This window comes from Lepisma saccharinum, chromosome 17, assembly GCF_977018435.1.
Source record: "Lepisma saccharinum chromosome 17, izLepSacc3.1, whole genome shotgun sequence".
Classification (NCBI taxonomy): Eukaryota; Metazoa; Arthropoda; class Insecta; order Zygentoma; family Lepismatidae; genus Lepisma; species Lepisma saccharinum.
Window position 1 is genome coordinate 12,763,415 of NC_139245.1, and position 72,089 is coordinate 12,835,503.

Below are 72,089 nucleotides of genomic sequence, written 5' to 3' on the forward strand. Positions count from 1 at the left end.
AACTCTGCATAAAAAACATCTTTAGTATTATCATCTTTATCTTCCGTTGGTGCATGTATGTTTATTAAAATAATTCTACACCACCTACCCTGTAAAACTGCATATGATATCCTATCATTAATAAATTCTACTGTTTTAAGAGCCGAGATAATTCTATTATTTATGAAGAAGCCTGTTCCAAAATAATGATTTTCAGTACCACCATAGAAAAAAGTATAATTTTTAGTTTTACAATTCCCTTCTCCTGGCCACCTAACTTCCTGGACAGCTACTACATCTAATTTATACTTAACTATCTCATTAAATTTACACTGAAATGCCCCAGGCTGGTAAAGGCTCAGAACATTCCAGGTGCCTAATATAATATCCTTATTCCTAATGTAAATCGTATCCTTAGTCCAGGGACCTCCCAAAGTAGTCCCCACCCGGAGATCCGGAAGGGGGACTATTTTACCTTGGGAAGATCCATGGCCTCATATTGCTGTTTCTTGACATGTCTTTTTACAGTGCAGAGTTGTCAGCTCTACGCCTAACCTGTCGTTGGTCAGCAGATCCCTCGGATCTTGAAGATTGATTGATTGAATTCAAAATTGTAGGGCGTCAGCACTTAGGCTATTTTGCACCTGTCACATTATTCAGGGTCCAGCCCTTTACCATAACTAAAATATAACATAACTATAATGTCGGAAGACTAAAATATTCTTAACCTGGGTTGAAAGCTGAGGCTGTGAAGGGGCACTCAGCATGCATAAGGACAATATACAGGACAAGACGGCCCTACATAGGTTTACCAGACACATAATTTTAAAAAAAGAGGACAGAGCATGGCGAAAAAGGAGGACAAAGTCATAAAAAAGAAGACACCGCAAAAAATGGCTATACATTTGCCTTTACTCATAATTTAATCAATATACAAAAATCTTACCAACATTTTGATCACAGATGCTTTTCAGAAGATCTGTTTCAAGAACTTCATCTTACCTTTAAGCAAAGAAAGCAATCTCCTAATCTGTTTTTTTAACGAATTACAAGGAATATCTGTAATTTGAAGCACAGAATGTTACTCCTTTTCTAATTTTGGGATATTAGACTGAAATATCTCCACAAGTGAATGCAAATGTAACAAGTAAGATTCGCTTAACTTATTTCGAAAAGCCAAATTAAAATTTTAGGTAGTTTGGATTGGGTAGAGAAATGTGATTTCAATGCCACGAACATTTCTAGCACTCTTTCAACAGCAGGGGAAAGTGGCAGCCACCTTACACTTTACCCCATATTTGTTTCTTCCATCCTTAAAAACTGGATATTTTCTTTCACTTCGTTATTTCATGAAAGTAAATATTCCTTAATAATCAAAATTCTCACTATGCATTTCTGTATCGCGTATGTATAACTCGAAAAGGAACTGGCCGACCTCTGTGTTGGAGTGGTTAGCACACTGCGCCACAATGCCAGAGGCCTCGGTTTCGAACTCCCGGCGTGGGCATGTGTGTCCTTCATCAAAATCATCATATCATCGCTCATCTCATCTTCGCGATTAGCAAAAAATTTGCAGAAAAGCGAAGTAATAAACCAAATCAATCAACTGAAAAGGAACTGCACAGACTACATGCGTTCCCGCAGTCTCAGCGCTTAATGCTAATGACTGGGGTGCGGAAATTTGCCTATTTGACTTTTTTATTCCTTTGTAGTAAACCATAGGCTTTCATGTTTAAACTTTAAAGTTGGTTTCATGAAGTTTCTATTCCGAAAACACATTTTTACAGTGCGTATAAATTCCTATTTTCATGGTTAGTGCCTATTTTGCTTAATCGTGCCAAAAAATGGATATTCTGCAATTTTTGCATACTTCCGCTTTTTCTTGCGTGCATTTGGCTTTCCCTGTATTGCAAGATGTAAGGCTTGGTTGATGTTGTACTGACTGAAATCTGGAATTTGCCAGATTTGAAGGTCTGAATTGGAACATTAGTTTAAATATCTTTTGTTACAATGGTGCAAATTGTTTATTCATCATATGTTCAAATTCGCAGTCTTTAGCACCAGCTCTTTTTGTGTGAATTACTTTAACAGACGATTCGCCGCAAATGTGAATTTTGATGAAAAGAGTATTATAGTATGTTAATCGCTAGCGCACATTTATGTATAAACTGAAGTGCTAATACAGTATAACTGTGCATTGTAAGAAGAAAATTTAAATAAGTTCACATCCATTGCCTATTTTAATGTCTTTTTAATTTTAGGGTGCCATTTAAGTGCCTATTTTCATGCCATTTCTTAGTTTATGGTGCTTTTTAAGTGCCTATTTTCATCATTTTGGTGCCTATTTGATGGCCTATTTCAGAGGTTTTTAGTGCCTTAAATATGCACCCTACTAATGACTCAGTCGGGAAAGTGTTCGTATTGAGCTCCCAGATGCAAGGAGAACATTGCTCAAATATTAAACGTGCCCCAAATGATGAATTCTGAATGCAGCACATTTTCTATGGTCAATGCTATACTCTTTCGAAAAAAGAAGGACATTTACAGATTTCTAAAAAATCCGCCCGGATGCCGGACAGACACCTAAAAAGGAGGACATGTCCGGATAAAAGAGGACGTCTGGACACGCTAACCCTACAGAGGTTTATAGTGGCTGTAGGTCCAGACTAGGGATGGCCAAAAAAAACCTTCGAACCTTCTTCCCCACGCCACCCAAGCATGAGAGCAAGAAACGTTTGGTCGAAAGCAGAAAGAAATATATATGACATTTTGTGTTGTATACCATTTCATTGTTTGAGCTCCGAAGCATGTTATCTCAGGAAGCAGATGCAAATGATTATATTCTTTCGGCGTCAGAAAGAGCTTGTGCATTAAACTGAAACCCGAACTTGTCCAATCTATCAAAATATCGCATTTGTGTAACTGCTACAACAGATGAGCCATCGAGCAATGTGGGCATGTTTGACGGAAACAAAGAAGTGTTGTACAATACTACTGCAACAACACTGATCACATTGCTTTTCAGTTAGCCAAGTATTCCTCTTTCTCAGTTTGGGATTAGCTGCAAACATATTCAGTAGAATTATTTACGTGCTATTTAAAATAAGTGTGAGCCAGGATGGATCGAATTCAAAATCCGGTTTCTCTGTTTTTACTGTCCGGATTCTGGATTTGGCCATCCCTAGTCCACACACCAGAGACTCGTTAGTCTGCAAAATGCAGTCCAGGGTGTACTACGTGGAAGGGTCACCTGTTGCACCGCTAGAGTTGAAGAAATTAAATTTTTGCATCCTTGTTCATTCCAGCTAAGTAAATTAATGTTAATAGTAAATATATCATGGCAGGGTTTTGTTGTTCTGCCTCATATTTATTTATTTTATGCACAATATTTCAACTGGATGATGACTACTATTAAGCTGAACACATATATTATAAAAGTATTTAATTACATTCAGCTTAATTAAAACGACATTGATTGATTTGGTTATTTTTACATTGCTTTTCTGACACTTTTGGCTAATTGTGGTGATGAGGATGATTAATGGTGATAAGATGAAACTAATGAATGGACAATCACAAACACACATGGACAGGACACAATACACGTCCCTCGGAGGATTATACTGGTTGTGGACCCAGACGCCAGAGCCTCATTACTAGGGTGCGGATATTTGTATGTTTTTTTTGCTTGAGGAAAATTCATATGCTCTCAACGGATTTATCCATTTCAATTGATGTGGATTACTCTGGTAAAGTTTTATAGTGCATATAATTTGCATATATTGATAATTTGGCAGCAATTTTCATGTAATTGTTACAAGTTTGTCTGCTTCATTTTCCCCGTTCTTTGTGTCAGCATTAAAAATTAGACTACTTTGTCTGGTCATGAGCGTTAATTGTTTCAAGAACATTCCAAAACTCATAGCATTGCAGGTGGTCTGTTTGCCAATATAGATAAAACCCACCCTTTCATCAACTAACGACCTTTCAGAGATGCGTCACATTTCTAAATTCCAGTGACAACATTGGCGTTGCGTTATTTGAGGTTTATCTGTTAATGTGACATCTTGATAAATCTGTGTGTGTGTTGCAGAAGTGACAATAAATGCCGAAGGAGAGAAGAAGTAACAGCATATTGCTCCAACAGTGGGTGGAAGGTAACGATGCATTTACCACTGCCGGCAAGTATGCTCTAAACTTGTGATACATTGCAGGTATTTAGAATAGTTTTTGGCAGCTTAAATGGAAATTTGCCGAAATGCAAACTTAACATGCTCAAACAGAGCTTTCATTTTTCGTAACATAAAACATTTGTTGTCTGTGTAGGCCTGGACAAGGTAATTTTTATAAACTTACATTAATTGTTGCGGACAATGCTTCTGTATAAACTAGAGAAGGATCATTGTGTTATTTCAGTTGAAAATAAGAAGACTGTAGAAACTAAGGGAATGATGGTCGGATGATGAAGATATGCACTGTAAGCATATTTTATTCTTAAATTAGACATAATAAAAATACTATAACTTTTTGCGATTATGTCTGTCGATGGAAATCAGCTAAATATTCAAACAACATACTGGTGAGGATTATACATGATTTTTGGACCATTTTCTCCATGAAAGTAGTAGTGATTGGAAGTGCTAATTTTACTATTAAAGTGATTGGAAGGAGAAAGGTGGCAGTCCTATAGAAACTGAGATATCGTCCGTGGAATTTATGCACTTATTGATATATTTAATGCTGTTTTTATGGGCATGTAACATGGTTTTGATAAAGGAAATTGTCAGAATTATCTCTCATATGTAACCTACCGCACAATTTATGTTAAAAAAAATTGGTCAGTGGCAGCGATTGGGTTCCAAAAGAAAGGTTGCAAAGACAATATATTTCCCTTTTTAGATAAGGTTTAGCATAGTGCAGGGGCAAAAGTGGCGAAAAGTGGGGGGGGGGGGGGGGTGGCAATGAAAGAGCACAGTGTTTCCAACAAGATTGTATATTATTATAAGTGCAATATTGCAGTTTTTAGAGCAGACAAAGAAATACATGTAATATAATCATTTTGTTACATGAAACTAAAAACATTTGTCAATTAGTATTTTGGGTGATTCTAAATAGCACAATTTATCACAAATTGTGTTCAGTAAGTTACTGATACATTTACTTCCCATATAAGGCATAAAGAACCTTAAAATAGGTAGTTTTGAAAATTTTAAGTGCATTTTTGCATGCATATTTTGGCTTTTTTTAGTGCATATAAATCCTACTCATTACTTTGCAAAATGCAGTCTAGGGTATACTACAGTGGATTCTTTTTAATTCAAACAGAAGTTTATTCCTATTGAAACCAATGATAAAAATTGATGTGTAATTTGAATTTTTTAACTTAGATTGGATAATTTGAAGGCAGCTGTCCAGGGACTGCCATAGGGAAAAGAAAATTTATGTTTGCTGGTATGCAGTCTCCATTCTTGTAAACCCCTTTTGTGGGCAGGCAATTATTTGTGAAAGTCTAAGTCGTATTATCTGCCCATAGTTGTCAGTTGTGATTGGTCAGGGTACGTTGTTTGCAATGTCGAAGCATGGCATGCTGAATCTCAAGCAAATGTTTGTGATGTCTCCTTTCATGCAATAAATGAAATTAAAAATTTTGTTAACTGTGGAGAAATAAACAAACAAAAAATCACAAACTTCTTTTGTAAGTGATGACAGGGGGCTAATGTTGATACACATGTATGTGATTTAGTGCGTTAATACAGTGTACACAAAATGGTTATTTTGCCTGTAGTATTATACGGATGTGAAACTTGGTCCCTTACATTGAAAGAGGAACATAAATTAAGAGTATTTGAAAACAAAATCCTTAGAAAAATATATGGACCTAAAAGGGGATGAGGTGACAGGTAAGTGGAGAAGGTTACATAATTTGTATTCATATCCAGATATTATTATAATAATGAAATCAAGAAGACTTAGGTGTGCAGGCCAGGTGGCACGAATGGGAGAGGAAAGAAGAGTTTGGAGAATTCTTGTTGAGAGACCTGTAGAAAGGTCAAGATGAAGATGGATCTAAAGGAAATCGGTAGGTATGGAAAAGATTGGATTGAAATTTCCCACAGTAGGGACAGATGGAAGGCCTGTGTTGCTGCAGCCAAAAACCTTCGGGTTTTAGAAGGCAAGAGAGTTAGTTGAGTAGTTAATATTGAGATATTTCTACAATATTTACCGATTGTATATTGGTACTAGAGGTGCTTAAAGTTCGTGGTCTGATCCAGGAGGAATGCAGTGGGAATGAAGAAATTTCACATTGACTCAACGTACTCCTCTTGAAGCTCAATACACTTTCTGACATGGTGCTCCAACTTCTGAAGACCACTTACAAACAATCTGAAGTTTGCTCCTCGCAAATGTCGGCAGTGTTCAGTGATCGCGCTTTCGGTTTGTGGACAGGTTTTTAGGCACCCATTTCCCTGAGAGTTTATGCATGCCCTGATCATAGTGAATGAAATGCCCATAGTCTCCACCACACATTTCGCTGATATGTGGCAGTCTGCTTGAATTGAGTCATCCATTTGATCGGAATCCACCACATTTAAACTGTGCACCCACTTGTTCACAGCCGTGTATAAAGGAGCAGAGTCCTGCAGGGTGTTGCCCATTGTCCCATGGATCTCCTTCGGACACTTGCCCTGGAGGAACAAAAACTTCATCACAACCCTCGTTTGCTGGGCAGACATGGTCACTTCATAGGACTTCAAAAACAGGAATGGCTTCGATGAATGCTCCGACTTTTGGTAGGCTACATGAACTTCCAAGGCATAATATAACCTTCCTTCAAATCATTTTTGAACATGGTCGGGCCATGAACTTTTCAACACCCCTGTAGTTCATCAGTGTTGGCAAGAATTTCATATCCATCCTTCCCTAAGAACAAATACTATGTGCTAGAAACACCAGTAAAATACATTAAGTGTTATATTTATTATTTGAAATAAATGTTTTTGGAGAAGGTGCACTCTACATTCAGTTAGCTTAAAGATTTTCTGAATTTTTTAAAAGCATGTTTTAGATAACTGTTACCTGAAGCCAAAACAGAGGCATGCATCCATCTGGAGCTTCCTACAACTTATCTTGTCTGTTTCTTTTATTCTTTTAACAACTGTACTGTTCCCTTTACAATGTAAAGATCATTGTCCTATTTTCAAAATTCGAACTCTGCAACTGCCAATGTAACTTCTGAAGACCTTGTAACTTTTTTTTCTTCCTCGGAATATCCATTGGGTTTATAGCAGTTTCTGATTGCATGAGTAAAGTTTCATGTTTCCACATTTTGAATTGGATTGGTTTTTCTGATTAATTTCAAACCACTGCCTTCACTAACTGAAGATACAGCATCTGGGATGGAGATGCTTTGTATGTGATATTTAAAATTACACTGTGAGAAGGGTAATTTTTAAAATTCTTTGATATAACTATATAAAGATACTTAAATTCTGAAGGTGTGAGAATTGCATGTGTTAATATTTTTTCTTGTATCATTTCATAAACTTCTTACATTTCGCATAGTCTATTGCTGTTAGTTTATATTCTAAAAAATAAATAAATAAGTAAAGTGCTCCCCTGTGCTTAGCACCATGCCATAAAGGCGTACATGGGGTGTGGGGGTAATGCCCCACACTTTCTTGATCTGGTTGTGAGTGGGGGTGATGTGATCAGCATCATGCCCCTGACTGCCTTTACACCCCAGGTACCCATGTCATTCGATGTGCCGGGGCCGCTTCCAACGTTAGGAGAGTTCCCGGATTTGACCGGGGATCGAACCCGGGACCTTTAGCATGGTAGTCGGACGCTTTACCAACTGAGCCACCGTATTCTAAGGAGCAAGAAAAGAGCTTTATCAGAGTAAGGATTCTGTGTGAAGAGACCCTGAACATACTTTCAGAGCACCTTGAATTGTGTGCCTTTTTGTAGATATTCCTCGGATATGGAAATTGTTTAGAGTTTAAAATACTTCTTGGAAGCTTTAATGGAGGTGAATTATGATGAAATTCTCTGAGGCTATCGACCAAGTCAGTTCTAGCTGGCTTCTGAGCTTTCTAGAACTAAAATCACTCCTAGTCCCTTTATTTCAATCCCTGAAGATGAGAGTGACGTTAGCTCTCGCAACCTATCAGAGTAGCCTGCCTGATATCTTGAGAGAGAATCTCTTCTTCACTTCAATCGCTGAAGATGAGTAAATTTCTCTCTAAAACTCGGAAATTCAGAACTGGCCTAGCTGAGATCCCAAGAGAATCTCATCATCACTTCAGTCCCTCTGCCTCCTTAACCTACGGTGTGACCGATGTTAGTAATAAGCTGTGTTGTATACAGCGTATATTGATACACTTGTAGGTGGATTGTATTTTCTGCAAACATGCTGCATAAAAATGCATGTGAAGTGAGGTGAGCGTACAACTCAATAGATGGGAAACAACTTGGATTGTAGTGAGTAAATAAGGCTTAGCATATAAAGGGTCAAAATAAAAGCAATGCTCTATTTCTACAGAACAAGGAAATTGGGGTTTCACTGGCCCATAGTCAATGGCATGCAATTATTATTATTATTAACATAAAAAGCGCTAGTTCCCCACTTCCACCTGTTTAACATGCAACTTGTCATATGGCAAATAATTTATTATTCTTAGTAAGGTGATGGAAAATATATGAAATTCTCTTCTCGTAATTTGAGCCTTGGGGGGTTCAGAGGGAATTCTTTATTTGATTCTGTATCCTCTGCTGGCCAAGTTTTGGCTCTGTGGAAGGTAAGTTACTATGTTTAATTTATATACTGTTCTGGTGCTTCAAGGATATTTCATAGAATTTTCCACACCGGATTTCTTTCAAATACAACACTGGATACTCTGCACTCTTAAACAGTTATTAAAAAGGTAAATACAGCTCTCTATTTTAATTTTTTTAAAAAAATCTGTCAAACCCTTATAGTTAGAGAAAATTTTGTTATGGCGAAGTTTCGCCTAAAATAAAGCTTTAAAAAAGATAAATTCAAATCGGATCATTTATTTTCAAATATGGTGGCTTAAAGTACATTCCGTCGATGCCTACGACGCTTAAGATTACTAATTAGCTACAGTATAAATAACGAACTTTCCAAGTTTCATACTTGTACAGTGGGGTCCATGAGTATTACTGTACAAGTTGTCCATGACTATTTTCATTAATTTTTCTTCCGCATCCTGTGTGTTTTTTAGCGATGGATTTTTATATATGCTGGTCGAGAAGTTGTCAACAGCTTGTTTTGAGTTTTCTTTTAATTCTTGAAGCTCTTATAGGGTAAAATAAAGTGTACGAAAGTAGTGATGGACAATTTGCACGGTAATACTCATGGATCCCACTGTACAGTCAAAGGCAAAGATAATGACAGGCAAATTGTCCACCGCTATTTTCATTACTTTTTTATTCTACATCCTGTGTTGTTTTAAGGAATGAAACTATGTTGGTTCGAAGCAGGCAATTGTTCTCTGCCTATTGAAGTCATTATTTCAATTCATTGTCATCATATTGTGTAATTCAGACCAAAAGAAAATGGTGGTGTACAATTCGCCTACTGTTTCTTTCGCCGTTGGGTGTACACATAAAATGCAAAATTTTGACTTTAGCTTCCAGACCTCTGTAGAACTGCCGCACCCTGTGGCTGAGTGGTTAGCACAGCGCGCTGCAACGCCAAGGGTCCCGGGTTTGAATCCCGCTCGGGCATGGTTGTTTGTGAATGCCCATTCATCCATTTCACCACCCATCCCCATCTTCACAAATTAGCACAAAACGCGAAGTAAAATAAAATAAATCAATAAATCAAAAAACCTCTGTAGAACTGAGAAGAAACCGAGACTTGGTGTCCCGAGAATCTCGGTCTCAATCGAGACTTTGACATGGTACTGAAAATTTTACCTAAACGAAATGTATTGTATAAACTTCTTCAGTTGCTTGCTCTGTTGTGTTTGTGATTTCTGATGGCTGTTACAATTCGTAACAAATCGATACGAAGTGGAACAAAGGTGATTTGATTGTGCACAATATTATTGATTTTTGTGATCGAGAAACAGAAAAACGGTGACGTTTTGATCCCTATTTCTCATTCTACAAAATGAACAAGTTGGATTGTTGACGTGTCGTGTGCAATAAAGAAGAATTGTCGCGTGAACCCTTCCATAATTCGTAAACATCTCTTTACGTATTAGTTATTACATTTGAAACTTCATTGTTCTTTCGGCAGCAGACGATTTTCACGGAACCCGCTTTCTGCCGCAGATACACGTTCCGGCGTCACCTATGTTTTGCCATCGAAGATATCCAGTTAGCGCATGCGCCCTTCCGTCCATGGTCTCCAGTAAGGCAGCCGTACTGTACGATTTATAAACTTGTGCTACATTGTCGCATACATATCAAGGGCGCCGACTTTCCAAAATTTCTGTGGGTGCATATCAATGGCGGTTAGATCTGTAATTATCAAGTATTGTATACTTTAAACAACTTACATGCACAATGATTGCAAGAGGCAATGATATTATCAACACGTTACTAAAAGAAAATACCACATTCATACAAATTAAAATGAAAAAATCTTCATAAATGCAAATAATTTTAATTGTATTGCAGAAAGAACTTTGCAAGGATTTTGTTGTGAACAGAAACTACAAAATGACTAACTTTATATACCAAATAATAATAATAATAATAATCATGACATGTTAACTTTCAATATAAAACACATTCCTTCTTACGTCATTTGCACTTATGAATTTGTTTGCAATTTTGGTAATGTCAATATGTTTAGTCATTTCTTTATGAACATGCAAAATTGCCAAATCATTCAATCTTTTTTGGGTCATTGTTGACGCAAAAAAGTTTTCAATCGTCTAAGTGCTGAAAATGACCGCTCAGAGGTACAGAAAGTAACAGGTATAGTTAAAATCACCCGTACAAACTTCACAAATTCTGTGAGCATTTCACGCATGGGACCACTGTTTTCTATACTTCAAATATTTGTAATGTCTGACAAGTTGGCCACTTTTTCTTTGTTCGTTCTGCACACATCTAGAAACATGTCCCTGTGCAATGTTAGCTTGTCTTTATCAAAGTCTGGCCCATAGAACTGCAGAATTCGATCAGCACCAATTTGACCGATAGCAAAAGCTTCAAGTTGTGAAATAAGTTCCAAAACCTTTGCTTGAAATCTACGATTTATCGAATCCACAGCCACATCAATTATTTCAAAAAATATTTGTCTGTATATTTCCTCCGGCGTTTGATACGTATGAGGATCACTACCTTCGTCGTAGCGTTTTGACATCTTCCTTTTTCTAGGCAAAACTGGTTCATCAATGTTAAATTCCTCTGCTTTCCTCAACAACTCAAAAAAATATATGCCTTTGTGAAGTTAAACTTGCAGACAAAGTTTCCACGAAAGTTTTGATTTCTCGGTATGACAATGATTTCTTCTGAAAAGAAGAATGAAGTTGTTCAATCCTGCCGAAAACTGAAACAAACACATTTGAAACAATTATGTTTTAGAGGTTAGAAATTTGAACTTCCATCTCAATGTTTTAATTGCTTATTATTTTTTTGATAATGGCAAGTGAGAAATATTTATTTTATTTTGTATTTATCAAACTAAAAATCTTGTGGGTGCGGCGCACCCACATAAATAATCTTGTGGGTGCGCCGCACCCACAAGATTTTTAGTTTGATAAATACAAAATAAAATAAATATTTCTCACTTGCCATTATCAAAAAAATAATTTATTTATTATTTATGTGGGTGCTCGAGCGCCGGAGCACCCACGTAGTCGGCGCGCATGATACATATTCAGACTAACATTCAGTTTCTCGAGGCTTCGTAGCGTCCAAGATGTCAAACAGAAAAAGTTAATAATTGTCGTTTGCCTTGATGACCTCTATACGCAGTGACACGTTATAGATGTGCTTTTACAGCCGGCCTCCGTGCCGGAGTGGTTAGCACAGCGCGCTACGACACCAGTGGCCCGGGTTCGAATCCCGGCCTGGGAGTGGGTGTTTGTGAGTGTCCCTTCATCAATTTCATTCAGTGGCGGCGATAAGGGAAGGCGAGGGGTTTTCGCCACTTTTGCCCCGCACTATGCTAAATCTTATATACAAAGGGAAATATACTGTCTTTGCACCCCCACCCCAAGTTTTGCCACCTTGCCCCTCCGGTTTTGGAACCCAATCGCCGCCACTGATTTCATTGTATCATCACTCATCCTCATCTTCTCGATTAGCCAAAAGTGGCACAAAGCGAAGTAAAATAAACCAAATCACTCACCCAGATGTGATTTTACTATACACAATATACACAATATGTATTTGGAGCCGAGAACGAAACACTGCCAAGACTCCTCTACTTTCGATACCACCTCTACCACTAACTGATAACAACATATAATGGAAATGACAGCAGTGGCGCAACCACAGGAGGGGCAGGGGCCATTGCACCCCTCCCCCCAACCTTCGACGGAAGTCAATTCAAGGGGGCAAACATCGACGTCCAAGGGCACCTGCAGGGGGGCACAGAGGAGAATTTCCCCCTTCGATTTCAAATTTTATGCAAATAACAGTACATTTCGTAAAATTTTGTTGCTCGCTTCGTTCGCAAAGCCTGTTTTTCGCAGTTTCGTCAAGTTCAGAGCCCTAGTAGCTAGGTGGCGCCGCGAGTCGGCCATGGGTGCCGAATGATCAAAATGAAAAAAATGTTGTTAAAGTGAGAATGCCTTGGCGCCCCGTGATATTATTTGCGCCCTGTTAGGGGCAAGGGGGGACAAACATTGACGGCCAAGGGCACCTGCAGGGGGTGCACAGAGGAGCAATTGCCCCCTTCGATTTCAAATCTTATGCATATTAAAATACATTTCGCAAAATTTTCTTGCTCGCTTCGCTTGCAAACCCTGCTTATCTCTATCGTCAGGTTCAGAGCCGTAGCTAGGGGGCGGCGGGAGTCGGCCATGGATGCCGAGCGATCTAAATGAAAAAAGTTGAAAAAGAGAGAATAGAATGCCGTGGCGTCCAGTGAAATTATTTGTGCCCTATTAAATCAATATTGTTTTAAATTGCAAAAATTGGATCTAAAAATTTTCTGTAATATCATGTATTTTAATTATGTGTGTTGTATATATGTATTGAATAAACTTTGTATACGTACACAATTAATGTTAGCATGTTGCATATGTATTTTCTTATTTTATGTTGCTCCATGTTGCATATGTGTAAAACATTATGTTGTAAATGAAAGTTATACATGTTATATGCACAAAAATAATTATCTTCAGAATGCATTTATCATTCATTTTCTGCCATTCAAAAATACAGTTTGTGTGGTTGTTTTCCATTATTAGCTAATGTGAAATTGACGGTGTTGAAAAAATATTTCAAATAGTTTGTTCCAAACAAATGCTTTAGTACCGACTTGTACCCCCTATTTGCGTAATTTATGAGGATAATAACGTTTTTGATACTACTACCACTATTAATAATAATAATAATGCCGTTATTATTATTGTTGTTACGTTTATCCTGGTACTTGCCCCCCCCCCCCCCCCGACAAAAATTCGTGGTTGTGCCTCTGAATGACAGTCAACCTTTCACCAGCATTATACCATTTTATTAATCAAATTTCCACCACAAGGAATTCTTCCTCCCTAAAATATATAAATAAATATGTCTAGAACCCCCCACCTTAGCGGCACCCTTGAGCAGATTAATACGATAAGTACCATATTGTTCTCAAAGGGAAGTAGGAACGAAGAACCGACTTACAGAAAGAAGAAAAAATGCTGAAATCATAGCAATCATATCTCGCCAGAAGCCGTCGTGTTTCCTGTCCGGTTTTGGAGAAAGTGGAGAAAGTTCTTCCCACGGCAGCTTCCTGGAGTGTTGTGGACAACAGTAAAACACGCGTTTAGGTATAGAAGTGCTTCTGAGAGTTGGAAACAAATAGTATCTGTTTGGGCAGGCGTCGCAGCTTTCACGTGTTTCCTCGGCTACTTTCCCACCCCTTTACCCTCCGGTAGTTGGTACTCAACCCTTTGTACTGCACAAAGCACTTTAGGGGTGGTATTTCCGGCTATGAAGACTATAGGGGTAAGTACCGTTGTGGTTACGTCTAGGGATGGTATCGAGGCATGAGTGCCACCAGAAATTTTTGTAGGGGGGTGGTGTCAACCCGTTTACATAAAATTGGCTAGTATAAGTAATACAGTAAACACTCGTTAACACGTATCCCAAGGGACCGAAAATTCAAGAGTTCGTGTTAAAGAAATTCGTGCTAACCGGGGACTCAAATTTTATTGTTGCAATACAGTTCTTTCTACACATTAACCATTTACAATACGTGTTACGTATTTAAGTATTGTAGATTTGGCAATTCCATACTGTTCAGTAATTGTCGTTTTGTTCAATGCACCACGGTCTACTTCCTCTAGGATTTTCAGTTTTGTTTGCAGATCTATGCCTGTCTGCTTCCTCTTGGCCATGACTCCCGCCTTACTGCTTGCAACTTGATGTTGCTCGTACTGGCTACGTTTTAAAGAATAGAAAAACACATTTGAACACGTTGTGATCTGAATCTGTTGGTTACAATACTGTACAAGTTGATTGTTGACAAGATGATAGAGATTGTTGAGCGATTTCTTACATACCTAGCAGAGGAACGACAGAGGAACAACAGAAAAAATTATGAAAAACTTTGAAAATTCGTGTTAAATGAGATCTAATGACGCAACGGACTAAAAAACAGTTCGTAAATCGTGGTAACCGAAATTCGCGTTAACCGATAATACTTTCTATAAGATATAATACATCCCTGCCGGGACCAACATTTTGTTCATGTTAATCGAGTGTTCGTCTTAAGCGAGTTTATGTTAACGAGGGTTTACTGTAATTATATCCTTGGAAGACTCTTCTAATCGATCCACGAGATAAGTGATTATGCAGCCGAACTGCTTTTCTTGATCTTTCAAAGTTAGGGAGGAATTTTAGACGTCACAGTTTACATTGTGTGACCTCTCGCATAAAAATCTCATTTTTGGAATTTCGGAAACTCTTGGAACTATTTATTCCGTTGGATTAACTGACAAAATATAAACTTCCTGAATTTTGCACTTAATTTTTTGATCTAAGTTACTTTTTACTTCGATTCTTCTGTTGAAATACTAACTAGTTGAACTTTATTTCTGGTATCGACTAACAAAATAATAAGCTTTGCTGTTATCTAATTTCAAATAAACGATGCCAATTTCCACCGCTTCAAACCTCCACCCAGTGGCGTGCCCAAGGGGGGTTTGTGGGGATATAACCCCCCCCCCTTTTTTGGACCAGTTTACCTAAAAAAAACATCAAAGATAGGAAAAGATGGCAAAATAAGGTTGACTACCAGAAGATGTGTAAGTAACCCCTCCCTTTCGAAAATCCTGAGCACGCCACTGCCTCCACCCACTCCCTCCCTCCCTCCAGACGCTCGTATACCGAGACGTCAAGTCACGTTCCCGGTTTCGAATATCTAAATAATAGATAATGAACATGGAAAAATAGCTATTCAAACAAATTTTAAAAATTACTTTTTTGGATGTCTGAGAGACCCGCATATACTAACCGATTTTGATATAAGCGAAGTATTCATGTGTATCATGCATTCTTGTTAATAAATTCCTCTAAGGTGTCAACGATAATGTAGTGGCTGTGTTGCCTTGTAATCACGAGGAAGGTTTTGGCATCCAATGTAGTAGTGGTTATGTCGTCGTCTTGTAATGAGAGGATCCTGGGTTCGACACCTGGTGGAATTATTTCTCTCCTTAAATTTTCCTCACATTATTCAAGAAGACAAGAACCTAATTTTATGTAGTTTAAACTGAAAAATTAGGGTTTTGTTAAGGTTAGATGCGAAGGCAGGCGACAACACCCTAAAGGATAATATCCAAACCTGCATCTTACTTCAGTCTCCAATACGAAATGATAAAAACTTCTGGTGAGTGGATTTTAAATGATGTGTCCGAGATAGAGTGGCGTGCCTAGTATTTTCTGAAGGAAGAGGGGTTATGCATAGTATTTTTGGTGGTCAGTCCTCATTTTGCCATCTTTTCCTGTCTTTGACGTTCTTCTTTTTAAGGAATACTTTGTTGGGTGACCATAATATTTGAATAAAAAGCGGGACATCCAAAGGATCTCCTGAAAAAATCGGTTAGGCCTAATCATAAAATTATTGTTTATTATTATTATTTATTAAAGCATGGTTTACAAAAATGATACATCATAAACAATAAATGAAATATGATCTCCCTCGCGTTGTCAAAAGCTATTAATTATAATAATCGGGGTATGACACATAGGGTTTCTGGTCCTTTCTGATCAACCGTTGATGTTTCTACGCTGAAGATGAGGAATGCGAGAAGTACGATTATCAGAAGAAGCAATCTTCTTGAGGACAAGTTTATTCTTCACCAACTGTTCATAAAACTCCCCCCTCCCCTTCATATTTGTGACATAATACTCGAGATTTGCTTTTTGAGTGTGTATTAGGGTGACCAGACTTTCTGAAAGAAAAAGCAGGGCATCCATGGATGCGTACGGGGGGGGGGGGGATTGCAGCTATAACTAAAAGAGCACACGGTCAAGTGCACCCCTCTTCCCTTTGGCAAAGGAAAAGTCATGCTGCTTACATGTCTCCTGAAATATTACACAATTCTCTTTAATCTGTTTTCTTTTTCTTCATTTGATTTGATTTTTGTTACTTAACGTTGCTTTTCTGTGACTTTTGGCTAATTGCAACAATGAGTATGATAAAGATAAATAATGAGTAAGTTACACTTGCTTACATGAATGGACACTCAGAAAGAAGATCCATGCTCAGGCCGGGATTCGACCCCAGGATCTCTGGCGTCCTAGCGTTCAACCACTCCACCATCGAGGTCTTTCCTTCTTATATATTTCCCTTCTAATTTCTCCCTTTTCTTTCCTCCTTTTGCTTATCTTTTTAATTTTACAGATTAACCTTCCTGTCTCTCTCGTTCTTACGGTTATTTTCCCTTACTTTCTTACCATAAAGCATTCATACATTGTGAAATAATTTAAAATATTAATCAAAAGTAAGAAAATATTTGTCTCTTGCCGCAGCTGTAGTAATCATCTCATTAATGCATCAAACATGCAAATACCCAGAATTGGGCTATTTTCAATTTTCAAAGTGCCCCTGCGTATACTTTTAGTCATCACTCAGTACCTTGCATATCATATCATGAACAGTTTGCAATATCTGCATCTAAGCAATAAATATAAGCTTTACAGTAAGACCAAGGTCGCGAGCGTGAAAATTTTTAGATCTACAAGTATTTCTACACAAACTAACAATACTATTAATTTAAAAGGCACTAACAGTTGAGTGCCTTTAGTATAAGACTAGTATAATTCTAGTATAATTGACGTTCGTTCGCATAGAGATGCTGACTGTGCCAGTGATCATTATTTAGTAATTGCTAAATTAAGAGAAAGACTCGCAGTGATAAATCATAAGCAACAAAATCTAAAAGTTATACAATTTAATACAGGAAAATTTGCTGATGAAAGAATTAAGAAAGATTACCAAATTATACTGTCCAATAGATTTGATGTTTTACAGGATTTAAATGATGATGAAAATATAAATGAAACAGACGTAAATAAGAATTGGGAACACATACGTAATGCAATAGAATCAGCAGCTAAAGAAAGTATAGGATACCATAAACCAAGAAAAAGTAAGCCATGGTTTGATAATGAATGTCATAATCTAATAGAAATAAGAAATCAGGCTAGACTTAGGTGGTTAAATAACTCTGATGATACAAATCTAAGCAATTATAATAGAATAAAGCGAGAAGTTAACCGCACGTTTAGAAGTAAAAAAATAGATTACTTGAAAATCAAAATGAATGAAATTGAAACAAACAGCAAAAACAAAAATATCAGAGATTTATATAAAGGTGTAAATGAATTTAGAAAGGGGTGGCAACCTAAAGTAAACTTGATAAAAGATAAAGACGGTGATTTTCTAGCTGACCCAAGCGATATTCTAAATAGATGGAAGAACTACTTTAATGACCTTATAAATGTTCATGTGGGAGATAAATCAGAAGTAAATCCAATACACACAGCAGAACCTTTAGTTCCAGAATCTAACTTGACTGAAGTTAAAGATGCTATTAAAAGGCTAAAGAATAACAAAGCACCTGGCATTGATTTAATACCAGCTGAGTTAATTAAATATGGTGGAAATTCATTAATATGTCAAATTCATAAATTAATTTGTTTAATATGGAATAAAGAAGAAATCCCTCAACAGTGGAAAGAATCCATAATTGTTCCTGTGTTTAAAAAAGGTGATAAAATGAAGCAATAATTACCGTGGAATTTCTCTACTCTCAACAACATATAAAATATTATCTAACATTCTTTTAACTAGACTAACCCCATACTCTAATGAAATTATAGGTGATTATCAATGTGGATTTAAACGTAACAGATCAACTACAGATCAAATTTTTCAGATCAGACAGACACTTGAGAAAAAGTGGGAATATAATCAAAGTGTCCATCAGCTATTCATTGATTTAAAAAAAGCATATGATTCGGTCAAAAGAGATAAATTATATAATATATTAGTCGAGTTTGGAATACCTAAGAAGCTTGTTAACATGATAAAAGTATGCACCAGTGAAACAGAAAGTAAAATTCGTGTGGGTATTAATGTGTCTGATAAATTTACAATTCATGATGGGTTAAAACAAGGAGATGCATTATCTCCATTGCTCTTTAATTTTGCCTTAGAATATGCTGTTAGGAAGGTAAAAGAAACTAACGAAGGACTAAAATTAAATGGTGTGACTCAGTTGCTAGCATATGCAGATGATGTAGACTTATTAGGGGATGATATAAATACAATTAAGAATAATGCTAAAATATTTTTCAAAACTGCTAAAAGAGAGGTTTGGAAGTTAACAAAGAGAAAACTAAATATATGCTTACAGGCCGAAACCAAGTGTTAGGTAATAATCAAAATCTAATTATTGATAACAACTCGTTTGAACCAGTTTCCAAATTCAAATACTTAGGAGTAATATTAACAAATGGAAATGATATTAAAGAGGAAATAAAAATCAGGCTAATTCAGGAAAGGCATGTTACTTCTCTCTTCATAAACTTTTGTCTTCTCGTTTAATATCTAAGAAACTAAAAGTTAAAATATACAAAACAGTAATTTTGCCTTTATTATTATATGGATGTGAAACTTTGTCCCTTACATTGAAAGAGGAACATACATTGAGAGTATTTGAAAATAAGATCCTTAGGAAAATATTTGGACCTAAAAGGGATGAGGAGACAGGTGAGTGGAGAAGGTTACATAATTTAGAACTACATAATTTATATTCATGTCCAGATATTATTAGAATGATTAAATCAAGAAGACTTAGGTGGGCAGGCCATGTGGCACGAATGGGAGAGGAAAGAGGAGTTTACAGGATTCTTGTTGGGAAACCTGATGGTAAGAGACCTGTCGGAAGGCCAAGACGAAGATGGGAGGGACAACGTTGAGATGGACCTAAAGGAAATCGGTAGTGATGGAAAAGAGTATATAGATCTTGCTCAGGATAGGGACAGATGGAAGGCCTGTGTTGCTGCAGCCATGAACCTTCGGGTTTAAGAAGGCTAGAGAGTTAGTTAGTTAGTTAGCTAACAGTTTCACGGAGGTAAGCAATTCGTCTGGATGTTTTGCAGGACATTTCGCAGGGCGCTGTTGAAAAAAAGGACAAATTTGGTTGTTGATTTTTTTTAGTAGCATCGCAGACCGCAGGACATAACCCTCACAAAAGGACTGTCCTGCGAAAATCAGGACGTCTGGTCACCCTAGTTTGTATCAAGACGAATATCTATAACGAGTACCTTGATTAGTAATTTAAATTCGTGTTGCAGGTCCGTATTGAAAGGACATGTACGCTTCTTGGCCCATGCTTATTCACTGCTCTAAATATAACAGAAGACGCACAAAACAATACAATCCGAGATGCGAGCTAACTTATGCAATAACCTGCTGTCTGCTCGAACATTCTCGACGACAATGGAACATTTTGATTGCCGTGAAGTGCTTGAAACGCAGTCCAGCTGTTTTGCCATGATGCTAGTTTAAAAGTTTCATCAACATTTTTCGTAGCATGAAATAAATGTCTCTCAAATTTAGATTTGGTTTCAAACTAACTTCTATAATACGGGACAAAAAGTGTTTTTTTTAAAAAATAATAACGACGGGACGACCGGGACACGCCTTTGAAACGGAACTGTCCCGGTCAAAATGGGACGTATGGTCACCCTAATACTTGGTCAAATGTGGTTATGACCCCACCAAACCTTCCTTGGGCACGTCATGGAGATAAATAAGTAAGAATTTGATCATATTGGGAGACGAAACATTAGATGTGTTGGGAACGGAAGGGTTTTCACTGTGCATTAATTGTTTCGCAATCCAGCTGTATTCGAGAAGACTTCCTTTGTTTCGTGCCGATATATGTCAAGACTGCGGAAGCTGTCACAGACAATTTTGAACACTTGCGAGTCCTTACGCCTGAATATGAACAATTTGTTGGTTTTCTTTATAAGAACTGCAAACATGGGAGGACAAGACACATTAGTGGTGTTCAGGCTCGAATCGGAGAGAAATATCCGAGAACTGTCTGCGTCCAGTTTGAATCTCGCGTTGTCGAGTGGATTGTCCATCCCGTGCGTGTGTAACAGCTTCGTAAAAACACTCAAAGACACCATAGATGTCTTGATGCCTGATGAGAAGAAATGGACATACACGCATACTGAGATGGTTCCGGCACACAATGTTAATGCATGGAAACAGAGGAGTCGAGAGGTAAAAAAAAAAGTCCCAATTTCACGTTCTGATTAAAATGACAGCCTTTTAAACAGTGGCGACGATTTAGGGGATAGTTGCTCCCCATCTTTTTGCCTCCACACTATGGCCTCTTAATGCTAAGCCTTGTCTACCAAAAGAAAGTAAACTTTCCTTGCACTGCCCCCCCCCCCCCTTTTTGGAACCCAATCGCCACCACTATCCTTAAACATACAATACAATTGTGAGGTTCTATAGCCTATATACCCCTTAAAAGATGTTGTTTACCCCCCAAAAGGAATTCCTGGATATACAGGATATCACACACACCCTTGGATTTCTTCTTCTTCTGGGGGTATGTCAAAGATTGTTTACCGCACTCCTGTTCCAGGTGATATGCTGGGGCGTGTATGGGCAGAAGTGGGGGGCGCACATTGAGGTGTATGGCATATAAACGTGGAGAGTTGTAGCTCATTTTGCAATCAACAGCATTGTTCTATTGCATGTAGTTTCCGAGCTACCCTATATATGTGGTACCACTTGTCTGTGATTATACTACGAAAAGTGTAAAATAGCTTCTTTTGTTTTCAGGTCATGGTGCTTTTCCTAGCTGCAGTGGAGCTAGTGTCGTCATCTCCAACCGTTCTGCAGCTGATTCAGGACCACGTGGTGGGGAGGCCACTCGTCCACAGGTTGCAGCGCTGGACGTTCGATCCGGATGAGGGCCAAAGGTTACGGTCCCTGTTCGAAGCCCGATACGGAAAGATGGGGGAGACTCTGGTAGAGGAATTCGGAAGAGGTGGCACCATTCGCAATTGAAAACATGAACGCTGACAGCAAGAAGATGGAAGCTGGGGTATTTTAGATTGATCATATTTGGCACAACGTGAATTATATCTGGTGCATTGTGGTTCCCTCTTTCACTTTTCTTCACTGGGTGATCAGACAATCATATCTAGAAGTAAAGTCACTCTTTTGTAAATTTATATAATATAATATCAAATACATTATCAGGATATGGTGGCAAATAAGAACAATGGAAGACAAGTTTCCAGTAGGTAATATTCAATGATTTCTTGAAAGTTAATAATAAGATTACTTAACCAATAATAGAATTGCATGGGACTTCAAGAATACTTCTATCTAATTCTTTCCAAATTTCAGTGTTGCTAAAAATATATTTTACATTTTAAAAAAATCTTACGCCAGAAAACATAAATTCTTAAATGCAACTGGACGATACTGAAAATAAAGGACAATATGGTTTCCAGAAAATTTCTTTCTGAACATATGATTAAAATGTAGAACATATCCTGAAATAGAGGATGCCTGGTTGACCTTACTCAGGAATGTCTTCACTGAGAAAGCCATTGTTCCGTCATGGTGTTTTGTCACACATGAACAGCCAATGTAATTTGTGAACAACGTTTACAAGCAATAAATGGTTCTGTGATATTTGTGGAAATATAAGACCAAGATTCTTATTACATTCTCAACTCTTGTTAACATAAACCTATTTTCCTTTGTATAATTTTTATTACGTTTCTGAATTTCTCCAAAATAGCTTTGGATATTCTTTGATCCCTTTGGGGAATATAAGATATCTACATGATTTACCTGAAATTCGAAACTACACTTGGATTCTGTAGAACATTGCCAAGTATTTTCGATTCGGAGGATGCAGGGTATATTTTTCCTCCAAATTTTGCATATTTTTCCTTGTAGAAATATCTTTGAAATTTGGCTCTGTTTGGAATTGAATGAAATACTCAGGTAATATTTATACAAATGCATTTCTATAGGCCTGAGTGTGTAAGGTTTTTATCTTAGGTTTATCTTACTATAATAGTGATGAAAGTTTTGGAATTTCTTATTTAGAAAACTCACATGGCTGCTATGTCAGAAATTCCTATCTATTAGATAAGGGCTGTAAGAAAAAGTGGCCCCCATAAGAAGATCCTTAAACCTAGCTTCGTTGATTCGCATTTCCATAGTAAGGGACTAACTCAAGAATAGGCGTAACTTAGCGGGGGCAATTTTCACGTTTATAAATATTTACAAGTTGGGGAGCCTGAGGAGCAAAGTAATAAAGAGTAATATTTGTGATTTCACAAACGTCACAGTTATTTAGCAAATAATCCTGGATTGAGTCTCTTCCCCCAAATTTAAGCCCCAGATTTGATTCTACCCCTCAAAATTGGCCCAGTTTGATATTACCTCCTCAAAATTAGGCCCAGTTTGATTCTACCCCTTAAAGTTAGGCCCAGTTGAATCTAACCCCTTAAAATTAGGTCTTAAGTCTGATTTTCCCCTCAAAATTAGGCCAATTATGATTCTACCTCCTTAAAATTAGCCCCTGTTCGATTCTGCCCCCTTAAAATTCGGCCCAGTTTCATCCAACCCCCTTAAAATCAGGACCAGTTTTATTCTACCCCCTTAAAATTAGGCCCAAGTTTAATATCGCCCCCTCAAAATTAGGTTCCAAGTTACGCTCATGAACTCAATAACAGATCTACCTGGTAATAACCATAAAGAAAACACGAAAGAGAATTTATTATGGTAATTGTAATAATAAGGGTTCATATATAATTGAATAGTTGGCGAGAGGAAGGGAGGGTGAAACAAGAACCTAAGCCCCGCGACAAGTTAAGTTTGCAGCAACTTTTTGCCCATGTAGACCCAAACGTGCGCGCAGAATATAGTTCCGCTGCAATACTGCCGATTTTCTCAATGTCTGTGATATGAACACCTCGGCGGTCGAGGCAAATCTCGGACGGGAATTGCTGAGCGCAGTTCTCGCGCGGTTTAATACATAAAACCTGCTGCAAACTTAACCTGTCGCGGGGTATAGAACATATTTATTATTAATTGGTGTTATTTTTCAACATTACACATGTTGCACCCTCTCCTATAGTAAACACCACCCACAACCCCATCATTCTTCCACCTCTTTCGTCGACCTCCGTGGCGGAGTGGTAAATAAACCAGATATTCTTCCGACACGCGGCAGTAAAGACCTACAAACTGGTAATCGAGTTGCGAACTATAAACTCACACAGAGTGCCCGTTGTATTGATTTAGAGGCAAGAGTTATTGGGTTCTAATTCCCATTCTCTTACGTCATCAAAACCTGTTGGAATAGCCAGTCGGTCCGAGCGTACAAGCATCCTACATAATGAAGCACTCAGCGAAAGAGAAAGTTTGCCTCATTTCCTAGAGTTATGTTGTGAGACGTTACTTAAGCCAAATAAACACAGTGTGCACTAGTCGTGTAGGTGTCCAACCTTGAGGATGAGATGTTCACACGTTCAGTGTTGCCGTTTTGTCCCCAAAAGTAAGGTTAATCGTTCGACACGTGTTGTAAACACTGTCACCTTGTCTACCTGCAACATGTCAAGGAAGTGCATGCATTTACGGTGTGAAGATTTATTCGTTTGAAGCTTTCTGTAGTGAAAGAGAACATTGACTTTTTGTGAGCCATCTTACTGAGGGTTTTTTGTAACCAGGAACTGTTAAACAGCTTACCAGTGTAATAAATCAACACTTAAGTGAAATATTTATACATTGCAAGGAAGAAAAGAAAACCTAGTGTAAGTTTTTTTGTTGGAACTAAAATTTCCTTTCCCCAAAACAAACATTATGTAACAAAACTCCAACGACTTTTCCCGTGTCTTGAAGTGTGTGTTTAATTCCACTTTATGCACAGATAGGCTAATTGGGACTGGGCGTACAGTTTAGAGTGGGATCCGAACCACAATATTCCTCCACTGGAACGAAGGTTTCACCACGCCAACGGGAAGGCCTTTTCTCATATCATTAGTCCAGTACCAACCATGTACATTTTTAAAATTTCTCTCCTGATTTTTAAGCAAGAATGTGATATCATTGGCGTATGAGCATAATGGGCTATCCTGAAATTTTACCAAATTGCACTACTCCACAGTTTTTGCAGAAATACAAGCAGCGATTTTGTCAAATTGATTTTGCAGTGCAGTATTCAAAAATATCATTAATGGTCCTAATTATGGACATTGGGCCTTACTTTTGGTAGTCGCAATAACATGGAAAAACGTTAATCGTTGCATATATTGAGGTGAAATGAATTGAACTAAAGAATGAAAAAACAATCTATATATTTCAATATATTAGCAAAACGACGGACCCACTTACTTAAAAACAACAAACGATCATGACTTCATGACATTCGAAACGAGACGATGTAAGTTTCGGACACGCCTTGATTTTATAACAAAGTTATGTGTGTTGTTTAACATGATAGAACATACAGTACATTCAGTGCCGGATCTACAAGCCGCAAATCCCCGCAGTGCGGAAGAGGTGGGGGGCGGAGATATGTATGCCTTTCGAGGACCCTCAGCCATTGACATAGCAGAGGGTTCGTATATACGTATGTAAAAAATAAAGTTAGTTATTCATGGGTACAGAAACAAATACAATATATACGGGTAAATGTAAAGTTCTCTCTGCATATAGCACCGTGCCATGAAGACACATTAGGGTATGTGGGCCCCACATACTTTCGATATAGGCCATATTGGAGGTGATGTATAATCAGCACCAGGTTGCCTTTAACCCCACCCCCCACCCCCCACCCCCCGGGTTTCCCGCGTACCAGTCAGACTAGAATCAAATCAGGCTAGAATTTCACGAGAAATGCAGTGGTGAAGGTTTCTTGAACTTTCGATTTGAATTTCATTCAATAATTGCATCGTCGATTTTCTTTTGCATGCCATGAATGTGCTAGGGGGGTGAGGGTGGGTTCTAGCCCACCGTGAGATGGTCTTGGGCCACAAAAATATTCTAGGCGAGAACGTTTTAGATTTGTGCACACAAAATGAGTATGAGAGTAGGATAGAAAGATTAAAGCAAGGGAACATATAGAGAAACTCTGAGAGAAAAATACAAATAAAGACAATAAGAGAGAGAGAGAGAGAGGAATGCAGAAAGAAATGGAGAGAGAGAGGGGGGTGGAAAACAAATAAACGGAGTAAGAAAAAGGAGTGTCAGAGAGAGAGAGAGAGAGAGAGAGAGAGAGAGAGAGAGAGAGAAAGAGAGAGAGAGAGAGAGAGAGCATCTTAGCAGTCATCTGAAAATATTTTTTTCGCGCTTGAGCCAGTGTTGGAATTAAATTTGTTGCTTTGAGGATGGCGATGCAAGGAAATCAACTTTGCTTGCAACAAATAAATGCACATTACTGTTATTATTATTATTAATAATAATATTATTTAGTCGTAGCAAAGACTAGAGGAAAACATGAAGATAAAACCAGCATAATAAATATTTCATTTTCTCACACTAATCATTTTCCAGGGTTTTCACTGTTTCAGTGTGGACTCTGCTGAATTTCATTTTTTTTTTCATCAATTATTATTGCATTATTATTGCATTTTGCGTAGCTTTTGAATTCCACGATTTTTGTTTACTTCAAATCCATACATATGAACTTTCGAAAATAGTTTTATATATCAATTCTTCTTTTGAATACGTTTATTTAATGTGTATCTTATGAAACAAGAATTCTTCCATTACTCCTTTTTCTATCCAATAAGAATGAACGTAGAAAATATTATTAAGTGTTTCTTGATAACAAAGTGGACACAGTATATTCTCTCAATTTTAAGACAGTTCGATCTACTGCATAATACTAAATCTCTTGTCCCTAAGACAAACAAATACAGACCATTTTTTTTTCCTGTGGGATCAGTGCCCGTATCAAGCTCTGGCGTAGATACATTGAACTACTACATATTACTGTTGTTCTTTTGGTGCTTGTAATAAATATTTGTTACAGCATATTTCCAGTTATATATTAAATGAGCCTTGTACTTAGGTATGTTGGAAGAAATACCCCGCGTTGGGACGCACCGCTCCGCTGACCACTGTTACAAAAAACATAACCAATCGTCAACATCACGACGTAGCGCTTTTTGGAGGGAGTTTCTCTTGCAAGGTACACCCGCACCTTCAACAAGCGGCAGAAGAGGATGTTGTTTTTTCCTGGAATGACGTATTATTTAGACAAAGGGAAAACCCTTCGTGGGAGGAAGGAGGTTCCACAGGCTTCCCAAAGGGGGCGGGGAACCGGCGTTAGGTAAGAGAGGACAGATAACGAATAATCCTCTACCTCACTTTCGTTCACTCCATTCGGCGACTTTCTGGATCGTGAGAGACTGGCAGTGGCCGTCGCGAAGGCAAACCAGAATGAAGCTGCGACTGGGAGACATGTTCACACACATGGCTACTGGCTGGAAGTTCATACTTGTAAGTAACGTTATCTTGCACTTCTATGCACTCTACATGCATGTCGCGAACGCGCTGAGCGGTTGACATTCGATCTAGCCACAGAAAGGTCCCATGTTCAAGTCCCGGTCTGGCAATGGGTGTTCTTTATGATTGTTTGATTTGGTGTTTTAAGTCCACTTTATGCAAAGTAAGGCTAATTGGGACTGGACCTACAGTTTATAGTGGGATCCGAACCACTTGTGCCTCCACCGCGTATCGAATCCGGGACTCCTTGATTACAAGGCGACAAAGCTACCACTGCGCCATCGGGGAGGCTGGTGTTCTTTATGAGTCTCTATTCTTCATTTCATTTAACCTTCTTAACCTTAACTGCCTTCTTGCGTACTAACGAGGCCCTGGTGTCTGGACTTACAGTTAATATAATCCTCTGTGGTGCTTGTGTTGTGTTCTGTCCATGTGCCATGGGCGCCCGCAAAGGGGAAGGGGCAGGAGGGACTTTCCCCTCTCCCTGAGATATCTGGGAAATAATAATAATAATAATTCCCTTTATTACATTATTACATTACATTACATATTGATATTTGCATTATCATATAATTTAGACAATTATCAACTATAAGCAACATATATACACGTATTACAGCTATTCAATACATGTAATAAGGGGGGAACCCCCGAAGTAAGCCCGGATCCTCCCGCCTATATTCGAGGTATGGTCTTATTGTCCTGGTTCCCAAAAATATACCAGGACGTCAGTTGCTCCGAATTTGAGTTTATTTCCTCTATTTATTACTATTTGATTGCATTTTAAAATAGGTATAATAATGAATTGTAATGCTATACAAGGAATATATACATGATATAATTGATGTATACAATACTTTATGTGATATTATTTCTGTTCTGGGATCCAGAACAGAGGACATGAACCTCCTGAGTGACATTACATTACATGTACACATTTTTTTTGTTCTAAACCAATTGTGAATAGTGTGAATATAACATTTTCCATTATTGTACTGTTTCTAATTTCGACTCTTATGTTTACATGGTAGGACAGTATTAACAATATTAATAATATTATTTTTAACAACATCATGAAGAACATCTTCAATAACATTCTCGATAACGTTTCCCGGGCAGTGAGACAGGCATGCATAGTCTCGGAGTCGCAGTGGATTCCGTTCCGGCATTCCACATTCCAGAGCGGTTTGCCTGGGAAAAGGCAATGCAATTCGATTGGAGATATTTTATTACAAATAATACTGCTTTCTGTGACTTACAGGCTATAAGTTACAGCAATTATAGCCATGTCTAAGAAAACAACGAAAGGACGTTTTCACAACAAGCACTGGGGCCTTCTTGATGGTGCAGTGGTAGCGTCGTCGCCTTGTAATCAAGGGGTCCCTAGTTCGATACCCGATGGAGGCACATAGTGATTCGGATCTCACTTTAAACTGTAGGTCCAGTCCCGATTGGCCTTACTGTGCATAAAGCGGACTTAAAACACCAAATCAATCAATCACAACAAGCACTAGAATCATATTGACTGCCATTACTAGGGGTGTGCGGAACGAAAATTTTTGGTTCGGTACTTAATATAATACTGTCTTTCGGGACTGAAAAAAAAAATATTCGGGACGGGAAGCTTGTGAAATTTTCCGACGGGTGAAAATCTCGAATTTTACACACTATTCCTTCCCTGTTTGAGTGATTATTTTTGCACTTCTGGAATAAAAAATATTAATTTTAACATATTTTAGACACTTTTTCGTACAAAAAATATAATCCTTTTGGAATTTCTCGACTGTTCGGGATCCCGAAAAGTCTGAAATAATTTCCCAAGCAGGCATCTAACCTTGATAATTCACGACTGTCATTTTGAATTATTTTTTTTGTAAAGTACACTTTGACATGAAAAAACATGAATCATAGGTGCCATGAAGGAGAGCAGATTAAGTAGTCCTGTTTGATATCTGTGCATCGTGAAGATATACAAGAAGATAAAGACTTGTTCAATACCAAAGTGATAGGTGTTTATGGAAAGGAAGCAAAGCGAATCCAGTTTCTATTTAAACAGTGGATTCAAGTTGGATTTGTCAGCAGCGCCAAAATAGTTCCTCTCAATTTCAATTCTATGATTTGTAATATAATATACTATAATAATAATAATAATAATAATAATAATAATAATAATAATAAAAAAAAGTAAAATACAAGTTCTTGACCTGAGGGGCAAGATATGAAATCTTACTTTGCCCCCTCCCCCCTGAGAAAAATCCTGTGAGCACCCTTGCCATGTGTGTTTGTGATTGTCCTGGTATCAATTTAATCTTATCTCTAGGAGTCGGAAGTTCAAGACCTATAAATTGACAAAAAAAAGACCTATAAAAAGACCTAAAAATATCAAAAAAAGGACCTAAAAACGGAAAAAAGGACGTATAAATGTGATCCAAATTAATTAATAACTTCAGTTTTAATTACATATTTAATGCATAAAAAAATACAAACTTCTGGTGGTATGGAACACACAGTGCGAAAAAAACAATATGAATTAAATGCATCTTCTTTCAGACATTATATACGAGGGTCACTATTTATATTTTGAACCTAACAATGAAAAACAGGAATTTGGCATTGAAAACTGCTTTATTGTTTTTCGAAGTATTCTCCTTTATGGTCAATACACTTTTGCATTCGTTCGAACCATTTGTCAAAGCAGTTTTTCCAATCTTCCTGAGACATTTCCATAATATGGTTTTTGAACGCATCAACGGCGTCTTCCGCCGACGAAAATCGTTGTCCACGCAATTTATTGTTGACATTCGGGAACAAGAAGAAGTCGTTGGGTGCCAAATCAGGACTGTACGGCAGATGACCCATCAATTCGATTTTTTGACTGTTCATAAAGTCGGTTGTTAGACGAGATGTGTGACAGCTGGCATTGTCTTGATGAAGAATGATCCGACGGCGTTTGTTTGTTTTCCGTATTTGACCGAAGACCTCTGGCAAACAAATTGTTGTGTACCATTCAGAGTTGACCGTTCTACGTTCCTCTAAAGGCACAGTTGCCACATGACCAGTTTTCCCGAAAAAACAGGCGACCATTTGTTTCGATGTGCTTCGAGCGCGAACAACTTTTGTTGGATTGGGTTCATCTTGAAACACCCATACAGTCGACTGCTGTTTACGTTCCGGCTCATATGCATATATCCATGATTCGTCACCTGTTACAATCTTATATACGTCTTTTGAAGCACCACGATTGTATTTATTGAGCATTTGTTTGCACCAATTGACGCGAGCGTCTTTTTGAGTTTTTGTCAAATTGTGTGGATCCAACGAGAACATACCTTTCTCACAGCTAAATGATCATGTAATATTTTATATATGCTGGTGGAACTAATGCCTATGGTTGCCTCAATCTCACAGTATGTCACATGACGATCTTGCAGTATTAGGTTTTGCACAGCATCAATGTTTTCTTGAACAACAACTGATTTTGGACGACCTTCGCGAATCTCGTCGGTGAGCGAATGGCGGCCACGATTAAATTCGTTATACCAGCGTTTCACAGTGGCAAAGGATGGGGCTTCGTCGCCAAATGTGGAAGTAAGTTGATCGATGCACTCTTGTCTTGATAATCACATCGAAAATCGTAAAAAATCATCGCACGAAAATTTTAACGAGTTAATTCCATTTTATTGTTGTCGCGCAATCTCCAAGGCAACATAAACAACACAAATGAAGATATTTGACAAAACATTTGAAGTACGTTATGGTCAATAATGCCAGACAATTCCGTGCAAACGTCAAATCGCGCCTAACTTCAATCAGTGTTGCCAAGGCTCAAAATATAAATAGTGGCCCTCGTATATAGGGCCTCCCCGATGGCGCAGTGGTAGCATCGTTGCCTTGTAATCAAGGGGTTCCGGGTTCGATACCCGGTGGAGGCACATGGCACAGTGGTTTGGATCCCACTTTAAACCGTAGGTCCAGTCCCGATTAGTCTTACTGTGCATAAAGTGGACTTAAAACACCAACTCAATTCAGACATTATATATTTTTTAGATTAACATAATTTGAAAAATCATATTTGAAGAATCATATTTGGCCTAACCACACTAGGGTTACAGAAATAGGACTTCGGAAACCTTTCCTCAGTTGGGTATATATACAGGGTGATTGGTAATTAGATGTATTCCCTGAAAGGGGTTAAAGTAGAGACAATTTGCAATAAATTTGACCATATGATACCCCGTCCGAAAATTAGTAGTTTTCGAGATAATCGAATTTCTTTTGTTTTTTTAAAAAAATGACAATTTTCCACATAAAAACATGAATTGAGAAAAAACTGCGCAGTGTATGTAACTTATTTCAGCGTTTTCTGATAGCTAACGAATAAGTGGTTCGTTGAAAAAAAAAGTTTTTCCCAAATAACCATCACATGTAAGTACCGGGTGGGTCTAAACTTACAAGTGATGATAAAAGAAATGCACTCTTAGTTTACTTGGCAACGTATTAATAACAAAAATGGTATGACACGAAGCGTACAAATTACTTAAATTACTTCCTTGTGCCATCTGCTATCCAACAAGCTACAAATGTTGCTAACATTCATATTTGTGTACAAGCAATAATACTTCATTCATCTTCATGTGAATGGAATCAATGAACAATACAATTAAAGAACATTACACGTCTTGCTCAAAGTGGGCACCTCCGTTACGAATGCAGGCACGCAGGTTTTTACGGACATTTGGTCTCTTAACTCGTGATGTGATGGTGTCCTTGATGTGTTGACCAGCTGTTAAGATCCTCTCCCTGAGCTCTTCTTGCGAGTTTACCGGTGTCTTGTCATGTGGCTCCAAATGTAGAAGTCGCAAGGCGTCAAATCGGGGGATCGAGCCGGCCAGGGAAACGGGCCCCCTCGGCCAATCCATTTCTTTGGGTAATTTTCATCCAGCCACTGTCGCAAGCCCAGGCAGAAGTATGGATGGGCGTCATCAACAATCATTTAATCGAGTCATTTTTCCTGCCCAAAATCTTAAATGGCATCACTTATGAACATTTTTTGAGGAACGGGATGGCAATGTTGTTAGAGGATGTGCCTCTAGCTACAAGACGTGACATGATTTATCAGCTTGATGACTGCCCAGCTCGATCCCCCGATCGATTTGACGCCTTGCGACTTTTACATTTGGAGCCACATGACAAGACACCGGTAAACTCGCAAGAAGAGCTCAGGGAGAGGATCTTAACAGCTGGTCAACACATCAAGGACACCATCACATCACGAGTTAAGAGACCAAATGTCCGTAAAAACCTGCGTGCTGGAATTCGTAACGGAGGTGCCCACTTTGAGCAAGACGTGTAATGTTCTTTAATTGTATTGTTCAATGATTCCATTCACATGAAGATGAATGAAGTATTATTTCTTGTACACAAATGGGAATGTTAGCAACATTTGTACCTTGTTGGATAGCAGATGACACAAGGAAGTAATTTAAGTAATTTGTACGCTTCGTGTCATACCATTTTTGTTATTAATACGTTGCCAAGTAAACTAAGAGTGCATTTTTTTATCATCACTTGTAAGTTTAGACCCACCCGGTACTTACATGTGATGGTTATTTGGGAAAAACTTTTTTTTCAACGAACCACTTATTCGTTAGCTATCAGAAAACGCTGAAATAAGTTCCATACACTGCGCAGTTTTTTCTCAATTCATGTTTTTATGTGGAAAATTGTCATTTTTTAAAAAAACAAAAGAAATTCGAATATCTCGAAAACTACTAATTTTCGGACGGGGTATAATATGGTCAAATTTATTGCAAATTGTCTCTACTTTAACCCTTTCAGGGAATACATCTAATTACCAATCACCCTGTATATATATATATATATATATATATATATATATATATATATATATACTATTTCTATACTACAGAAAGGATGTTTAAGAGTTGATGAACTGATGATGATTCGAATTGAGAATGGGTAGTAAAAACGTAGTCGAGAGAAGGTGAAGTTGCAAGAAAATCCGTTAAGACCTAAAAAAGGCTAAAAAAGGACCAATAAGTCAAAAAACGCCGAAAAAGGAAAAATAAAACCCACCTTTTTTGGCCTACAATGACCCAAAATGAACATAGATTATGTTGGGCCTCGTCTTCGGACACTAGGAAAAAGAAGGATATTTCCTCAACTTCCGAGCTCTACTTATCCCCTTTCATTCTCATTAGCCAAAAGTGGCAGAAAAGCGAAATAAAAATAAATCTAATCATTGAATTAATCTCGTCGTAGCGATTGCACAAAACTAGAAGAAAAGAAACGAAAAATACGAATATGAATAATTTGTATTCTCTTAATAGTCTGAGGTCGCAACGATCTCACCACTTCTGTATCTGCTTGTGTTAGCTCTACCTCTATATTAATCGCGTCGATGAGAATCATGAACATTTAAAATAGACGGAACAACCGCACATCCAGGATTCGAACCTAGGAATCATGTCCATTCATCAACTTCACTCATTAGTGTCCTAAGATCTAAAGTACCACGGGACAATCATTTAGGTCACGTTCTTCAAACTTAGCACCGCTGCGGGGTCAAGGCCTCTCGATGGTGTTGTCATAACGTCGTCGCATTGTACTGAATGGGTCGCAGGTTTGACACCGGATGGAGGCATATAGTGATTCTGTTTCCACTTTAAACTGTAGGACCAGTTCCGATTATCTGCGCATAACGTAGACTTCAACGCTCCATGGGTTATTCAAAGCCACCCATTGACTTCTCAACAGCACACAAGCTGATATTAAGATGACCAACGGTGATTGTCGCTTTCTCACTCGTATTGATCGTCGCTCCAACGATTTCCACGAGAAGACGGATAACGTCCTTCTGAAATTAGCCCACCCCATTTTCGTTGCACGCTACAAAACTAGTCACGTCGTTAGTTTTTCCTTAGTTGTGGAAAACATTTCGTTAGTTGTACCTTAGTTGTGGAAAACATTTCGTTTGTTCTTCATTAGTTGTGGAAAACATTTCGTTAGTTTTTCCTCAGTTGTGGAAAACATTTCGTTAGTTTTCCTCAGTTGGAGAAAACATTTCGTTAGTTTTTCCTTAGTTGTGGAAAACATTTCGTTAGTTTTTTCTTAGTTGTGGAAAACATTTCGTTAGTTTTTCCTCAGTTGTGGAAAACCTTTCGTTAGTTTATCATTAGTTGTGGAAAACATTTCGTTAGTTTTCCTCAGTTGTGGAAAACATTTCGTTAGTTTTCCTCAGTTGTGGAAAACATTTCGTTAGTTTTTCCTTAGTTGGGAAAACATTTCGTTAGTTTTCCTCAGTTGTGAAAAACATTTCATTAATTTTTCCTCAGTTGTGGAAAACATTTCATTAATTTTTTAAATATTCTATTCTATTATTTCATTCTCTCTCTCCCTGTGTGTTTTCTTTACTTTTATCTCTCTTTTTTCTTCCTTCCTTTCTTTGTTCATTTATCTTTCTCTCTCCTTCTTTCTTCCTTTCTGTCAGTTTACTTTCCATTTTCTCAATATTTTTCCTGTCTTTTATCCGTCCCTTCTTTTTTATCTCTTTTTCTATTTCTCCCTCTCTGTCTATGTTTTCTGTCAGTTAATTTTCTTTTTCTCTCTTTCTTTCTTCCTTTATTTATTTCCCTATTTATCTAATCCTTCCATTCTTTCTCTATGACTCTTTTTTCTCTTTCTCTCTCTCATTATTATCTTTATTTCTGTCCTGGTTTTCAACCCTTTTCCTTTCTATCGATTTATCTACTTTTGCATCTCTTATCTCTCCCTTTCTCTTTCGCTCTTTATCAGTCTGTGAAAAAAATCTTAAAGTTTCAGTTTGAAGCAGGGTGAAAAAAAATCATGATGTTTATTTAGAAAATCATTTTTAGTATTTTTTTAATTTAAATCTGATTTTTTTATGTGCATCGGATTTTTTGATTTTTTTAAAAAAAAACATGTTTAAACTTGCTTGCATGGTTTTTGTCACCACACATATAGATATATGTTTCTTATAGAAAGGCTTCTTATGTTAAGTGGCCCTGTAAAATATTTGAACAGTTTGATTAAAGCCAATAAAATATAAATATCCATTTTTTTCTGTTTCTGATACTGTATATACGAACCTACTATGGAAATGTTTGTTGAGTGTGTTAATGAAACAATAAAAATTTCAATAACTTTTCCTCCAGTAGTGAAAATAAAACATTCTAGATGTACTCTATAATTGTAACTTAAAATATTTTTATAATCTTTGTAGCTGAATTTTGGCATTTTTTTAAATGATAGTTTGCAAAATATCAGCTGCCATGTATATTTAGAGTTTAATGATAATGACACTGTTTACGGATTAACATGATTAGTATATTTTTCTACACAAAATGTTTGCTATTTTTGCTTATAAAATTATTGAATTTTAAATCAAGAGAAATTTAAGCGTGTTTATAGTTTATTAAATTTCCTTTTGTACGAGCTTCACCACATCAGTACATATATTTTGTTCCTTTCTTAAAGCCATATAAATATCATCAAATGACTAAGAGATTATGTACTTTCACGAAAAGTAATTCTGATATCCACAAAATCCTTATGTTTCTGTAAATTATTTATTTAAATCAATCCACCTTGGTTTAAAGTGAGATCCGAACAACCGTGCAATGTCCCTCCACGATGGATCGAACCAAATACGTCATCATATCGAGGCGACAGTGTTGCCACTACCATCGCGAAGCGCGACTTATAAAAAGGTTAGAGTGCTCTAACCAGGAAAGCTCGATCGTTTCCAACGACAGCAGATGCTCGAAGACTTGCGTGACCCTGTCACATCTTGCATATTTACTCGCGTATCCGTCTGGTTATCGAAACATACAACAAGGAAGGAAAGTTATAGGATGACAATCAACATGAATCGCATCTTAACAGTGTTTCTTTTAACCTTTCCCAACGATCGGAGCTGAAAGCACACAAACAGGAAAAAAGCAACTTGAGCAAAAATTTTTTGTCTCCATAAGTAAAACGTGATTGATTGATTTGGAGCAGTTTGCTTTGCTTTTCTGCCACTTTTGGCTAATCGCGAAGATGAGGATGAATGATGATATGTAGAAATTGATGAAGGAACATGCTCAGGCCGGGATTCGAACCTGAAACCCCTGGCGTCTTAGCGCGCTCCTAACCACTCCGGCACGGAGGTTGGCGTAACTAAAACATGAGATTCTAAAATAATAATAGTATTGATCATAGCTTAGGAATCAGATACTCTCTGTTGGGAACATAAGCTTTATCATAGAACCTACATCTCATACACAGAGAAATCGAAATACTTCACAGCAAACTTGGAATGAATATTTCAAGAAATAATTAAGGGAAATTAATAACTTAAATCCGAACTGGAGAAAACTTGAAATGAAATTAGTTCCTTCTTAGGGAGACTTCAAACCGATGCAACACATGTTGCTTTGAAACGAACCAATCAACAGCAACGTTTCACACTGTAATTTACTGTAATTTAATAGAAATTAATGTTTAGACTGTCATCAGTGAAAAATTGCATTTATTGAGTTACGAGGGGCGTTCAAGTCAATCGGGGACTTATTTTTTTTCCAGGTTTAAATAGACGCCTAGGCTGGAGGTTTTGTATGCAGTAGGAACTGGCAACTGTGTGCTGTTACTGGTAGGCGGCGCTTATTTCCCGCGCTTCTGCATAGACCGTTATTCAAGATGGCGGACAACAGTCTGGATGTCTACATGGAACAGCGTGTTGTGATGAAGTTTTTTAGTGAACGAGGACTGAAAACCTGCTGAAATTTACAGCAGACTTCAGGCTCAATACGGTGATGAGACACTCTGTCGCAGTAAGACATTTGAATGGTGTAAGCGCTTCAAAGATGGCCGTATCTTTATTACTGACGATCCCGGTCGTGGTGGATCACAGCCCACGCCAGTCATTCCTGGGAACATTCAGCGCATGGAGCAGCTGATCCTGGACAATCTCGCATAACCTGTCGTGAAATTGCAAGTATCCAGTGACGTGCACTGAGGAGTAGCTAGTCTAGCAGAGATAGATCAATCAATCTCACATCTCGAATTATATTCAAATCACAATATTTATTGTCTTGTTAAAGCCACCACAGCTCATACGCAACACTGTCCTTTCCACGCGCTTCTCGTCCATCGGTGTTCTCCGCGGGCAAAGCAGGCTTGATACCCTAGCTCGCTCTTCTTCAGCCAGGCCAGTTTCCAGGTAGAAACGGCCGGCCCAAGGAAAAGGAATATTTCTACCTCTACCTCCCTCGCCCCCACGCCCCCCCTGCAATGGTTGAAAGCCCAGGCTTTCAGGTCCCCCAGTCTATCTCCTATAGGGCAGATAGGGGATTGGTTTCTCATAATTTTTTTGTAAATCCTCTAAAGAACACAGGGTAAAATTTTCTGCACTACTTATGTTCTCTGTATTTACACAACCTTTTACACGTTGTACAATATGTGTGTATGTATAATATGGGATGTAGTTTTATTATTTATAAAATGGGAACGTGTTATGTGCAGACAATAATGTTATGCTTTCTTTCTTTTTTTCTTTTTCAAATATGGAATATATAATGATTAAATTACAAATATGTGCTCAGGCTCTCTCTGACTCTCGTTTTAGTAGTGTTTTATTTAAATATACTAATATATTGGCCTGTAACAGTCATAAATACGGATGTATTTATTTGGGTAAGAGAACGCGTGTTCATATTGTTGTTGGTTTGGTTTATTTTACTTCGCTTTTCTGCCACATTTGGTTATCGCGAAAATGAGGATTGAGTCTAGATATGATGAAATTGGTGAAGGGACCTCATATGAACAATCCAGGCCAGGATTCGAACCCGTGATGAGTGCGCATTCTTGTCCTATGTGTTGCAGTGAATAATGAAATAATTTGGAATGAAAAATGTATCTCAGAACTCAAAAAGTCAAATGAATATCATTGAAGAAACTACAAAAAAGTGTGTTGTGTTTTGTTACCTGTCATCAAATCAACCAAGCGCGGGGGAGTGGTTATCACAGCGCGCTACGACACCAGGCGTTCCGGGCTCGAACCCCGACCCGGGCATGGGCGTTCCCTGTGCTCGTCCCTTCATCAGTTTCATCGTATCATCTTCACAATTAACCAAATGTGACAAAAAAGCGACGCTAAGTAACAAAAATGAAATCAAATCATTGATTAATTGCTCAAATTGGTTTATTTTACTTCGCTTTTCCGCCACCTTTGGTACAACAAAATAGATGAAGGAACACACACAAAGAACACAAATGGCCAATCCGAGATTCGAACCCAGGATCTCTGGCTTAGAATCAAATCAAATAGTTTTTTACTTTCGAATGTGGGTGGGGGTTACGTGTACTTTTTTCTAGTACTCATTCATAATTTTGCAATCTTTTCCTGTTATTGACATTCTTCTTTTTTGAAGGAATACTGGCCCTAAAGGGAGGAGGGGTGTGACTCACACCAACCCCCCCCCCCTTGAGCACGAAACTGACTGCTACCCCAAGTGTCGACGTCACCGCACGTCACTGCAAGTATCAATACTATACTATCAACAGTGAGTATTACTGCAGTGTTCTGCGTGATGTGCATAAGAGTTTATGGAAGAAACGTCCGGGTTTCATCACAAAGGGTGTTCACTTTTTGCAAGACAATGCATGACAGCATACCGCTCAACGCACATTCCAAACATTCCAGGAAATCGGCTGGGAGATATTACCACACCCCCTATAGTCCTGACTTAGCGCCAAGTGATTTTTACCTGTTTGGACACCTGAAGGAATTCCTTAGAGGAAAACATTTCAACACTGATGATGAAGTGAAGAATGCTGTCCTACAATGGTTCCGCCGTAATAAATCTTTCTATGCCGAAGCATTCCAGTCGTTAGTTAAACGCTGGGATAAGTGTATAACTGTAGCAGGAGGTTATGTGGAAAAATAAATCCAGTTACCACACTTTGAAATTTGTTCTTCTATTTTTTTTTAAAAAAAGTCCCCGATTGACTTGAACGACCCTCGTATATTGTCGAATAAATTAACCCCAACTGATTTATCTTTCAAAATTATTAATTGCAAGTAATTTACTTTGAGTAAAGTAACTGTCAGATACTTTTAAAAAGTAACTATCTGAAGATTGTTTCCATTGAATTAGCAGAACAGTAACATGTTCTATGACTTGCGTTGAAGTTGCCTCACTATTTCTTACTCTACAACTCAAAACACACCTGCTTTATGGTGTCATTATAAAGCGTATCGTATTGTGAAACGCTTGAAATTCATATGCCACCGGGAGAACCAGTTCTTCTCGGTCCCAGTTTAGCCTAAGAGCAACGGTTAATTTCGTAGAACATGTACACTTATGATGAATACAAAACGAGGTCGATCCACATAAAGAGAATAACGCAACTGGTTTTCTGGTCTGCAGGATGCAATCACGAAATTACTTCTTGCTTTCGGCTGTTTTGCAAGAATTCGCAATAGGGAAAGGAGTGTGTAGTTGTCTTGAATGAGTAGTCACGAATATCGTTTATATAGACGAAAGTGAAACTGTTAAATGTAAAAGAAACATACTGTACAATCCTCGCTCCTAAATTATTATCAATAAACATAAAAGATTCATTGATGAAGGCTTGTGCGTTTATGTAGGTGTAACTGATTGATTGCATTTTTTTATTTTACTTCGCTTTTCTGCTACTTTTGGTTAATCGCGAAGTTGAGTGATGATATGATGAAATTGATGAAGGAACACTCACAAAGAACACCCATGCCTAGGTCAGGATTCGAACCCGGGACCCCTGGCGTCGTAGCGCACTGGGATAACCACTCTGCCACGGAGATAGGCTTGTAGGTGGGGGGGAGGGCTCACGGGTTATTGGGGGGTTTTGTAGACCAAGTGCATTTTTGAAAGTTTAACAATATTAAATGAAGGTAAATTACGTGTGTGTGTGGGGGGGGGTGTCATCAAGTTAATGTAAAACATAAAATTTAGAAATATTATACAAATATTACAGTTTTTTCTATGTCTTCTAAAACATCTTTTGAAGTGTTAATTTACTTCTTCTGACATCATCTCTTACTCCACACTCCATACTACTTTGATGATACAGATATTTATATCATACAAGAAAAAATACACAATATTCAATCATAGTGCCTACAGTACATTCCCCCTGCCCGAAGCATTAAAGCTCCTCTTCCTTCCCAAAAATTGAGAGCTGTTGACCGTTGAGGTAGATGTGGAAGGGGCAGCAAAGGTACAGATAAAGAAGTTCCCTTAAAAAAGAACTTTCAAAAGTGTAGAGAATCTTCTTCCTAGACTTCGGCTCATAAACAAGATGAATGAATGTAATTGCTGCTGTCTGCATTTTCACTTTTCACTGCAAACAAATTATACAAAAAATATGTTTACCTAATGTCAAGAGGGCTTACGTCAGTGCCGGGGGGGGGGGAGGGGGGCTGAGCACTTGTGGATCCCACTGTACTAGCTTAATATGACATATATTATCTAAATCTTCTTATCTCTTTGTCTGTCCATGGAAAGAAAACAATCGCTATTTCAAGTTGCCACCAACAAAGCATATCTCTATTTCACGTTCTGTGTTCGTTTTTCGTCATTAGCTTACCAGGATTCAAAGCGTTTTCTTGTTCTTAATGACATTTGAAAAAACGTGTGTCCGTTTTCTCACATCGCCAGTTACGCAAACGAAAGAAAAAGTGGTTAACAGTCCGTCACAGTGTAGAGGCATTGACAATTCGTCCACGAGAAGACGACGTGTGAAATAAACTTGTCGAGGGCAGTGGGAAATGGAGGTAGGAAGACTTACTCTTGACATAATTCATAGCTCCTTCTTTCAACCTCTGGCCACTACGCCCGAACTCTATTGTCCCTGTGGAAATTAAGTTACACAATGCTTCCCTGTTGTATATTCGTGGTGTACAAATTAGTGTTAATTAGGTACAGTTTCACATGCAACGTTACTCCACATAGCTCGCTTGCCGCTCCGATGCAAATGAACAGTGCGCCGCTGTCGTCACGTCACTCCTTCCTTTCATTTTCCTTCTCCAACGGAGATGAAGGCAGTGTTTTCACTAAAGGGGGGTGGTTTACAATGCGAAAGAGAGTTCGTCCGAGTTAGATTCATAAAACCAGCATAAATAATGGCGCCGACCTCCTGAGAACCTAGGTCTGGCGAATAGGGCAAGTGTCAGGCTGGTGAAATGAAATTGGCTTGACCAAGCAGAAGCTGTACCCGTTATTCAAGTTCAGAAGATACGACAAATAGCTGCTTTATGCTGCTTTCAACGTCCATTCATTGGTTAGAGCGTACAACGTAATCCTGTACGCCATCCAGAACGTAGTGCAAACGGTGCAGGCACCAAGTACACTATGTGACGCCAAGTCAACGAAATAGGCAACTCGGATGTTGAACTTCGTAACTAGAGACGTGAGTGCAAAGTGTGTCAAAAAGTGCAGCACACTTTGCACTGGTGTCTTCCATAAACTAGGGGTAAGAGGGGACACTCGCCCCTAGAATTTTCATCTTTATTAAAATTTACTAGTTAAGGGTATTTTCTTAAACTCCTGGAACCTGAGATTCATGTTATGCCCCGCCTCAACCCTCCCACCCAAGAGCGAGGCACGCCTTTTCACATGTACAGTGAGATCCACTAGTATTGATCGGCAAATTATCCATGACTATTTTCATCAATTTTTCGGAGCGAATTTACAATATAGAGAAAGTCTCCAATTTTGTTAATTTTCGGTATACTAACTAATTTTGACCTCCTAACCACGAATATGTTGAAAAAAAAAACCGGGGGTCACGTCTGAAAATTTGAAAAAAAGCCGATTGAATTTTTTTTATATATAGGTGTATATGCGTAGTTTTACGAACAAAAATGTAATCTCCTGTCATTGTGTCCAACCACGCCGTTGTTTTACAAGAAAATGATTTATGATGTTCAATTCTAGTACGATCCCTATTTTCTCAATGAATTTAGGGGTGAAATGAGTACTAATGGAACCTAACCTAACAGGCCTAACCTAACCTCGTGTGAATGGTTCGTGGAGCTACTCGTAGATGGTTTTTGGGGCTAACGTCAATGGTTTGTGGAGCTACCCGTGGATGGTTTTTGGGGCTAACGTCAATGGTTTGTGGGGCTACCCGTGGATGATTTTTGGCGCTAACAAACAATTTTTCATCAAAATGTACAATTTCCAGACATGACCCCCGGTTTTTTACAACAGATTCGTGATTAGGAGGCCAAAATTAGTTAGTATACCGAAAATTAACGAAATTGGAGACTTTCTCTATATTGTAAATTCTTACCAATTTTTCTCTTACATCCCATGTGTCTTTAAGCGATGGATTTTTATGTATGCTGGTGCAATAGTTGTCAACAGCTTGTTTCGAGTTTTCTATAATACTTGAAGCTCATATTGGGTCAAATAAAGTGCACGAACATAGTGATGGACAATTCGCACGGTAATACTCATGAATCCAATTATACGAGATGCTGCTGTGTCTTACCTCGATACTATCCATAGTGTTCCTCGGGCCAACGAGTAGTGTGCCTCATCGACCCCCCATATCAAGTGATCCTAATAACGGCGGAAGACGGGTTTGCCCAGAATTTTCCATTTAGGGGGGTTAAGTCAAAATTTAGGGGATGTAAGCGTAAATTTCGAGCCAAAATGGCCACAAATTTGGCCTTTGTGAAATATGTAGGGGAGTGTTGAGGAAATTTGGGAAGGGTGTTGGGGGTGCGTGCATAAATCACTGGCGGGAAAACGTTTTTGATCTGAGGTAGTACAAAGTTTCCTTCATCAAACACACATACGCACGGAGAGAGAGAGAGAATTAGTGTGCAACTGCCCCACACTCTCACGTCATTCCTTCATATCTTCTAAATAAAAGTTTATGAAATCTGTGTCTCTCTACCAGGAAAACAGCATGCTATATCTTGGCGGTAGGGCGTCGGTCTGTCACGCGGGAGTCTGGTTCGATTTTCAGAATGGGTGATCTAAGACTGGAATTTTCACGGACTTGTCCCTCCATATAACGGCTCTGTGCCGTGGGTGCTTGGGGGCAACCTGGGGGGTGGGGGGGGGGGGTGAAGGCGTCCGGGCGTGGTGATGATCACAAAACCTCCAACAGTGGTCGAGATCGAGAATGTGTGGGACCCTGCTTCCATACCTATCATAAACCTGCATGGCATGGTGCAATGTACAGTAGCCGGCAATAAAACTGGGATCCCCTAGATCCTGAAAGTGAGGCAACACACATAACGCCGGCAGGGAAGCAAACATTTCAGGATCTAGGGGATCCCAGTTTTACTGCCGTTGACTGTGCGCAAACGGGAAACTTTACTTAACTTGCAAATAATCTCATTACAAGCCTTCTTCATCTAGGTTCACTCGTTTCGGAAGCCTCCTACACCAAAATAAGCTATGTTCAATATATACGAGGGTTGGGAAGTAAGTCATGGCAACCTAGTAATAATTCGACAATCGAAGGATGTATTAAAAATTTGTTATATGTATACAACTGAAAGAGTATCCATTATGGATATTTTGTTGGTAGGAATCATGAAAGATAACCCAAGCAACCCTGACATACACATGTATTAATGTACAAGTTACAAAAACCTGTCTGAGCATGTGACATACACATGTGCACATGTTACAAAAACTTGTCTGATTATGACAAACCTTCGAAATAATCTCCCACATTGTCCACAGCACGCTATCATGGAAGACGTCGAATACCATCGGCAGCAGCATCCTCTTCACCATGCCTGAAGTGTTTGTGATCTACGACGTGCCGTTAGGGAGAAGCGTCCAGATCTACTGCATAATGCAATCAAATTCAACGATAATGCAATGGACAGGATCAGACAGGTTTTTGTAACTTGTACATTAATGCATGTGTATGTCACAGGGTTGCTTGGGTATTCTTTCATGATTCCTACCACTATAATGGATACTCTTTCAGTTGTATATAACACATTTTTAATACATCCTTCGATTGTCGAATTATTACTGGGTTTCCATGACTTACTCCCCAACCCTCGTATATATATATCGGTAATATGAGTGATTCTGGAGATAATATGAGCGAGAAATATGTTTCATATTAGTCTACTGATACGTATTATAAACAACTGAATATACTTGCATTTGCCAAACAGAAAGAGGTATAGTGGGTGCAATTTACATAGATTAAATTAGTGAGATTCTGTACCCTCTTCTCCTGTATCCCTCATTACTGTACCACTGTTCAAGAGCACCATCTAAGGAATGTTAATTGTACTACGGGACAAAAAACACAGAGTTTGATAATAATCGCATCATCGATCAACTCTCGTTCTTGACATAACCTTTGCACTTTCTATGCAAGCAATAATTTCGTTGCCTTTTCCGCATCTCACGTCCTCAATACGTTATTGAGGAAAATCCTCCTACATGCTAATTTTGACTTGATGGAAAAATAGAAATGGAAAACGTTTTTGGCATTTCACCTAGTCATCACAAACTTTCACAAATGCCGTTTCCTTGTTACCATGCCATCCTGTTCCTGTGATAATTTCACCAATTAAACACACTTGACCATCTTAAAAAAATTTGTCAGCAAGGTTATTTCTGCTTTTAATACCTTAAGGGTCGTTCGTATGTACAGAGCAGATTACCATGGTTTAACAAAACGCGCTTTTAATTGAAAACCTAAATTTCGTTAATTTCCAAAATCATCTGTAACATTAGACTAGGCTATATGCAGGTGGCACGAATGAGATAGGAAAGAACAGTTTATAGGATTCTTGTTGGGAAACCTGATGGTAAGAGACCAGTGAGAAGGCCAAGACGAAGATGGAGAGGCGTAACCACGATTTTTTGTCGGGGGGAGGGGGCAAGAACAAGGAGGATAAACGTGCCATTAATAATAATAATAATACTAATAATAACAATTATTATTATTATTATTATTATTATTATTATTATTATTATTATTATTATTATTATTATTATTGGCATTTTATCCTCGTATTTTCTCAACACGTTCAATTTCACATTAGCTAACAATTGAAAACAAGCACAAGACAAAAATAACGAATATAATTCATTTTGTACATATGGCATGTATAACTTTCATCTAGAACATATGTTTTACACATATGGAGCGACGCAAATAAGAAAATACATGTGCAACATATTTACACTAAATTCCGCACGTATTCAACGTTTCTTTGATACACACACACACACACATATATATATATATATATATATATATATATATATATATATATATATATATTTAAATACATTACATAATCAGTTCATTCACCTCATAAACCAACAGCAAAAATGATATAAATTGCCTCTCACATGTGTGTGCTTCTTTTCCTCCAAACAATTGTTTAAACATTCAAAACAATTCTGTATAGCAGCAACAGTGCTTAGTTCATTCTCTGGGAAACATTCTCAGAAAACAAACATATTGCCCACTTCGCTCGCACGACAATTTTTAGATCCAATTTTTGCAAACTGGAAACAATATTGATTTAATACGTCGCAAAAAATTTCACGGGGCGCCATGGTATTCTCTCTCTTACGACTTTTTTTCATTTAGATCGTTCTGTGCCAAGGTCCGACTCGGCCGCCCCTATAGTTAAGGCTCTGAGACTGCAAGAAAAGCAGGTGTTGCGAGACAAGCGAGGAAGAAAATTTTAGGAAATGTATTTTTATTTGCATAAAATGTGAAATCAAGGGGGGCAATTGACCCTCTGTGCCCCCCTGCAGGTGCTCTTGACCGTCTAGAAGAAAAATGCAATAAATATATGAAACCATCTTGAGTATCATTTTGTCCTGCTACTCTTACATTCAGCTAGCCTTGCTTTTCTTTACATCAAAGTTTGCCCCCCCCCCCTTGTCCCCCTAGAATTGGTTTCCGTCCAAAGTTTGGGGGACAATGTCCCCCTGCCCCCTCTATGGTTGCGGCACTGGATAACGTTGAAATGGAACTCGGTAAGGATGGAAAAGAGTGGATAGATGTTGATCAGGATAGGGACAAATGGAAGGCTTGTATTGCTGCAGCCATAAACCTTCGGGTTTAAGAAGGCTAGAGAGTTAGTTAGTCATTGAATAAATCAAACAAAGGTATAAGATCATATACAGTATATATATTATCTCAATTGATCCTTTTGACACTTTCATCAACTTTATAAGCGTCATGTTATTGCAATATGCATACCCCATCAACAGCAGGATGTGAATGAACATTTTCTAGATAGCCGCTGCCCCCCCCCCCCCCAAACACACACACTGTTTGAAACTGAATGAAGAATGGCTCGGGTTTCTAAAAGGCTGCAGACAGCTTCTGCATTAGATAAACATTAGAACTGAATGTGCTGTGTCATTGAAGGAATATTCCTTTCACCAAGACATGATTAATGACGCGCAATCGTCCAAGGCCCAGCGTGAAGCCTGGCAATCGAAGTCTGATGGGGCAGTTGTGGGAGAAGGTGAAAACATGAGCCCAAGGGATTCCTCGCAGAAACGCACGTGTTCACGATAGCTATCTGCAATTGTGTAATGTGTACTTTGTAAATGGCTTCCCGCTGGTGAGAGGTATACAGTACATCACGCACTAGCCGTTGAGATAGGGGACAGCTCAATTAAACGTTCTCTTTTCTAGACTTAGCAATTAACGTTGCTGCCCTCTTCGCGAGACGGACATCGTACAAAGCTGTAGCGGAGGTCGTCAGGCCTTCATAAAGGTCTTGCATTTCGAAATAAGAGAGAAATGTCTTCCGTTACGTCACATGCTAATTAAGTCTTGATGCTGTGTTGCGGTGTAATAGGGTAAAATTGCATTCTATCCCACATGTGATGTCTCGGCTGTAAGCTACGAGTAATGTTGTGTCACTCTAAACTTTAACATTCATAGTCTAGTGTTAGTTGCTCGAGTTGTTGTTTTTAGTCCACTTTATGCACGGATAAGCTAATCGGGACTGGACCTCCAGTTTAAAGTGGAATCCGAACCACCTCCTCCGAGTGTCGAACCCAGGACCCCTTGATTACAAAGCGACGACCTTACCATTACGCCATCGGGGAAGCCCTGTAGTTTAGTGTTAGGTAACTGTCAAAAGATTGGTCAACTTTTTGGCTGCACGAGAAGAATTTGTAGCGTTCAAATACTATATTTGTACGTGGTTGGTATTCGTCGAATTTCTTTACTAGAATTTCGAAATCGTCTTTATCTTCTTCATGTTCAAATTTGAATGTATTAAACACTTCAAGTCCCTCATCTTCTATAAGATTTAATAATATGGCGACTTTTATCTTGTCCGGATTCTCACTTTTCTCAGACGCTATTAAATAATTGTTCCAACTTATTTCTCCACTTCTGCCAGTTTTCAACAACGTTTCCAGAAAACTGCATGACAGCTGGCGTGTTAAACGTCTCCATATTTTCGACGATAATATCAAGTTTCTACTTACGTATTTCAACGCATTCACTTATATTAACCATCGAACCCCACACCTGACACCATGTTTCGTACTATAACGTGCTTATATGTTAATAATAAACACACTATCCAGTAGGCTATTTATTGAATCGTGCCAAGAAGCTTCTACATTTCAGTCGCCATGATCTTCTCATGACGTCACTCATGTTGCCAGAACATATAATTGTTTTATCACTATAAAGCCCATATGTTACAGTAACAATTAAGACTTACACTTGTATTTTTTTTAATAATTCTCGTCACTCTTCTTTTTGATTTTTGATTGGATTTATTTTACTTCACTTTTCTGCCAATTTGAATAATCGCGAAGATGAGGATGATGTGATGAAATTGGTGATTGGGCACGAAGAATACCCATGCCCAGTCCGGAATTCGAACCCGGAACTCCTGGCGTCGTAGCACTCTGTGATAACCACTCCGGCTCGGAGGTCGGCCGGTAATTTTTCTACTCTCCACGTTTTCATTGAGTTGGTGTTTTAAGTCCACTTTATGCACAGTAAGGCTAATCGGGACTGGACCTACAGTTTAAAGTGGAATACGAACAACTATGTGCCTCCACCTGGTATCGAACAATGGACCCCTTGAGTACAAGGCTACGACGCTGCCACTGCACCATCGGGTAGGTCATACCTCTCTACGTTAATCATTTGAATTTTTGTTACTTTTCGTCGCTTTTTGCTACTTCTGGATAATTGCGAAGATGAGGATGAGCGATGATTAGAAATAAATTGTTGAAAGAGCATCTCACAAAGAACACCTACAACCAGGACGGGACTCGAACTCAGGGACCTCGTTGGTGAAATCGGAATTCGACCACTTAACGAGCTCGACTACACTCTAGGATAATTACAATGACGATGAAAATGATGCTAATTAATGAAACAGTAGGTGATGGCACGGCGTTGCCCTGGAATTTATCTTCTCTTAGACAGGAATATAATGAATTCTAACTATAGTGATGAATTTTGAGTTGAACGGCATTGGGAGTGTCGCTATTCATCCCAGCGGCCCGAAAACTATGGATTTCACACTAATATCGGTCGTTCTCGATTATTTTTACATGTCACCCCCTTCCCACCCCCACCCTAGGGACGTTTTACCCCCACAATATTTCTTTCCAGATTGTAAGTCATACGTGTACCAAGTTTGGTTGAAATCGCTCCAGGCGTTCGAGAGTTTTGCCGGAACAAACAAACACACACCTCGTACGCACATACATCCATTTTTTTATATACGTATATAGAATATTATGAGGGAACAAAACACAATGGAACATTACTCTCTTTCCAGCATTCGAACTCGGGAACCAGCGCTGTAGCGCATTACGCCACGAAACGAAGGAGGGCAATACTTTATCTTTCTGCAAATAACATTAGCATTTCTACCAGTACAATTACGAAAGAGAAATATATATATATATTCGTTACTGCTCTTTACGTAAGTCGTGCGATTGCAATTCAGTATAAAAATTTCCCACGCTTTTTTGGCACTGTAGTGTGCAGATATAGCTCAAGACAAAACAGCCACAAAGCGCCATTGTATTATTAAAGTGAAAGTGGTACTTGAAGTTAAAAGTTGGAAGAAAATAAACCACGGGTAAGAAAACGAGAGATGAAGATTAAAGTACACGCGGAAATGAACTTATTTCATACAAGTAAAATACACTACGTCATGAAAACTTAAGTGGGGAAACAGCCTGCTGCTGTCTCGGCTCGGTTAGGTTGGTCAGTTTCAGAATGATGTCCTTCTTTAATCCACAAGGCTGCATACTCTTTGGCAGGGGAATCTTTGATGATTGGAGCATTAATAGACACGAATGATTTTTCGATTGCGTGTGGTATACTGTATGCTTCCAATTCCATTTGAGGGGAATAAAAACATCCCTGGCAGGGATTGAAATAATTTTATTTTGACGGCGTTAGGCAAAGACAAGCAAATGAAAAGAAAAAGTCGCAGGCATTAAAGCAGAGACAAAGGAGAAATAAAATTCTATAGAAATACGAGAGCAGAAGATGCATTGAGAGAGAGAAACAAAGGAAGGCAGGGACAAATAAAGGGGGAGACACAACAAGAGAAGCGCGCGAGGGGGGGGGGTTAAGAGAGAAAGAAAAATATAAACATAAAAGCAAGGAGAAATAGAGTAGAAGGAAAGAGGGTGAGAAAGAGGAAACAACCTCGCGGGAGGAAAGGCAGCAGTGGATTGATTTACCGTACGAGCAAGGGTACACGAAGATACGTATGATTTTTCAAGAGTTACATGGCTCCAAAAGATGCAGACATTCTAGTACAGCGGCTCCTAAACTTTTTTTTCTCTCAGAGCACTCTCCAGGAGAGAAATTCGTCACAGAGCAGTATTTTCTACCTTGAAGTCAAAGGCAAGTACGTAAGTGCATTTTTGGCTGTTTTTGCCTAACAGTATTTTCAAGTTATCAGCCGATATCGTATCTGAAGCACATTTTTCGAATTCTCAATAGGTTAAATTTTGATTGAAACTATTTTTCTCCAATTGAAAGTCATTAAAAATTGGTGCCTTAAATATAGTTTACTAAAACGTACATTTCGCAAATTATGTGTCTTTGGAATAAGGTCCACGACTTTTTTTTTTGATGATGGAAGGTATTTTCAAGCAATTGAGCATGTTGAACATCATGTTTAGTTTTATTTGAAATGTTATTTTCTCCACCAACTTCATAGAAATACGGAACTTAACAAACTAAACTTTAAGAAAATAGTAACAAAAATACTTAAAGACAGAACATCGGAGAACGAATTCAAAGCAGGTATTGTAAATCTGTACCTCATGATCAAACGTATTCACAATTCTGAGATCCTGTCACATTTAGTTTATTCTATTTTCTTTCCAATGTCTTCGTGGAACAGTTGGGTATGATTCGAGAAGCACAGTTTAGGAATTGCTGTTCTAATCTAAAAACGTGCACACGAATATGTTAAAACATAGCAAGAAAATACCAACTTTGTTACATGTCCACTCGACACTACCTATACTCACATGTGAGAGTACGGTATAGTGGGATCCATGAGTGTTACCGTGCAAATTGTCCATGACTATTTTCATTAATTTTTCTCTTACATCCTATGTGTTTTTAAGCGATGCATTTTTATGTATGCTGGTGCAGAAGTTGTCAACAGCTTGTTTTGAGTCTTCTTTTATTTCTTGAAGCTCTTATCGGGTCAAGTAAAGTGCATGAACATGGTGATGGACAATTTACACGGTAATACTCATGGATCCCACTATTACAAGGACAGCTGGTTACGCCATCTGCATGGAATGTGTTATAATCAGGACATATCCTCTTCCTAGATGACCAAATCATGCAGACTGGATCAAGGCAAACAATTTTCAATACCCCCACACGGCTCACAAAACGCACACATAAATGGTACATTTTTCAAGGTTCCAGTAATGTGAATAAATAGGAAATTGTTCGGACTCTACTTTGCAGATCCAGTTCCTGTATAACCTATCCGCGAATAAAGTGGATGAAGAACAAAAGAGATTTAAAAACCTATTGTGAAGTAGGAGATAGAATACTTCTTATATACCAGTGTAGTAGATTGAAAGAGATACATAAAATAATAGAGTTCAAAGCTTAAAACTGAGCCATATTAGCTACCGCTATTTTTAACCATGAGGTTAAGTCAAAGATGTGTAAACAAACGTTATCACTAAATTACGAAAAAATACCAAGCAAGAAGCACCTCACAAGGTATGCATACTCTGGCAAGTTTTCTTATGCGTTTCTTTTTTGTTTCTTGTCCTTCGCCAGAATTTGGAGCCTACGTCACATGTCAGTGAATTCCCGTCACGTGTTCGTTTTTCTTGGACTTGCGAAACTGACCGTAACCAACTACTTTTTTTTAAAGCCAGCGATGGATTGCTTTCTTTTCCTAAAAAGTACTGGAAGCTTCTGCGCTCGGCCGACGAGGGCAGCACCATAAAAGTGCAAATTGCAGCTTCAACAATTGAATGCTATGTGCACCACACACATACTGTGCTGCCCAAGCATCACCGTCGAATCCGAACCACTATGTGTCCGGATCTTGATTACAAGGCGAAGACGATACCACAACGCCATAGGGAGGCCAAAGAAAAATACTTATATAATCACAGGTTAAAATGTAGGCTACAAAATGCACAACTTTTAAGGAAACAATAGCGTTTAGCTGCAAAGAGTCGTGGATCCAGATGTCATCTATGTAATAGTTTTAACACAGCATATTGACACGCTTTCGTGACTTGCCGCTTAAATTTCGTTTGATGGACAAAATACGTTTTGAAAATAAGTTCCTTAATAGCTAGAATATGAAACATGACGTTCTGACATTATTCCTGCATTTTATAGTAAATTTTTTCGAGTTGAATAATATTTTTTGTTATTTTGCCGGAATTGTTATTTACTGAGGTCGCCCCAATGATGTATATATCATTGGGTCGCCCCCTCCGTAACCCCTTCGCAACGTCCATGTTAATGATCTGTCCATCCGTCGCCCAATGAGAAGCACTGTTAGAAGTTACCGTAAACGTTACAAAACCAGGACCTCACTTTTTTCTTACTTAAATTTGAATATTTTTTCATACACAAAGATAGATGATTATAAATTGCAGTTGCTTGCAGCATACATATAGTTCTCTTTTTTCAACGGAGCATTAAAATTGCATTATGTTATTAAAAACGGTAAATCCATTTTGTTATGCTAGTCATGTCCATGGGCGTCCGGAAGGGGGGAAAGGGGGCCACGCCCCCCCTGGAAAATGAAAGTCAAACACAAATTATATATTTCACACATATAATTTCATTTCAGCCACAGTAATATATGTTAATTATTGCATGAACATGATAAATTCAAATTGAAGCATTATTTTTTGAGGGGACAATCCTATTATCGGGAAAAAAGGTGCCTTATTTGCCCCCTCTGAAAGAAAATATCTTGCTTGCCCATCCCTGAAAAAAATCCTGCGGAATTCCATGGTCTTATAATATATAATATACATACACACACACATATATATATAGTGTATGTGCGCGCGTGCGCGATTTGTAATTAATTAATACACTTACAAGGGAGGTCTAAGTCTCCCACTCCGATTTCCATGAAACTTGGCAGGTGTATAAAGCCCCCCCGCCTCAAATGTCAAGATGAAGAGAAATTGAAGTGGGGATCTGACCCCGAAACCACGTAAATATGGCATAGGAAGAAACATGGGGCATAGGGCCTCTCTATACACCTGCCAAATTTCATGGGAATCGGAGGGGGACACAGGGGTCAGATCTTTATTTCAATTTGTTCTCATCTTGACATTTGAGGGGATTTTGCCCCCTAAAACAGTTTTTTAGCCGAAACAAAAAATAAACACTTATTTCTTCATTTGGGCCCCTCTATACACCTGCGAAGTTTCATGAAAATCGGAGGGGGACACAGGGGTCAGATTCCCACTTCAATTTGTCCTCATCTTGACATTTGAGGGGATTTTGCCCCCTAAAACAGTTTTTAGCTGAAACAAAGAAACACGTATTTCTTCCTTTGGGCCTCTCTATACACCTGCAAAGTTTCATGGAAATCGGAGGGGAACACAGGGGTCAGATTCCCACTTCAATTTGTCCTCATCTTGGCATTTGAGTGGGTTTTGCCCCGTAAAAACGTTTTTTAGCTGAAACAAAAAAACACGTATTTCTTCCTTTGGGTCCCACTATACGCTTGCCAAGTTTCATGGAAATCGGAGGGGGACACTTAGATAACCTCCCTTGTTAGTCTTACACTTTGTAATTATATAACACTGCATATATTATAATGATTTATTTTAATTTGTAAAACTGTAACTGTAGAACAATTGTATAATTTTTGTGTAACATTTCTATCTTGTTATATGCGTTAAAGGTTTCATCCTGGAATGGAATGTCTCACATTTATGTGTGTTTTCATTTCCAGTACATCCGAATGAATACATATTCGTTTCAATGGCATTTACAAAATCACCTCTGACATTTTATGTTAAACAAGTAAGATTATTTTTGTGCACGAGTGTGTTAGCCGATGCGTAGCAAAGTATTTTTGGAAGAACACTTGAAAAAAATTTTTGTAGGACTAACTAATGAAAAATTTCTTTGTAATCGAAGATCATAATACCTTTTAAGGTGTGGTAATATTATAATGGGATTGAGATACGAAACTCTCGGATCCGTTTGGCCATCCCTAATCGAGACGAGATTAGACTTGACAGAGCCATAGGAGCTCGCAGAAAATTGAGTTGTATCCTCAAGTGTGATACAATAACGTCATGTTAACCTTATCACCAAAAGAAATACATGTCTTAAGGTAAAACTACCCCACACATTCACAATTAGGGATTAGGGATAAACTATAGGCAGATGTGGAACTCAGAGATGCTCTGATCTGCTGCTGGAAATTGCTCTCTGCAAGAAGTTCAAAATAATCCGCCGAGAGGCGACACTCGCACTTTTAATTCCACTTCTTCTTACAATAAATAACAAGAGATGGCACTGCTAAATTTCTACATGTTTTATTATGTTCATATCATTAACAGGGTTAAGGAGATTGCAGACCGAAGCGACAGGCCACAAGCTACGCGTATCGCTTGGAAGCGATGCAACCTTTTTCAAACAGAAGCGACATGAAAAGTAGTGTTGCCCACGGGACGAGACGGGACAGGCTTTTAAAAATTCGAGACGAGACGAGATTGACCATGTGTCATAAGACAAACGAATATTTTCGAGACGAGACAGCATTTCCACGAGTCTCCACGAGACGAGACAGGCCAAAGTCTCGTCTCGTGGGCAACACTAATGAAAAGCTGCACGTATCGCTCGGACTGGGACGTTTTCTCAATTACGTGAATAGTGCGCTTCGGTCTGCCTGTAGCGCATGCGCAGTGGATGATTTGTACAGAGTGGATGGGTCACATGTCGCTTGTCACTTCGGTCTGAAAGCTAACTTAATATTGAGAAACCTGCCTATATTTATGTCACTTGTTCAAGGGAACTTTTAGACCAAAGAGACAAGTAACACGAGAGGTTCACACAGAAGTGACAAGGACCCCTTCCAGTCTACGAATGCGCTACCAAACAGACCGAAGCGACACGTACAGTTTGTGGTGTCGCTTCGATACGAAAGTTTGCATTTATTTCCGAAAGTTGGTTTGCAAGTGACATCTGTTGCTTGCCATTTGTCACCTGTCGCTTCGGTCTGAAAGCTCTACCTGCCCGAAGTAACACGCGGCACGTGACAGTGGAAAACGAATCTTCAGGAATAAATTAAACCTTCGTACCCCGTGGATTTATGCTTAAACATGTACTCTATATATTTTTGTTGTTGGCGGTATAGTTCAATGATTGTTTTCCTTTTCTGTTCACAGGTGGCAGTCCTGTTGATGATGTCACCGGTCTCCTCATCTCCGTTCATTTTCCAATTGATCAGGAACAACGTAATAGGGCGTCCTCTTATCTACAATGTGCAGAGCTGGCCTTTCGATCCAGAGGCGGGTCTGCGCTTGCGTCCTGCGTTCGAAGCAACCCACGGGAGGCGTGGTGTAAATCTCATCGAGATGCTGGGAAGGGGAGAACTTGGGGTGTACAAAGGAAGGACCGAGGAACAATATGTGAAAGAAAAATCATCTAGTTATTAATGAAAATCAACAAGATTTATCTCCGAAATGTGAAAGTGATGCTCAAGGAAAATGCAACGATATTTATTACTTTTTAGCAGTAGCGTGCTCAGGAATTTTGTACAAGAGGCAGGAGGGAGGAGTTGATTCAGATATAAGGCCTATGTCTTGCTTTGTCCTGAACTTGACATGTTTAAAAAGGAAAGTTGGACCTTTGGAGTGGAGAGTATGAAAACTATTAACCTATTTCTCCAGGCACGCCACTGATAGTTACAATTGAATCGGTCACCAACAGAGTACGAAATCCTGGGGTGGACGGAGGCATTTCCCCCCACCAACAATCTTGGCCTCAAAAATCCCCCCCATTAAAAAAATCCAGGGGGAGAGTTTTTGTTATAACAAACAAAAATAAGCAATTACTTTTAATTACAAATATACTTTACTAAGAATAATATCGAAAACACACACAAATTAGTGTAGTTGTGAGTATTGAATGCTTTCTCTCTCAAGAGATCGTTAACAAATCTACATCAATATGCACAATAAAAGTAAAACAAGAATGCAAAACAATAATAACTATTAAATCTAATTGATTTATATTAACATAAAGCACAAACTAAACAAAAACTTACACATAATAAAACCACTTCAACTATTTCATAATTTATTAACATCTTTAACCAGCTGGTAAAATTAGCTTCTTTGCAATATCTGATATGTATAAAAGTAACAAATTAATTTCCTTTATGTAATTTGTAATAATAGTATCAATAATAATAATATATTTTTAATTGAGTAATTTATTTTTACTTTTATTAACATTACAAATATGTATATCGTATAATATACACATATGTTTGTGGAGGAGGGGGTTTGAAGATGAAGAACTTTCTCCCCACACCAGTTTTCAATGATTTGGCACCCTGGTCACCAAACATACTCATAACCAACAGTTTTGCAAGAAGGGACATTAAATTAGAGAAAGGTGTTTTTGGCTTCTAGAATACAGCGACATGTTTTATGAACAGATGGTAGAGTTTTCTGCACAGTAGAACTTTCTGTTTGAGGAATAACATATAAAAGAAAGCCCCATGGTTGATTGTTTTGCTCTTTTTGTGACATATGTCTTTTGTTGGATACAACGTTCATCATGTGACCGATTCAGTTGTTAGTTACAATTGTGCCAGTGTCAGTCAGGGGATTTTCCATATGATGTTTAGGAGGTATTCGAAGAACATTTCGGGCAGTATTAGAAGATGTTATATCACTAGTTTCTGTAACTCCCTTCCTACAAGTGCCTGAGATAGCTGGCTCAGGAATTTCCTATATGGGGATTGTGTCTTCCTTATTTAACATTGCTTTTATGTTTTTCACCATTTTTAACGCAATCAAATTTTTCTTTCTTTAAGAAACTTGAGCTGAAGGTTTGATATTACTCTCCCATCATCCTCTCTCTGTCTGCACGCCACTGTTTGTCTACATATTTATTGAATTAAGCGGGTCTTCATGGGCATTATCAAAACTGATGGTAAAAATGACATATTACTGCATTATTAAAACTGATTCTTGCTTTAAAATATGTAAAAGAAATATATAATGAAAGTGATTCTTAAATGATAGGAACGTGATAAATCATTGGAGGATTTTGCTCCAATCACACCTTCGACTGGTGTGTTAAGAAATTATTCTTGCATACATGGTAACGGCTACACTTGAGTACAGCGTCTAAACGATTGTTTCCACTGAACAGTAGAAAAAATAAGAACTTGCGACAGTCATAATGATTAAATATTATACTGTAATGAAAAATTATGCAAGTGTCAATTACCTAATGGTTATAGTTATGAATGGAATTCATTTTTTTATATACGTACAGTGGGATCCATGAGTATTACCGTGCAAATTGTCCATCAGCATGTTCGTCCACTTTATTTGACCCAATAAGAGCTTTAAGAATTAAAATAAGACTCAAACCAAGCTGTTGACAAGTTCTGCACCAGCATACATAAAAATCAATCGCTTAAAAACACACAGGATGTAAGAGAAAAATTAATGAAAATGGTCATGGACAATTTGCAGGGTAATACTCGTGGATCCCACTGTACATGAAGACTAATTGTTGTTATTTGTGTGTCATACAGGTAGAATTTTGTTAAGAATTTTCAGATTTATTTGATGATATTGATAATCTTTTGTGTTTCATGGTTCAAACTGCTGCTGTTGTTATAATATAAAGTGCCATGGTATAGTTTATACTGTATGTTTATATACCTTACTTAATTTGACGCGTATTGAACAAAAACTCTTGTCAAGAGTTGTGATTTGTCAGAAGTTAGAAATATGTTGACATTACTTAGTAATTTTGGTTAGACTGGCTGCACCTTTTACTCAGTTAGTCTCGACAGGGGTTCTTTCTGATATAATCGAATTTACTGGCTTGTGAGATTTTCTTATGGCCACTAGAATGCGCTAACATTTCAAAATCGACTCTTATTTACATAGGTTGTTCTTGTTATGAAACCAACATTTGCCTTACAAGAATTATGAGTTGGTTTTATTCTGTGAAAAATAACATGCACGTATGGCATCTGTATAACTTCTTATGTAACATTTATATTTTAATTGGAATTTGTGTGCATTTGATGATCTAATATGTATGTATATGTATAAAGATTGTAAACTACCATAATCTTTTCGTACATGTATAATTCGATCGCTGTATGTTAAACAATGTTTGCTACTTTTGTAAGAACATATACACCATAAAAAATGTTTAGTCTCGTTATAAATATTTAAAACGAATAGGTTTTTATTCCTCAAAACATGTTATAGTTTCAACTGTGAATATTGGACAAATTGTTACTACTTTATCTTTACAACTTTTATATATTTATTTTCTTCAAATTTTCACAATATTTCCTTTAATTGGCCACAAAACTATTACTGAAGGATTATATTATTCCAACACACATTTAAATGGATGATATTCAGTGAGCAACTTCCCCACAATTCATTGTTCTATATTTCGGGCAAACAGATCAGATATGCCTGGAAAACATGCCGGGTAAGCATTGTGCGTACGGCCTTTGCTAAAGTGATTCAAGGCATGATTATCGTGATCATATGAACTTTTCCGAAGTCCTACAGAAACTGTGAAAAGTGTGTAAAATAGTGAAATGCAAATTTTCTCGCTGGCTGTAAGAAGGCTTCTCATAACATTCCGTAACACACACGAATCTGCTTGCAGGATTTTTTCTCCCAGAGTACACTGCGTGATGACTAAATCTCGGATATTTAGGTTCTAGAAATTGTGCTTTTAGGTTCCTAAAATAATCTCTAAAATAGGTTCAAAAAACCCTAAAATAGGTTCTAAAAATCCAAAAATAGATCCTAAAAACCTTAAGTTAGGCTCGAAAATTCCTGAAGTAGGTTACAAGAAACTTAAAATAGTTCAAAATTCCTGAAAATGCTGATTAAGTATAGTCACCGGCAATGAAAATGGGACACCTATATCCTGAAATACTCACTATCTTGCATAATGTTATGTGTGTTGCCTAACCCTACGGCGATGGCAGAACTTGCCATTGGAAATTTGCTATTAAAATCCACTCTTCGCCGTATAGTTAGACAACAATAATTTTTCATGTTATCCACAGTCAAACTCCGCAATTTTGATTGTGAGGATCATCTTATATGCTGAAAATAATCTTTCAACAAAAACATAGTCGGTGGTGCAAACTTCAATGCTGAAATGTTAGTTGCAAGGCGTGAATTTCACAAAGCACCGAAGTGACGCAAAAGTGAGCAAGACCATACACATCAGAAGTTTGCACTTTGGACTGTACAGGTAACATTGACACAAGACATTTTGCTTTGTTTAGAGCTTTGGAAAATCACCATGGACTTGGAGGAAGGGAAATCGACAGAGAGTACGTTTCAAACACGTTCGTCGTTGAATTTTTTCGTGACCAAACAAAGCAAATGCCTCTGTGTGATATAAAAATCCTATAAAGCCTTTAAAGATATATAAAAACCTTAAACAAAAGGCTCGATTTAGGCGCATAAACCTAAAATAGGTTCTAACAAGCAAAATAGTTTTTTTTAGGCGCTATAAAACTTCATTAGTTGTTGCGTTTTTGAACGAAACGCTGACATAACTTATTATTTCTTGCATGCCTGTAAAGGAAAAAATAGGTTAAAACCTAAAATCAGAGGTCTACTGATGATGTAAAGTTGAGTATCATCCATTTCATTCAAAATGACACACTCATACCTACACAATGTTTATGAATGATATTAGGTGGGGTAAAATGAATATTTTACATAACAGAGGAGGAAGATTATAAATAGATTCAGAAATTCAAAAACTCATTTTAAAGGTCCGGAAAGGTGAGAAAAATGAGTTTTCAATCATGAAAAGGTTACACCAATCATGTTGCACACGTGCTTATTAAATTTCATAAACTCAAGCCTTTGAATGAGAAACAGTGTCACTATTTATAGTACCTCGCCTGCCTTGTATCAGCCTAACAATCTTACGACCTCTTATTCAACTCTGAGGGCATGGATTGCGCATTCACGTTAAGAAATTACCATTACGTGTTACTCCTGTTCCTGTATCATTATGAATGCTAGAACTAGAAGAGAAAATTTTGTTCTCAAGAGGATAAGAAGTATAGGAAAGTCAAGTGCTTTAAGCGTTCCAGAATTTAGATGAGACAATATCGCAAGTCGTGGACGCCACAGAATGATCGTATTACTTACAAAAACCCTTGGTCTATGCAAGAAGGAAGAACACTTGTGGAACGCTTCCCATAAATTATATCTGAACACTTCTTTTGAAGACATTATGTGTGTTTAAAGGTGTTCTGAAAAAGCAAGGGACGTATAGCTAGAATGATGTGTTTTGGGGCCCAAATTTGGGTAAGGACTATAGTTTTCATAAGTAAAATAAAATAAAATTAAGGTGCCTAATAATAAAAAGTATACATTGCTTCCTCATTACACAATACGCATATAGGTTACTTGCAATATATGTATGTGTATGTGCGTGAAATAGGTATAATACCTCAAATGATGAAACCGATTGTGATCTACATGTAGTGTTGCCCACGGGACGAGACGGGACAGGCTTTTAAAAATTCGAGACGAGACGAGATTGATCATTTGTCCCTTTGACAAAGGAATATTTTCGAGACGAGACAGCATTTCCACGAGACGAGACAGGCCAAAGTCTCGTCTCGTGGGCAACACTATCTACATGCTAAGCTTCCTTAAATAAATAACAATTTGGGTCTTTTACGTTATTAAGATAAATTTTCCACAAAGTGACGGAAAATTTCGATGGGGGGCATGTGGAACCCTCCCCTCTTTAACGACGTCACTGGAAAGAGCACAGAAGTAGAAATGTTCAACATAGCTTTGCCAATGCATTCGTTGAGAATATTTTTGAAAGTGAAAGTAGTTTTCCTGTTAAATCTAAAAAAAATGCAGTGACCATGTTAGAAAATATTAAAAATAAAGAAAATATGTAAGCCATAAAATCATAAAGCTCATGATACAATAATGGAATATGTAAATACGTGTAGGAAAGTAAAAGAAGTTGCAATTTATTAAACTTGAACTGTCTGAAAAAGATATTCCAATGTTAATAAATTCTAAGAATATAAAGCTCACGGAGAAAATTAAATGTTTGTTACATTATACATAATAAATTGCACTGTAGAAATACAAACACTACTTAAATGGGAAAAATATCCATCTACAACTTGCGTCATGGGTCAGGCCTATCATTGTAGACATGTTTGCAAAAAAAAAAAATTGTTAAACCGCTAATAGTTTAAAATTTAACACCATGGTGTATTGGTATAGGAATGTAGTTCCAAGAGAAAAATTAAGTTTGGAGAAATGGAATAACTTGTGTCAATTGGAAGATGTAAATTTGTTGATTACAATAATAGATCTTTCATCTTTCATTTAAAATAGTTCGATAAGTGAAAGTGCTTATCATGTATGAACAGGTAACTTTAAAATTGTACACATACACACAACATTTATATAAAATCAAAAAAATAATTCACCCACTAGCCTTGTTGATGTAGATTTAAATCACATTTTCTTAGAATTTTAAAATTATTTTTTAGAAACTCAAAAAGTTTTATATAGAAACGAATTAAAAGTTACTTGTAGTAACCAATACGTTTATACGTTGTATGAAAATCAAATACCTCTTTACGAATGATCAATATGTAAATTTAGTTTTTCAATTAAGCGTAAAATTAATGTACTACCACATTACATACTACATTGTAGTTTCTTTTGTTTAAACTAAATTGAAACCTGATACTACAATATTGGTCAAGGTTTTGTTGAAACATTGGTAACCCGCTTTCATTACGGTTGAGAGTGCAATGTTAGTTTGGAATTCGGCCCCCTCTTCCACCCTCCTCTGCACTATTCCCACAAGTGCTGCAAAATCAGTGAAAGTACTTGAAAGAATCAGTGTTGCAACTCACCGCTCTCTTTCTATCACTCCGAGTGTTGCTTACCGTTCTTGCAGTCACAACAACCTGATTGGCTCTCAACAACAGTGTGAACAACTTCCCAAACCAAAGCTTAGGTCTGTCATCAACTGTCCACACTAGCGTACGCAGAAGTGGCTGAAGGGGTTAAAACCCTATCGGAAATTTTGATAAAATGGACATTTTCAAATGAAAGGAGTGAACAACTCGGGTAAAAACCAGTGGTAAATGTAAACTCGCCTTAAAATGACCCCCTTACCATTTTTGAGAGTGGAAAGTTCTTAATATACGAAATATCTTATTGTGTATGCTGCCCCTTATGAAAAAAGCATCTGCCTACGCCGTGACTGTCCATATCACAGCACTCCAATTGGCTGTGTGAGGGGGAAGAATCATACACTGTATTAAAACTATATAATTCTTCGCCTTAACAGCAATGTAATACTAATAACAAAAAATACATAAACATAAGTTCATTGCAATAATAAAGTTATGTACAGTTATGGAAAAAATACTTCCCCCATAGTCTTAATACCAGTAGTCTTATAAGGGAAGTATTTCTTTTCACGACTGATCACCCCTTAAAATTTAACACAAATTCCACTTTATAGTAATTTTAGTATTACATCTATATTTTACATTCTCCTAAAATCGACTTCATAGTCCCTCGCTCCCCAGATAGAAAATTGTGAATAAGCCCTGCACATGCTATAAATTATATTGTGTATATTGGCTGACATTATCATGAACAAATCGTATGCAGTTTAACAACTGATGTGACTCTTAAAGAGAAATATGCTTCTTTCTTTGCAAACTGACAATAATATTAATTAATACGGTGTCAATATGGGCGCCGCGACGTTTACTCTTTTCGAACCTTTTTTCTTTCTCTTTTACTGGCCGGGGCAACAGCCTCCCCACCTCTCTAACATCTACGCCTGTACAGTGACGTTTAAATTATTTATGTTGGCATCAAAATGACTTCATCCCCGTCAATTTTAACCAATATTCTAGTCGCAAAATAATAACTTTGGTCAAGATGTTCGATTCCTGGTGGAATAATTCGAAACGGATCCCATTTTAAACTGTTAGTCTTGAATAGACTATGCGAACATATCATGACCATTACTCTACGAACGACTCGGCTGAATGAAGTAACACTTACATGATGGCAAGTTTACGATACATGTCACATGACAAATTAATTAGGTAATTGTGTTTCATTCCTGTATGTGCAATAAGAAGCAAAATGGATAAGTTATTTACTATTTAAAATCTTATTTAAATATCTTGACATTATATTGTAAGCTTCACACCTAATCTGCATCTCTAGACACTGGCCTACGAAGGATTTTTTTTTTCGGAGGGGGCTGCATTCTGGGAGACGGGATACATCATAAAATATTTCGTAATTATCACCTTAGTTCTAAACCTTGTTCAAAGTAAAAAATGGTATTAGGGGTTCATTATCGCTTTGCTTTTTCCGAGTTCTTTAATGCTCTCATTTGCATTTTTTTTAATTTCTCAAAATTTCTGGACGGGCTGCAGCCCCATCAGCTCCTGCGTGCGTCTGTAGATGCAAAATCTTGGGGCAGGTATTGGTCGAAATGCAACGATCTGGTCTTTCTTTGCGTTGGCGACTTCCATTGCCTTATGGAAACACTGCTTTCGGCAGGTACTCAAGAAAGCACACGTCACAGTTCTGGGAGACAAGTGCTCTCAGCAACAAACACAGCCCATTCGCTTTCACTTCCTACCGAAAACTTCTCGCTAAAGCCTACATTCTTTCTTTCCCTCCGCTCACAGTTTTCTCCCGACAGTCAGCTGTTTCTGACCCGATGACCTACTTTCCCTCCCCTTTGGCTACGTGTTCAGCTGCTCGTAGATGTCACCACGCGGCAGAATGCGAGCGAGTGGAAGTGTTTGCATCCCGTATCCCTGAACTTGCACATTTTGTCGACTCATTTGGAACTTGCGGACAACTCTTCCATTCCCGAAACAACACCCTGGTGACGAGGTGCAACGCTGTTGCCTGGAGTAGTGCAGCATGCTATCAAGAGCGGTCCTGTCTTTGGTGAGTACAACCATTTTCTTTTCACGGTACACTTACGTGCGTTGTAGGAATGAAAGTTTTAACGTCGCTTTCTCCATAGAGACTTTGGTCTTCGGAACTTGTCTGGTCTTGTCTCAAAAAAATTCGTCCTTTCGAAGAAGCGTCCGAATTATCCTAGAACATTCATATCAGGATAATGCATGTATATTGTAATCAGTGGAAATTCGTAATAGAAAATAGGCTTACGGCTCCACTAAACCAGAGTATGTACAGTCACCGGCAATAAAAACTGGACCACCTAGATCCTGATATACTCGCTTCTCTGCTAGGCGTTATGTGTGTTGCCTAACTCTAAATTGCAAGTTATAGCACTAACGTCATGCAGGGAAGAGATTATTTCAGGATCTAGGTGTCCCATTTTTTATTGCCGGTGACTGTACATAGACAATGGCGAATGACATTCTAAAGAAGTGTATTTTTTTAAACTGCTTTCTCTTTCGAAAAAAAACTGTTGTTGGGGCATGCCCAAGCGAAGTGGGTTCTGTTGAGTTATTGGGAGGGAGAATATACAATATCCTGCACATACAAAAATGCATTTTGCTGAATTGTTGGAGGGGGATGCGCCTGTCCCTCCGCTAACGACGCCTGTGATGACAGCTCACTGAGGAGGGGCGGTCACTCTTGAATAACTAACAATAAGTTGTCAACACAGTAAATAGCGATAGCCAATCCCCCACTCCCACCTTCCTCTAAGTGTCTAAAATCAGGCCCATAGCCAGGCAGGGGCTAGGGGGGCCCAGCCCCCCTTTACATTACGTATACTATTTTGCATAATTTGTTTGCAGTGAAGAGTGAAAATGTAGACAACTCACAATTAAGGATAAATCCACCTCGTATGAACAGTATCTATTACATTCGCTTATTTTGTTTATGAGCAGAAGTAGCTGCAAGTATTTAGAATATTCTCTACACTTCAGAAAGTTCTTTCATAGGGGAGCTTCTTTATCTATACCTTCACTGTCCCTGTTGCGACCTCCCGTTTAGGCAGAAATCTGTGACTTTGATGTCATCATGCAAGTTCCGTCCGCATCTGCGTCAAAGGTCAACAACAGCCCCCAAGTTTTGGGAAGGAAGGGGAGTTTAATTGCTTCGGCCGGGGATGGAATATACTGTAGGCAATGTGATTGAATATTGTGCGTTTTTTGTGTGTGGTATACTACATATCTGTATCATCTAAAATAGTATGGGGTGTGTAAGGGATAATTTCAGTATCAGTCAATTAACACTTCAAGAGATGTTTTAAAAGATGTAGAAAAATGTAGTATTTGTGTAGTATATGATATTTATAAATGAATGAGCGCCCCCCCCCCGCCCCACACACATAATTTACGTTCATTTAATATTTCTTTTAAAAAATGGACTTGGTTTACAAAGCCCCCTGATAACCGTGAGACCCCCTGGAGATCAATTCTAGCTAGGGCCTGTCTAAAATTAAGTGAACACCCTCGAGGCGAACCATAAATTGTCAGTATAAGCGTAACCCATGTGACAAACAATGACGATTATTATTGTCCAATCGAAGACTAATATTAAGTAATCAGTCCCCTTTTCCCACGATCAAACAAACGACAACCTTTCAATGAACCCAGTAGACGACAGATAGAATAATATGTACAGAAAGACCGAAATACAAAGAGAAATGGAGGGAGAGGTAGAGAAACAAACAGAAAGAAACGAAGGCAGAGAGAGAGAGAGAGAAACGGGAGGGAGGGAAGAGGAAGGCAATACAAAGAGAAGGGCAGAAAATATAGATTTAAGGAGGAAACGATAGAGAGGAGGAATAAACGAATGAAGTCAGAGAGAAGAGACAATAAAACTAGTCGAGAATAGCTTTATCATATGCACTATATTCCTGCGCGCAAGATTTCTGCACAGTTGTCATTGAAACAACCAATACGGTTTCTCAAAAGCCACGTGTGTTCGTTATGGATTTCGTTCTTACAGAGGACAGACATAAGGAATTGAATTCAACTGTAACCATTTCGAAATGTTTACTTCTCACAAAGATTTTTATTGTCTTTTCTGTCTATTTTCCCATTTTCTTTGGAACGGGAATATTTGTCTGTCCGGAAGAATTATGTCGAAACTCTGGTCAGGGCTCTATTGTGGTATTATCCCGGAAAACCTGAAACATGTAGCAACCATACGTGTACATGTAACATTTATAAAAAAACAACACAAAAAAAAAGGAATTATAAGAGGAAATGATTAAGGTTTAACTTCCTGACCAAGTGAGCTTCCAGTTTTCCCTCCAGGCAATCATGTTCTGGAAAGTCGATTTGTCGCTTGCAATAAGGGAAATAAAAAAGCGAACAGAGAATTGAGAAACTGTGCAATGAGAATATTGCTTCTAGAAGTTGGCAGTGCATTGTGTTCAACATATAACGGTCTGTCCTGAGCATTCTGAAGCAGAAAAATAGCAGTACATATGATTTTTAAAATTTATTTATGCAGAAATTGGATTTTATTACCTATGTGACTTCATACTCGTGCAATTCATTGAATAAGATGGTCACGACCACAAATCGGTCCAGAAGTTTGCAGTCTACTATATTTAGTAATTTTAGTTTTTTAACCATTTATGCGAAGCTACTAAATGTTCCAATTTGGTCGGGACAGTTCACCATATTTACTCCCTGTTCTCACTTCTTTCGAACTGCAGTCTTGATGAGGAAATGTCCTCTTTTTATGGTTAATTCACATTCAGACATGATCTTCATTATAAGGATAATTCCATAGCGTTGGTGGTCACATTCAGGGTACAAATTACCATGGCGGAAGGGTGATCTCCCACCTTCCCACCAACGATCTTGTTCTGATACAACTTTCCCCCCATTAAAATTTTCCGAGGGTAAGATTTTGTGTTATAACAACAAAGATAAGCAATTACTTGGACTTCAAACATACTTTACTAAGAATAACATCATAAACACATACAAAGAAGGAATAACAAAGAATGATGTCAGCCTGTGTGTGAATGTGGCATACATCTCTTGTTCTCTCTCTCTTTTTAGGGCTGTTAACAGCATGGGGTGAAAACGTACTTCTACAGTCACAGATAAGATTTTAAAATTATATCAAATTGGACTAGTAAAAATGGAGCTGTAGCTGCGAAGGTAGTTGTCATTGTCACCCTAGGCCCCTAGAACGTAGAAATTAGACCGACCTGTCATTTCTCGTCCATTTCTCACCTCCTTTCGTCGGGAATAAAACATAGCACTTACACGGTCATTTAATAGAAAACTAATGTCTTCTTAAAGTTTCTCATTTTTTGTCCGTCAACCTAGTTATCTTTAATTTGAATCGATTTTGCAGATGTGAACAATAACACACACTGCTTCAATGAAGATGGTGTGGGATGTACAACCGACTTTCCTTTTATTAGCCACATTTCTTTAATGCTAAGTTATATTTTCATAGGATTCAACGGAAAAGAGTAAATACATAAATTTCCTACAATGTCTAAGTATGCCAGCTACATCTAGGTAATGGGGCAGGGTTAATTTCGGTGCAGGGAGTGTGAAAATCATTCTCGTACTGGGCGCTGAAGTCTCTAGCTACAACTCTGAAAAGGAAATATTTCCTTTCGAGAGACTATTAATAGATTTACACAATTATAAAAACATAACACAAAAGTATGAAAATTTAATTACCATTTTTAATAAAAAGCAATAATTAAATAATATCTAACACTTATTAAAAACATTTCACCTTATACGCGTATATGTTATAATTTCTTGACATTTTGAGCCAGTTATTAAAGGAAATAATTTGCTAGTTTATAAATTTAGCAAATTAATTTGTTTATTATGTTTATAAATATATAAAAATTAATTAATTAATTACTTAATGATATTAATTAATTATTTAATAATTGACATATATTTCATGACAATTTTATAGGTATGTGTATATATATATAACCAAGGTTTCGGGCTTGGCCCCCCTCAAAAAAATCCGGGGTACGGGCCTGACTGGACCTACAGTTTAAACTGGGATCCGAACCACTGTGCAATGTGGCTCCACAGGGTATCGAACTCAGGACCCCTTTATTACAAGGCGACGACGTTACACCTTTGTGTCCGTCATTTTTCTCCCTTGTATATGTCCTTTCTTCTCTCCCTTTCCCCTTCCTGGCTTATCTGTGACAGTAAGTTTCCTTAAGGGGATGAGGGACAATTTCGCACCAGTTGTGCATTTATTTCAATATCGTCCGAATGGGCTGGAAAAAAGCTGGTGTTCAATAAAGTATGAATTTATCCACATGTTGCAAGTGAAAGTGTTTTTTAAGTTTATTATTAAGCTAGATATGATGTTTGAAAAACATGATGAATAAGAATTTTCAGAAACCCATGTATTCGTTATGGGGAATCAACTTCAACTTGAAGTTACGGCTAATCAAATGGAAGTTTCGCCTTTTCCGCCTGTCAATTACTATTCAGTTTGTCCTTTTTCCGTTGATATATTTTTCTATGCCATCGGAAGTTTGATATTCCCAAGAGAACACATATAATAATACTTCCATAAGAGCAATGTATTTCTCCTTGCCTCCTACGGCCATCCTGGCAGTGTTGCCAAACGTGATACACATAAAAGAGCTAAATTTCACCGTAAACGGAGTAAAAACTTTCAAGGAGCTAGATTTACGAAACTGGATAAAGTGCCTCCTGGTGTCAAATGAGTGGGGGTGTGGGTGAGGTGGCGCTGTTATTACCGTTAGTGATGGTAATTTATTCTTAGTTTTCGCCGTCTAGATCCGGCGGCATCACCCATTTCAATAATCAACCGATGGTGGTATGAAATCGAAAATAAAGTATTCCCGGATAACAATATTACGTCCTCTTCACGTCAGCCAAGGCGCTATAAAGAAAAGTAGCTGAGGATGTAAGAGGGTGTGGGGCGACGCAGCCTATATAACAATATCACGTTACATGCAAAATGTATACTATATAAGCCGGAGCCAGTGATGGCATCATAGTGGGGCAGGGGGCGGGTGCCATAGTTCACAGCCAAACGAGTGCACGAAAGAACCAGATCTGGCTCCAAAAGAGCGAAGCTGGCAACAGTGATCGGCAGCTGCCGAAGAGAGAAGAACCTATGGGAAATTGTCCCTCTCCAAAACTGCGTGTAGGAAATAGTTAAACGAGTGATGTACCTTTTAAAAATGGCTCCCTCAGTTGCAGCGTATGGTTCTCAGGAGGGCCATGCAGCAGCAGCCCCTTCCTTGCCGAACAGTCTGTTCCTGATGTCATCCTTCTAAGTTCCAAACCAGGGTTGGCAACATTTGTATCTGTAAGGCCATCTTCTACCCCGGCGAAGATTTGAACTTTTTCCTTGTGGAGCCTATGTAAGCTTAAGGGGTAACTTTGGTCATGATTATCTCGAGAACTAATAGACAGAAAATTTTCAAATTTTGACTGAGCACTGACACGTGAATTTTCTAGAGAACCACTTTAGATATTTTCATTTCTTGCATCAATTTTCTGAAAATTAATTCATTAATTCTTATTTTTTTAAAACTTTTCTTCACCGTTAATGCTGCCCAGAAACCAAATGACACGTTTAAAATATAATGCCAGGAAGACTTATTTTCTAAGAAGAACGATTGTTAAGGAATATGTTAATCATCGAAGGAAGAACAGTGTTTCTTTAAAATAACTATTTATGTTACTTGTAAATCTCACATGCAGGCTGTTCGAGAAGGTTCATCTTTTCTACGGTTGCCAGGCCCCACTACATCTCTGGCGAAAACATGGAATTCTGGCCTGGCTGGTTCATTTTCCACTCAATTCTTTCAGCTAATTCATCAGTTTGTTTGTTTTTGGATGTACTGCTTGAATGTTAATTACTTGAACCTTATTTCTGTTGCTGACTATAGGCTGACTTAATTGCTTATTTTGTAATTCACAAATAACAATGCCAATATTGAGGAGGTCAACAGACCGGTGACCCCAACCCCTTCCTTCTCCCGATACCCCTGTCGAGAGACTTTGCAGGTACAGTGGGATCCATGAGTATTACCGTGCAAATTGTCCATCACCATGTTCGTGCTCTTTATTTGACCCAATAAGAGCTTCAAAAGTTAAAAGAAATCTCAAAACAAGCTGTTGACAACTTCTGCACCAACATACACAAAATCCATCATTTAAAAACATATAGGATGTAAGAGAAAAATTAATGAAAATAGTCGTGGACAATTTGCCGTGCAACCCTAGTGGATCCCACTGTACGTGTCGAGTATCTGAGCAATGCTCGCTCAGCAAGATTTTCGCTCGTTCAGCAGACAGATCATTTACTTGACCGTGTCTTCTCATTGATCATAATATCAGTATCTTTGAGTAATGTGATCAATATGGCTGCATCGAGTGGACAAGATTTTAGTGATTTTGAAAAGCTGTTAATTTTGGGAATGGTTGATGTAGACAAAAATTGTCGAAATTTTCTTTTTCACACACTTGCACAACTTTCCAAAATTCTACGACGCCAGGGGTCTGGGGTTCGAATCCCAGCCTGGGCATGGATATTTGTGCGTGTCCATTCATCAATTTCATCACATCATCACTCATCCTCATCAGCGCAAATCAGTCAAAAGTGGCACAAGAGGCGAAGTAAAATAAAGCAAATCAATCAATATTTCCTAAACACTTTCATTTTAATACAATTATACAAAAAATGGAAAATTACGTTACGTTCTGTTACTTGAACTTCATCTGTAATTACGCTATATCGCACCGTTAATTAATAATAAATTAAAATAAAATACATAATAATCAGTGATGTGACGTAGACTATAAGTTTACGTCTACATATGTTGTCTACACGTAATCTACGCGTAGATTACATTGGGTTGTAGTTTACATAGACTACGTAGACAATCTAAAGTGCATTAAAATTAATTTTCAAGGGTTTCATGAAAGGAAAGTGAAATTTTCAACTATACTGGCTCCTAACGAAATGAAAAGAATCCTATTTACAACAAAATGTCTCTTCTCTTCTAGTATTATCAACTATGGAAGAAGATAAATAGTATGCAAAAAACAGCAACAGATGGCAGTCGTGAGGCAAGAGTGGTCTTTTCCCCATAAAACACTAGAATATTTCCTATATTAGGTTCCTTCATAGGTGAGAAATTGTTCGAATTTGGAAGGAAGAGTATGAAAAGTTCTCCTCGTACATCAGCAACTGATACGCAGTATAATTTTCTTTTAATTCCACGGCGGCCTTTGCTAAGTTATCACCTTTCGCCATGTTGTTTACATAGATTACGTAACCTACGTGTATAAAGTAGTCTACGTGTAGAATGTAGACTATCGTTGTTTACGCGTAGACGCACATCACTGATAATAATACTTCTTCATTAGCTACCAATTTTACCCGATTTTGTTCTTCTTAGTCTTTTCCCCACGATATCAAATCACAAAAACGATATATTCTGTGGCTTAAAGCTTGGCGAGCAAGGTTGAAGTTCGCTCAACGAGCAAGTGAGCAGCGTTCGTTGAACAACGCTTCTTTAACCGCAGTAGCTGAGCGATGCGATCAAGTTGCTCGCTGAGCGCTCAGATTCTTTGGCCAATCTTTCCTTGCCGTGACAGCGCTAACGAGAAAGATATTGGACGTTTAGTATCCTAAATGAGCTTCTGTTCTTTTTGAAGCAGCTTGAATTTCCGACAGCAGCTGGGGATGTTGTCATTGTTCAATCCACATGCTTCGTGCAAAAAATGCTTTCTCCACAAGACGTTACTGTTGTGCTTTCCACTGAAGCTCGAGCAGCGAGTGAAGTGGAACAGCTTTCGTTCCCGCATGTGGGCCGATCGGGACCGCAGATTTCCCACGGGCCCCCTTTTGTTTTGATCCCGGAATAGTCCCTGTGGAATGTTATGGTTTGCTGTATTGCTCATTCAATCAGTGGTACGGTTACAGGAAGAAGTGAGTATCAAATGCATTGAGCAATCGACCCACGATCCCACCAAACAAGATTCGGGGTTGAATTCCCCTCATATAGTTTTTTTTTAAAATTTTTATAATATACCACAGTTCCATACAAGGGCGCCCGCAGAGTGGGCCAG

General features: G+C 38.1%; 3 protein-coding genes across 3 annotated transcripts in view; all 3 read left to right on the plus strand.

Moving 5' to 3' along the window:
* Nucleotides 1-13,934: 13,934 nt before the first annotated feature.
* On the plus strand, nucleotides 13,935-22,314 carry LOC146001186 (uncharacterized). The gene is made up of 2 exons (XM_083138481.1): nucleotides 13,935-14,124; nucleotides 21,494-22,314. The coding sequence occupies exons 1-2, from the start codon at nucleotides 14,110-14,112 to the stop codon at nucleotides 21,719-21,721; spliced, it is 243 nt and encodes an 80-aa protein (XP_082994607.1). The 5' UTR covers nucleotides 13,935-14,109; the 3' UTR covers nucleotides 21,722-22,314.
* Nucleotides 22,315-27,077: 4,763 nt separating this feature from the next.
* On the plus strand, nucleotides 27,078-56,144 carry LOC146001187 (uncharacterized). The gene is made up of 2 exons (XM_083138482.1): nucleotides 27,078-27,184; nucleotides 55,141-56,144. The coding sequence occupies exons 1-2, from the start codon at nucleotides 27,125-27,127 to the stop codon at nucleotides 55,408-55,410; spliced, it is 330 nt and encodes a 109-aa protein (XP_082994608.1). The 5' UTR covers nucleotides 27,078-27,124; the 3' UTR covers nucleotides 55,411-56,144.
* Nucleotides 56,145-63,731: 7,587 nt separating this feature from the next.
* LOC146001188 (uncharacterized) overlaps nucleotides 63,732-72,089 on the plus strand; it is a 19,440-nt gene continuing 11,082 nt past the window's right edge. Inside the window, exon 1 of the mRNA XM_083138483.1 lies at nucleotides 63,732-63,984. Coding sequence (XP_082994609.1) covers nucleotides 63,958-63,984 — 27 coding nt within the window. The 5' untranslated portion in view covers nucleotides 63,732-63,957. The remainder of the gene's footprint in view (nucleotides 63,985-72,089) is intronic.

Excerpts from the sequence above, each read along its gene's own strand:
- LOC146001187 (XM_083138482.1), top strand. The coding sequence starts at position 27,125 with ATGAAGCTGCGACTGGGAGACATGTTCACACACATGGCTACTGGCTGG. Across the intron at positions 27,185-55,140 it reads CTGGCTGGAAGTTCATACTT|GTGGCAGTCCTGTTGATGAT; the intron begins GTAAGTAACGTT and ends TTCTGTTCACAG.